Below are 61,777 nucleotides of genomic sequence, written 5' to 3' on the forward strand. Positions count from 1 at the left end.
TACTTCATTGTTTTTCCGCCTTTTAATCTTTGTTTTACACAGAGGACAGCATCTTTTCTTCTGCACCTTCATGCCCTGTTTCCTGCCTCACAGGCTATTACCTGGGATACGTTTCTGAGTGTGGATTTGGAGATCAACATAGTTCTCGATAAACTGCCCTCCACCTGGTTCTCACCACCAGCAGCACAGGGGACTGTGTCCCCAGTGCAGACAGCGGCCAGTTCATTGCCCATTAGGGGGAAGGTGGACAATCCCTAGGGATCTGATTTGCATCAGAGTCTTGGGAAGGTTGAGTTAGTGAAAGAATAGGCATCTTCTGACCACCAGCTTCTGGTCAACCCTCCCTCACCCTGAACTTTCCATGGCTCCCCAGTGTCCTGGGACAAACCCTGGCAGCAATGATACTCAGGGCCTGTGAGGGCTGGCCTCACCACCAGCCCAGAGCCCCAGCCCCATGGAAGGTCAGAGGCATGGCCTCTAACAGGCCTCATCCCCTAGTCTCTGAGTCTTTGTCCGTCTGCTTTTCTTGTTGGTGAGTCTCCTGGGGTAAGGATGGGTCCTTCCCCGGGCTACAGCATCCTCTAGGAAGCCTACCGCTCCCCCTGCTCTGCTCCACACTCCCTTCCCCAGTCCTCCTGTGTTCTCATCCTTACCTTGGAGGGGGAGGACGGGATGCGGGAGCAGGGTGTTGCTCGGGTGAACAGTGGGCGCACAGGCAGGGGAGGGAGTGGCCAGAGGCTGAAGGAGAGGCGGGAAGGCGGGGCACGGTGGGATGCGGGGTATAAACGCGCAGTGGCTGCAGCTGAGGATTCCAGGAAAGCTGCGACCCAGACTTTGTAGCGCATCCCCGGAGGGCGATCCGGAAAGTCACGGCAGCGATCGCAGGGTGAAATCCCGGAGGGTGGTCAGGACGAAGAGGGTGGCAATGCAGCCCTTGTCCGCGTCTGGGCCTAACGCGTCCTGGTGGGCGCCGGCCAACACAACGGTCTGCCCGGGCTGTGGCGCCAACACCTCGGACGGCGCGATCCCTGCGCCTTGGCCCGTGGACGCCTGGTTGGTGCCGCTTTTCTTCGGCGCGCTGATGCTGCTCGGCCTGACAGGGAACTCACTGGTCATCTTCGTCATCTGCCGCCACAAGCAGATGCGGACGGTGACCAACTTCTACATCGGTGAGCGCCCAGCGCTTCACGGTGCTGAGGGCCATTCTGGGGGTCTACGAGAGGGCGTAGTGGCCGGGGGGCGCCCCTAGCGGTGAGTCGGGGTCCTCTCAGTTGAGGATTTCTCCGCTGCAGGGTCCCTGGTCCTTTCCCTACTGTCCCTGTACCTTAGGCTGGAGGTCGCCAAAGGTGGCGTTGAAGAGTTCCACCTTGACTGGAGTAGTTAAAAGGGAGGTTGGAGAGTGTGGCCCATGGAGCGCTGGCCACTGCCACTCAAGGAAGATGTACGATTGAAATGTGGTTCTTGTAACACCATGTGGGATGAATAAAAGGAGTGGGGGGAAGACTGAGTGGCCCGCGGGCCCCCAGTTGGCAACCACTGCCCCAGAGGCTCAGTTTATGCGTTTGCGCGATGAGGGTGCCCTAGCCGGGTGAGTGCTCACTCAGTCCGTGTTCTCCATTCTCTGTTGGCTGGCACCACTCAACTTGCAGATGAGAAAACTGAGGCTCAGAGGGCAAGGGCCTATTTGCAGTCCCTACAGGGGTGAGCAGGGCCCATTACTGTTTGAACGGCTACAAAGCAGGTGCTGGGTGAGGGGTGTTTGAAATATAAAAAAGAGAGGAAGCGCCCAACTTCTCTGCCCACGGATGCTGGGGTTTCTCTGGGTGCCTCCCGAGCCGCCCTGCTGGTCAGTCGGACAAAGGCGAGACCCAGGAGGCTGGGCCAGGGCGCTGAAGGGCTAGGGCGATGCGCCCCACATTCAGAACCCGCGCGTCCCCGGCCTGCAGCCAACCTGGCGGTCACGGACTTAACGTTCCTGCTGTGCTGCGTGCCCTTCACCGCTCTGCTCTACCCGCTGCCCGCCTGGGTTCTGGGCGACTTCATGTGCAAGTTTCTCAACTACATCCAGCAGGTGCGCAGGTTGAGGGCAGGAGGACCGGGGGCGGAGTCTGGGTGTGGGCGGGGTCGGACCCCCTGCAGGCTGGTGCGAGCCAGGGGCGATTGTGGAGGTGGGCGGGGCAGAATCTGGGTTGGGGCGGCAACCGCCTCTCTACGGCGTGGTGAGGGCCAGGGACCCGGTGTGGAAGTGGGCGGGGAGGGCACTGGGTCTGGGTGCGTAGGGCTGGGGCAGATATTGGGATCCTACTAGGATGGCTCTGCCTCTCCTAGTCTCAGTCTTGGGGGTTTCAGGCTACCCCTGAAGGCTCCTCCCTCCTCCACCTCCCTGGGCTCCTCTCTGGCACCCCCTTCTCCTGCCCCTTCAACTATGGGCCCTGGAGACCTTCCCGGGTCAGGTCCTGCCTGTACCCGAGTGGCTGGACAGTGGGGGACCCGCAAGGAGGGCGCGGACAGGGAAAGGCCCTGACGGGGCAGGGGGCCACACGCCGGACTCCCGGTTTTCCCAGGTCTCGGTGCAGGCCACGTGCGCCACCCTGACCGCCATGAGCGTGGACCGCTGGTACGTAACAGTGTTCCCGCTGCGCGCCCTGCACCAACGCACGCCCCGCCTGGCGCTGGCAGTCAGCCTCGGCATCTGGGTGGGTGAGTTCAGCGTGGGGGTCGCACGGGCTGGGGGAGACAAGTCTTCGTCCCTGTGCTCACCTCCTCATACTGCCTCGATCGTGCATCTGGGAAATGGGCGCACTAGCGCTCCTGCAAGGGCCCCTGAGGGCGGGGACCCAAGTGGACCTGCGCCTAGCAGGCGCTCAGTGGCCCGCTGCCCGGGAGGCACCGGGGAGACCCGGGCCCTCTTGCGCCCCTCGTCCCCCCGGGCAGGGTCTTCAGCAGGGCCCTGATGCAGGCTCGGCTGTCGTGTCGGCGCCGGTGTTCGCCCTACATCGCCTGTCGTCCGGACCGCGCACCTACTGCAGCGAGGCCTTCCCCAGCCGCGCCCTTGAGCGAGCCTTTGCGCTCTACAACCTGCTGGCGCTCTACCTGCTGCCGCTGGTCGCCACCTGTGCCTGCTACGGGGCCATGCTGCGCCACTTGGGCCGAGCCGCCGTGCGCCCAGCGCCCGCCGGCGGCGCCCTGGAGGTGCGCGGCTGGGGGAGCGGCATGGTCTGGCTGAGGGTGGGGGGAGTGAGGCGCATCTACGGGGGGCGGGGTGGCCCCGGTGCGGGGGGGGGGCGTAATTCGAGAAAGTCAAGAAGGGGAGCGCCCGAGGAGGGGTGTAGCAGCCGGCCCTTCGCCTTCCTTCTTCCCCCTCTTCTCTCCCCAGGGGCAGCTGATGGCGGAGCGGGCGGGTGCCGTGCGGGCCAAGGTCTCGAGGCTGGTGGCGGCCGTGGTCCTGCTCTTCGCTGCCTGCTGGGGCCCCATCCAGCTGTTCCTGCTGCTGCAGGCGCTGGGCCCGGCCGGCGCCTGGCATCCGCGCAGTTACACCGCCTACGCGCTCAAGATCTGGGCACACTGCATGTCCTACTGCAACTCGGCGCTGAACCCACTGCTCTACGCCTTCCTGGGCTCCCACTTCCGCCAGGCCTTCCGCCGCGTCTGCCCCTGCGCTCCCAGGCCGCTCCCGCGACCCTGGCGGCCTGGACCCTCGGACACTGCGGCCGTCCACCAAACCCAGCTGCGACGCCTGGGCCACGCCAGGCCCCCCGAAGTCAGGCAGCGGTAGTCCCGGGCTGCGCATGCTGTGCGTTCTGAGGAAACACACGGTGTCTCTCTGAGCCCTCTCTGAAGGGATCAAGACGGGCCCCTCTGAAGTAGGAGGGCTTAAATAGCAGCTGCTATTATTCTGTTTTTGCCCAAAATCATAATAGTGAAAAGGCCTTGCCCTCTTGCAACATTTGATACAAATCTGCTGTATGTTTGCCACTGTTGATGCTATAATTATTATTTCTGTGTTTCCTGAATTGAAGATGCTTTGATGCTGACTTTTCTGGAACTTTGGAGGAAGCATCAATAGGACTTTTCACACGCTGCCCTGTGGTTGACTGTACAATTGTAAGACTGTACAAATGCCATTTTCAGAGATACTAAAAAGTGAACATGATGTACATCTTAAAATGGATGAAATAAGGTATTCTTTTTGGTACCTTGTGAATGAGTGTTCAGAGTCCTGGCTGGAAAATCATAGGTGTCATTGAATAAATAGTAGAGACATCACTTTGCAGACAAAGGTCAGTATAGTCAAAACTGGTTTTTGCAGTAGTCATGTATGGATGTGAGAGTTGCAACAATCTTTATAGAAGGCTGAGTACCTTAGAATTGATGCTTTCGAATTGCAGTGCTGGAGAAGATTTGAAATCCCCTTGGACAGCAAGGAGATCAAACCAGTGAATCCTAAAGGAAATTAACCCTGAATATTTATTGGAAGGACTGATGCTGAAACTCCAATACTTTGACCATATGATGTGAAGAGCTGACACACTGGAAAAGACTGTGATGCTGGGAAAGATTGAAGGCACAAGGAAAAGGTGGCAGAGGATGAGATGGTCAGATAGCATCAGTGACTCAATGGACATGAATTTGAGCAAACTCTGGGAGACAGTGAAGGACAGGGAAGCCTGGCATGCTGCAGTCCATGGGGTCACAAGGAGTCAGACATGACTTAATGACTGAACAGCAACCCAAGGAAGCAGGATTATTGCTACACATAACACACCCCCAAATAAAGAGGCATATAGCAACATCAGTGTATTTTTCAAAACTAGTGTCATTAAAAAAAAAATTTATTTGGCTGCAACAGGTCTTAGTTGCAGCACACAGCTTAGTTGCTCTGAAACATGGGGTATCTTAGTTCCCTGACCAGGGATAAAACCCATGTCCCCTGCATCATAAGGGGGAGTCTTAACCACTGGACCACCAGGGAAGTCCCCAGCATCAGTGTATCACTGCTCACAGTTCTGTGGATGAGTGGACCCGGCCAGGCGGTTCTTGTGATCCATGGGTGGTATTGGGTGGAGCCGCCAACCCAGTGGCTGGACTGGGAAGGCCAGAGAAGGCTTTGCTCTCAGGCTCGTAGCCAGTGCGCTTCCATGGCTGCCTGGACTTCCCCCCAGCAGGGCAGTCTGGGGAAAGTCAGACTTCCTCCTGGGCAGAGACTTCCAATTGGAGGAGGAGCTGCACAGCGTCCAAAGGCCGGCAACCTCACTGCTGCAGCAGGGAGTTGTTGGGAGCTGTCAGGGTCACAACCAGATTCAAGGTGTTGGGGGCAGAGCCATCTAATTGTGGGTTCAACTGCATTTGTCTGTGGGACACGGGGGAGGGCTAGGGTCAGTTCCTGCAGGCCTCAGGCTTAGTCTCCCTGAAGGACAACTGCCCATCTCGAGGAGGGCTCTGTCCCCCAAATTATTAGGGGACATCCTAGGTCTCCAAAGAGCCCAAATGTGCAGAGATGTTATGTGAGAAGGGGAGGCCATTCTGACATTGACGTTGTCCTGACCCTTATCTGTAGCCTTTGCACAGGCAGGTCCCTTGTTGCTCCAGGTCACCCTCACCCTTGCTCATCTATCAGGTCTCAGCTCAGTGGCCTCCTCCTCCAGGAAGCCCTGCTGGATTCCAGCAGGCTGGGTCAGGCCCCTCACCTGGGCCCAGGGCTGCCCCATCTCAGCTCTGACATCCTTGTGCTGTACTTGCTGGGTATGTATCTGGATTGGTCCCCAGTGTGTTCTCAGGGTTCAGCACACAGTGGGAGTGATGAAAAGAGATGGTGTGTATACAGAATTTATCTCTGAAAAATGAATAAAAAAAACAAACAAGGAGTTCCCTGGTGGTGCAGTGGACAAGAATCTGCCTGCTGAAGCAGGGGACACAGGTTCGATCCCTGTTCCAGGAAGATTCCACATGCCAAGGAGCAACTAAGCCTGTGCACAGCAACTACTAAGCCCACATGCCCTAGAGCCTGTGCTCTGCAACGAGAGAAGCCACCACAATAAGAAGCCCAGGCACTGCAATAGACAGCAGCCCCCACTCACCACGCCTAGAGGAATCCCGTGAGCAGAAATGAAGACCCAGGGCAGCCAAAACAAGCAAACAGTTCAAGGGGACTCTTAGTATCTATCTCAGAGAAATAGAAACTTCTGTTCACACAAAACCATGGCTTCCCAGGTGGCACTATTGATGAAGAGCCCATCTGCCAATGCAGGAGACATAAGGGTCACAGGTTCAATTCCAGGGTTGGGAAGATCCCCTAGAGGAAGGCATGGCAACCCACTCCAGTATTCTGGCCTGGAGAATCCCATGGACAGAGGAGCCTGGAGGGCTATAGTCCATACCACATACACATGATCATAGCAGCTTTATTTGTGATACTCCCAAACTGTCAATGAACTAGACATCCTTCAACGGGTGAGTAGTTGAACAAACCATGGGCTGGTCCATCCACAACTGCTCAACTGTTCCAAGTTATGAACACACTGTTGATACACACACACCCACAGCAGATCTCTGGGAATGACCCTGAGTGTAGGGAGGAAGCCTGCAAAGTTTACATAAGATATGATTCCATCTGTGTAACCTCCTCAAGGTAACAAAAATATGGAATGGAGAGCAGATGCAGGGTGGCCAGGGTAGGAGGTGATGGGAAGCAGATAGCATGCAGGACCTTTGTGACGGAGCGACTCTGTCGCTGGACGTGGTGGAGACGCAAATCTGCACATGTGACTGAGCTGCAGAGAAGGCAATGGGCGCACACGGGTACAAATGAAACGGGGCTCCAGATCCCCGGGTGGGACATAACAACCCTAATACCCTGATCCCAGTGTTGAACTACATAGTTTTGCAAAATATCACTGTTGGGAGAAGCCTGGTGAAGGGCGTGAGGGAGCCATCTCTGCATTAGAATCCACAATACTGTTGAAAAAAAAGTTTTTAAGAAATGATGTGAAAAGCTTGAAAGGGGACATCTAGGAAGCAGCATCTTCCCAAAACCGCAGACCCTTGCTTTATCCTCAAGTCTCTTCATCCGGGGACTGTTTTCAGAGCCCCTTCTGTGTGCCAGGTGCTGTGTGTGAGGCACCCTCCGACCCCTGCCCATACAGAGCCCTGTCTAGTCGGCAATGGGGCCAGTAAGTGGTAAGCTACCTGCTGCTGCCGCTAAGTTGCTTCAGCCGTGTCCGACTCTGTGCGACCCCATAGATGGCAGCCCACCAGGCTCCCCCGTCCCTGGGATTCTCCAGGCAAGAACACTGGAGTGGGTTGCCATTTCCTTCTCCAATGCATGAAAGTGAAAAGTGAAAGTGAAGCCGCTCAGTCGTGTCCGACCCTTAGCGACCCCATGGACTGCAGCCCACCAGGCTCCTCCGTCCATGGGATTCTCCAGGCAAGAGTACTGGAGTGGGGTGCCATCGCCTTCTCTGGTAAGCTACCTAGAGAGATGCAAATAAAAGCACTGCAAAGGGTTACCCAGGAGATATGGGTGTCCTTTGTGAGCAACTGTAAACCAGATCATGATTCAGGGAAGGCTTCCTAGATGAGGTGAAGCCAGGAAATGTGACCTCAGCTCAGACGTGGGGAAAGAGCATATCTGATGGAGGCCACAGCCAGTGCAAAGGCAGTGAGGCAGGGTATGCCTAGTGGATCTTAGAAATAGGTGGGAGGCAGGTAGGGCTTCCTAGGAGGATAGGAGATGAGAGAAGTGAGAACAGAGAGGTGGCTGAGACCTTATAAGCAAGGAGATGTGCTGGGTCTGTCCTGAGTGGGTGGGAGCCATAGGAGGCTTCTCAACAGGGAAGGGTGTGGTCTAAGGTATGAGGAGATTTTTTTCTTTTTTTTTGATTTTTTTCAATTCATTATTTCATTATTATGATTACTCTAACCTTTGTGGGGTGCCAAAACCAGGCAATGGAGAAGGCAATGGCACCCCACTCCAGTATTCTTGCCTGGAAAATCCCATGGACGAAGGAGCCTGGTAGGCTGCAGTCCATGGGGTCGCTAAGAGTCGGACACGACTGAGCGACTTCACTTTCACTTTTCACTTTCATGCATTGGAGAAGGAAATGGCAACCCACTCCTGTGTTCTTGATGGAGAATCCCAGGGACGGGGGAGCCTGGTGGGCTGCCGTCTATGGGGTCGCACAGAGTTGGACATGACTGAAGTGACTTAGCAGCAACACCAGGCAAAGGCCAGTGCAGCTAATTTGGGTAGGGTATGGATGGAACCCAAAACCACAGCATGAGAATAAACCCCAGAGGTTAGGGTGGGTCAGGAGAGGGGTTAATTTCAATTTCAGATAAATAAACAGTGACAAAATTTTTAGTATCATTATGTCCTGTGCAAAATTGGGATATATACATAAATTATTCATTGTTTTGCTTTTGAATTGTGATGCTAGAGAAGACTCTTGAGAATCCCTTGGACTGCAAGAAGACCAAATTAGTCAGTAGAGGAGAGTGAAAAAGTTGGTTTAAAACTCAACATTCAGAAAATTAAGATCATGGCATCCAGTCCCATCACTTCATGGCAAATAGATGGGGAAACAATGGAAACAGTGAGAAACTTTTTATTTTTGGACTCCAAAATCACTGCAGATGGTGATTGCAGCCATGAAATTAAAAGACACTTGCTCCTTGGAAGAAAAGCTATGACCAACCTAGACAGCATATTAAAAAGCAAAGACATTACCTTGCCAACAAAGGTCCATCTAGTCAAAGCTATGGTTTTTCCAATAGTCATGTGGAACAACAGACTGGTTCCAAATAGGAAAAGGAGTACGTCAAGGCTGTATATTGTCACCCTGTTTATTTAACTTATATACAGAGTACATCATGAGAAACGCTGGACTGGAAGAAACACAAGCTGGAATCAAGATTGCCGGGAGAAATATCAATAACCTCAGATATGCAGATGACACCACCCTTATGGCAGAAATTGAAGAGGAACTCAAAAGCCTCTTGATGAAAGTGAAAGTGGAGAGTGAAAAAGCTGGCTTAAAGCTCAACATTCAGAAAACGAAGATCATGGCATCCGGTCCCATCACTTCATGGGAAATAGTTGGGGAAACAGTGGAAACAGTGTCAGACTTTATTTTTCTGGGCTCCAAAATCACTGCACATGGTGACTGCAGCCATGAAATTAAAAGACACTTACTCCTTGGAAGAAAAGTTATGACCAACCTAGATAGCATATTCAAAAGCAGAGACATTACTTTGCCAACAAAGGTCCGTCTAGTCAAGGCTATGGTTTTTCCTGTGGTCATGTATGGATGTGAGAGTTGGACTGTGAAGAAGGCTGAGCGCCGAAGAATTGATGCTTTTGAACTGTGGTGTTGGAGAAGACTCTTGAGAGTCCCTTGAACTGCAAGGAGATCCAACCAGTCCATTCTGAAGGAGATCGGCCCTGGGATTTCTTTGGAAGGAATGATGCTAAAGCTGAAACTCCAGTACTTTGGCCCCCTCATGTGAAGAGTTGACTCATTGGAAAAGCCTCTGATGCTGGGAGGGATTGGGGGCAAGATGAGAAGGGGATGACAGAGGATGAGATGGCTGGATGGCATCACTGACCTGATGGACGTGAGTCTGAGTGAACTCCGGGAGTTGGTGATGGACAGGGAGGCCTGGCGTGCTGCGATTCATGGGGTCGCAAAGAGTCGGACACGACAGAGCGACTGATCTGATCTAATCTGATCTGATGTATAGATGTGAGAGTTGGACCATAAGCAAAGCTGAGCCCTGAAGAATTGATGCTTTTGAACTGTGGTGTTGTTGAAGACTCTTGAGAGTCCCTTGGACAGCAAGGAGATCAAACCAGTCCATCCTCAAGGAAATCAGTCCTGAATATTCACTGGAAGGACTGATGCTGAAGCTGAAACTCCAATACTTTGGCCACCTGATGCGAAGAACTGACTCATTTGAAAAGACTCTGATGCTGGGAAAGATTGAAGGTGGGAGGAGAGTCAGTTCAGTTCAGTTCAGTGGTGGGAGGAGAAGGGGATGACAAAGAATGAGATGGTTGGATGGCATCACCGACTCGCTGGACATGAATTTGAGTATGCTCTGGGAGTTGGTGATGGACATGATGCAGTCCATGGAGTCGCAAAGAGTCGGACATGACTGAGTGACTGAACTGAACTGAAAGGAAATCAACCCTGAATAATCATTGGAAGGACTGATGTTGAAGCTGAAGCTCCAATACTTTGGCCACCTGATACGAAGAACCGATTGGCTGCAAAAGACCCTGATGCTTGGAAAGATAGAGGGCAAAAGGAAAGGAGGCTTAGGGTTAGAGAATGATGAGATGGTTAGATAGCATAACGGACTCAAATGGACATGAGTTTGAGCAAACTCCGGGAGATGATGAAGAACAGGGAGCCTGGCATGCTGCTGTCCACGGGGTCGCAAAGAGTCAGATACAACTTAGCCACTGAACAACAATAACAGCAAATTCCTTGTTTATTGGAAATTCAAATGTAATTGCAAGCCCTGTGTTTTATCATCAAATCTACCCGGGGGCATTTCAAAGGAGCCACAGGAAAGGTTCGGCTGGCCTGTTTCCTCATCCGACCTGGGAAACTCATTTACAAATGGAACGGCGCCCCCTGGCGGCCTCGGACTCGAGGTCCCGCCTCTGGCTGCATCCCGTAGGTACCCGGCAGGGGGCGCGCGCACTCCGCGGAGGGTCGAGTCCACCCCACAAAGGAACTCCAGCATTTGCAGGGAGTCTCTCCCCAGTACCCCAACGTGGACCCCGGGCTCAATGTGTGCCCGCTGCAAAATAAGTCACGTAGAGCCTCATTATGAATGTCCTGGGTCTCCTGGGCCCCTTCTATGAAAAAATACTACTAATCATATTTTGCTGCTGCCTTGGTATAAAGACAAATTATTTTAGGGTGGATTCGTGACTATACATTCCTTATAATTATACTCGATTTTTTCATCTTATTCTAAGTTAAAATTACATTTTCACAGACCCTGGCTCGCAGAGACAAGGGAACCTGGAGGCCAAGTGTGGGTGACAAGAGAATGTTTGGGTTCTGGGGGTTTGGGGAGCTGAGACATTTTGAGATTGAAATGGTGAATAGTTCAATATGCCCTTCACCTCTGTGCAGACAGACATCAGAAATACCACGGGATTAGGGAAGACAGAGGGAACCTGTGAATTCATTCATTCAGACAACTTCATATGTCAGGCCCAGCCTCAGCACTGGACATGCAGCCAGCCATGCTCAAGGCTGACTAGGTTAAATAAATACAGCTGTTTTGAATAGAACAGCCTGGAAGAAGATAAAAGTATGACCCAAGGTTCCAGTTTGAATGAGAAGGCAAAGCTGGGGAAGGGCGGGCCAGGCAAGGGAATGGCCAGGGTAACAGCCAGGGCAAAGGGCCTGAGGCAGAATATGTTTGAGGAGGAATATATGTGGAAAGGTGGGCAGTTTGGAATCTGGGTAAACTTTTATTTATTTATTTAAATAATTTATTTTTAATTTATTTGGATGCACCAGGTCATAGTTGAAACATGCGGTATCTTTAATTGTGGCATAGGAACTCCGTTGCAGCATGTAGAATCTAGTTTCCTGCACGCGTGCATGCTAAGTCACTTCAGTAGTGTCCGACTCTTTGAGACTCCATGGACTGTAGCCCTCCAGGCTCCTCTGTCCATGGGATTCTCCAGGCAAGAATACTGGAATGGGTTGCCATGCCCTCCTTTGGGGGATCTTCCTGACCCATGGATCTTGAACACTCGTCTCTGGAGTCTTGCATTTTCAGGTGGGTTCTTTACCACTAGCACCACCTGGGAAGACCCCCAGTTCCCTGACCAGGGATCAAACCTGGGCCCCCTGCATTGGGAGTACAGTCTTAACTGCTGGACCATCAGGGAAGTCCCTTGGTGAACTTTTAAAAAGGTGCCCCTCAACCCTGAATGGAGGGCAGGATGAGTGTCTTGAGGGGCTCAGTGAGAATCAGGCTGGTTTTCACAGGTGGCCCACAAGCTGGTTTGGCCAGGAAACCTTACAGGGCTGGGGTCGCTGTACTCATTTTCCAGCTTGGAAAACAGAGACCAGAGAGGGGTCCAGGCTAACCTAAAATCACACAGCCAGGACCCAGGTGCAGCCCATACCTGCTGCCTATCCCTGGAGGAACCAGAAAAACTGGGGTCAATTCCCAGCTAGTTCCCTGGGCTAAAAATAGGACCCCCTTCACTAGAGGCAGCTGGGAATCTTGCAGCCCCTCATCCTGCTGGGCCAGGCTCCTCTGGGAAGTTGCCCCCGGCTATTTAAAGACAACTGCTTTCCTCTGGAAAATGTGGGGGGCTAGGCGGTACCCCTCCTGCCCCCCAGAAGACTCCCCTCCCTGCCTCCTTCCCTTTGACCAGAGGAGAATGAGATCCTCAAAACCACTGAAGGAGGAGTGAATGTAAATTGACCCATTTTAGAGCGGGGGAACAGGCACAGTGAGGCTCATCCTCCTGTGTGGGGTAAGGCAGGGCTTGAATCCTGTTTGGCTCTTTGGTGGAGGGGGTGCTTTCCTGCACTTTGGAACTGACCTGGGGCCTGGTCCTTAAAGGATAGCTTCCCTCCCCCAGCTCACCTGGGTCTCCAAACTTTCCTCTCTCCTGGGGGAGGGCAGTTTTGCCCCTCTGGTGGCAGGGGTGGTGAGGTGGGCAGCTGGGGGGTGGCTGTTTAATAGCTTCAAGGTGGAGGCCTCCCTGTCACCTGTTAGGCTATAATGGCCCGGGGGGCTGGAAGGCTGGGTTCCAGAAAGGAGCAGGCAGAACTCTACCTCTGACCACCCATCACGGATAGGGGTGGCTCCCTTGCACTGTCCTCTGGGTTTGGGAATCCCCCAGAGAGACAGAGCCTCAATGGGGGTGGGTGATGTTGAGTAGGGGTAGGACGCCCAGAAGATGGCAATGCTGTCTGTTGTACTGGAGGGGCTGCACACACAACCCCCTCCCATCCCAACTCAAGATCAGGGACTCCAGTCCCTCCCCATAGGGGCCCTCTGGGTGGCCCCTGCCTGCCCTCCATGCTCTCACTTTGCTCTTATCTGGGCTGGAGCCTGGGCCCCTGAGATTAGCTCCCAGGGGAGGCCTCAGGGGCTCACACCCCCAAGCCCCACCTTACCCCAACCTACTCTGGCCTCAGTTTCCCCTGCTGTCTGAAATGTGGACAGACGTCTGCATTACACAAAAATGTGAACTTCATGCGTTTGGGCACGTGTCCGCGAGACTGAGCGCTGCTCAGAAGATGGAAATTATTATTGAATTATGATTACCCACAAGATAACCTTGTCTCTCCTTCTAGAAGGTGTGGGCAGTCAGGTTTCCAAGAGGAGGGGGCTGTAGGGGGTGGGGTGTGGGGAGGGTAGGGGTCATCAGGACTTAGCGATGAGCCCAACCAGGAATCCTGGACGCCATCCCACGGCTTTGCCAGTGCCGTGCCCACGGCTGGCAGCCTCTCCCTCTCCCAGACCCCCCTCCACCATGCAGCGCCCATATCGCAGAGCCCTGGTCCCCTCCCACCGACCCAGCACTGCTTTCTTTTCCTGTCACCGCAGATCCTTTGTTTATCAAGTCTCTAATCCCCACTTTACAGACTTGGAAACCGAGGCACCATTCCTGGGGGTGAAGTCTTTAGCGCTAGTAGCTTAGGTCCAAGGGACAGAGGCGAAACTCCGAGCCCGGTAGGTATATCCTCGGCGGTCGTTACAATAGATAGAGGTCCCGGACCGGGCTCCTGTGCCCTAACCCCATCCAGGCGGAGCCCCAACTTTCTCCCTCCCTCTTCCCCTGGGTCGCTTCCAGCCCTGCCTGCCCACTCGGTGTCCTATACACTCTGGCCCGCGGAGAGCACATTACCGACCGTCCCTAGATAGGGGCGGGGCATACCGCGTCCCTGTTCCCCTTCCCTTTTATTATTTATTATCATTTAAAGGGGCCGCGACTTGAAAATTTCCGTCCACTCTGTCCCCTTCCCTAACACCCCTGAGCTCTTGGAGCGTCTTCAGACCTAGCGCGGGGGGCGAGGGGGTGTCTGGGAAGGGGGAGGGGGCCTTACGAGAGCCCTCCCCACGTCCCGGGCCGCGGCGCTGAATCACCGGCGAGGTATTTGCATCTGAGAGCGATTTGTCACCCGGTGATTTGTCTGCGGGGCGGTGAGCGCGCCGGTGGGGGGGAGGGGAGGGGCGGGGGAGGCCGCGCGCGGGGAGACTTTTACCAATCGGGTCGGTGGGGGGTGTAGACGCGGACTCGGCTGGCGACTCGGTGAGTCGGCGCGCGGCACAAACCCGGCGGTGGCCGGGAGCCAGCAGAGCGCAGCTCGCGGCCCGGGCCGGAGGCCAGGCGCGGCCGGGGCAGGGCCGGACGCCAGGCGTGGGGCATGCGCCCCCCGAGCGGGCCCTGCGCCCCCCGAGCGGGCCCCGCGCGGTGAGGCTGGGGTAGTAGGTGGGCCGGCCTTTTAAAACGCGGGTTTCGTCCCGGGTGGGCGTCGCGCGCCCTGGAAGCTAATGAGGGGGGTCCCCAAAGTTGGTCAGGAACGTGGGTGCGGAAAGGCTACCCGAGTGGGTCGGAGTTGGGGCGATTTTCTCTTCGACGCCCTCGGAGCCCTCACCCCCTACCATATTGCGCGGGTGCGGGAGTGACCAGGGGTCGCGAGTGTGTGCGTCTCCCCCCACCCCCAGCGGAAGGAAATGGTCTTTAAGCGCGCGCGGGGGGCTATGTTCGGGGTTATTTCATTTATTGTCGCTGGAATCCGTGTTTTATTCTGGAGCTTCGAGGGGAAAGGGAGCGCTGGGTCGGGAGGGCAGTTCTCTGGTGACCCTCCTCAGCCTGGATGGTTTATTTATAAAGTGTCGGCTCTGGGGGCAGAAAGGGGCCCCTAGAGGGGACACCACGGGCCCCGCGGCCGGGGAGCGGGGGAGGCTCGGCCCGAGCCCTAACTCTTTGGCGGGGATCCTCTGGAAAAGCCCCCTCCCTCTTTAAGTACCCCCCACATACAAAAGCGGGCGCAGGAAGCGCGGGGAGAGCGCGTTGGTCAATTCCAACGTTCCGCGGACCCGGGGTGGCCGGTTTGTCAATAATCTTCCGTTTTCAGTCGCCCGGCCCAGAGGGTTTGCCCCCCCCACCACCACCACCATGCAAATCGGTCGCTTTCCAAGAAGCCTTTGAAATCGGACTTGGGTTTCTGTCGTCTAATTTCTTCTCCCTCTTCAGTGTTTCTTTTCTCACTTCCTCCGGCCCACCCCCTCCGGACTCTCCTAGCCCCCTCCCCACCTTTCTGCCCCGCCCTCCCCCTCCTCTTCCCCTCGTGAAGTGAGGGCCCCCTTTCGCCACCCGCGGGGCCCAGCCTTGCACAACTCTTTAAATAACCGTGTTTTGCAAGCCCTGGGCCGAGCTGGTGACCTCTCTCCGGGAGGCCTGGGAGGGGGGAGAGGGTGTGGCCTCAGATCCCTCCTTGCCGCCCCCTCCAGCCAGGTCCCAGCGAACCCCCAGCAGCCCCCTCCCATCCCAGCCCGGTCCCTGCCTGGGACTGCCTTTCCCCTGGGGTTGTCATAAAGTGGGGGTAGGGCCAAGGACAAAGGGCTCTTGGGGGGAGGGGTCTGGAGGGGTGGGCGTCCTCAGCCTAGGGTTAATGGCAGCCACGGTGGCGGGGGAGGGGTGGCCAGGCCCAGGGGACTTTGGGGTTCCCACCTGCCCCCTCCACCAGCCCCTACGTGGAGTCCTGCTCTGCTCCCCTCCCCCACCCGTGGACCCGGAAGGGTCATTAAACCCAGTAGGCCTGGGGGTGGTGGCTTGGGGGGGAGTGGCTTCCTTTGGCCTCTTCCTTCTGCTCCCCCCAAAGGGAGGGGGCGATGCCCAGAGCATTTCCGTGGGGAAGGGGGGCTCATCTTGAAGTTGTCAATGGTGGGGGAGGGGCAGCAGACCAGACTAGACACTGGGTGAGAAATGTCCCTTCAGCACTTCTTGGGGCTGTGGGGGGACGGGTGACTGCCCATCCCCGGGGGTGGGGGCTGGGTGCTCTTCTGCTGCCTCTAAGGGCAGGCTGCGCTGGTCACTCTCTAGCAGTATGGCCTCTGAGAGGGTCTTTGTGCCCTGGGACCCCTGCCCCTGCTGAGTACTGAGGCCCTTTGGGGATGGGTCCCTCCCCACTTTACTGCAGGGGCCCCCACTTGCACCCCCACTGCCCTTTCACCCGTCCTGCTGGGAACCCTATCACTGGGGAGGGGCCCCCTCCCATGACTGGGGAGGTTGGGAGGGTCTCTACTATAAGACTCCCCTGGGGGAGGGGTCAGGCTTCTCTTAGCAGGTCACAGGAGGGGCTGGGAGACCAGCCAGCCTGGTGGCCTGTGTCTGCTGTCAACCAGGAGCCCCTGCCCACTGGCCCCTTCTGCCTGAAGAGATGCTCAGAAGCCTGTGGGGGTCACTGGACGGCTGGAGTGGCTTCTGGACCCTCCTGTCCGCCCCCCCACAGCGTCTCAGTGATGTACCATCTTGGGTATCTCTGCCAGGCCTGTTGAGTTCTGCCTGGTCTATTTTATTGGAGGCCTGGGCGGGTGGGGGTGTGGCCTGGGCTGGGGTGGGGGCTGGGATGCAGATGGGGGCTACATCCTCCTATCTTTGGTGGTGGCTCTGGGACATCTATGCCTGGAGCCCGCCCAAGGCCCTGGCAGAGCAGGTTGGCAGTGATCCAAAGGGACCCCAGGCTTGGGGAGGGGGACAGGGGGCAGAGTGGGCTGCGTTCTGGGTCCTGGGCCCCACTTGGGGACCCAAAGGGCAGGGAAACCGCCAGAGAGCATGTGGGGGCTGCTAGGAGGCCCAGCGTTCCCCTAGACCTGAGTTCTGGATTCGACCCCCAGTCTTGCCTGGAACCTGCTGTGTGCCCTCCAGCAGGACAACTCAAGCCTATTTTCTCCATTTGTGAAACGTGGCCCATCCAGCCTCCTTCCATAAGTCTAGCGAGTGCCTTCTGGGGTTGTGCCTGCATCATCACAAACTTGCATCATTCCTGCTTTGGCATAGGGAGATGGGTACTGTATGGGCCCTGTTTTGCAGATGGGGAGACTGAGGCCTGGAGTAACTGAGGTTTAGAGATGAGGTGGGAGCTTGAGTAGGGAACCCTGAGCCTGTATACAGCAGGTGCTCAATCTGGGTCAGCCATGGTTTCTATGAGAAAGGAGGGTGCCTGGAACCCCCTGGGTCAGGCTGCACCAGCATGTCTGTGAGCAGTGCCTAGAACTCAGAACTGGAACCCGGAGCCCCCTGGACTCTGGCACCTAGTAGCTGGCTTTGACCAATCAGAGACCGGGAATACTTGGTCCCCTTGCTCTGTTTATGAAGCCATAATCCAGCTCTTTCTGGGGGGTGTTGTTTCTCTGTGGCCCAGACGGGTGGGGGCCGCCTCAAGGCCTTCAGGAGTCCAGTACAGAGTGACCCAGCTTCTCAGCCTGCTGGAGGGTGGATGGAGGGGGGAAGATGGGGCGAGCATGCTCCTCCACCTCCAGGGAGGCCCCCAGGTTTGCACCCTGATGATGGTGGATGGAAGGGATTTTCCCAGAGGCCTTTGAGGTCTGACCTCAGTGGGGAGGAGCCCAGGTGCGATCTGACGGTCTCTTGTCACCCCCAGGTTTCTGTACACGTGAATGAGCCACCCGCCAGCCGCCGCCACCCCCTGGTGCCCAGTGTGAGAAAGGAGGTGTTGCCCGCCTGCCACTGGCATGCCCCGCCAGCCCTCAGCCTGAGCCCAGCAGCGCCTGCCCCTGCCCCTTGCCACCCTGCACTGCCCCGGCTCCCCTGCAGCCCCCACACTGCAGTGCGGCCGGGCCCCCTCCCCACAGGGGCCGCCCCCACCGCCCCCTCCTGGTGCCCGGGGCGGCCCGGCCCGCAGGGCCATGAAGCTGCAGGCTGTGATGGAGACGCTCCTGCAGCGGCAGCAGCGGGCACGCCAAGAACTGGAGGCCCGGCAGCCACCGCCGCCCTCTGAACCCCCAGCCCGTACCAGGGCCACTCTGGAGGAGGACAGGGAGCCTGAGAGCGCCCGGATGCAGCGGGCGCAGATGGCTGCCCTGGCTGCCATGCGGGCCGCTGCCGCCGGCCTTGGCCATGCACCCAGTCCCAGCTCAGAGGATGGGCCCCCCGGCTCGGAGGTTGAGGATGTGGCCCTGGAGGGGGCACCGGGCTCGCCCACCCCACCCAGCCGAGGCAGGGAGGCAGCCAGCCTCCCCATGGGCGATGGCCGCTTTGAGGATGCAGGCTCCGACGATGACCTGTGAGTCGGGGTCTGTGGGCTCCTTGTGCCAACCACATGCCCTGCACCGGCCACTCTCAGCCCTGGGGCACTGCCATAGAGGAAGGGCAAAACTCCTGTCCTGCTGACCTCCCGGGGCGTACCATCCTTTAGAATTCACTGGTGGACAGTTCTCCATCTATACCGCCCAAGATGGGGGCCTCCTGTCCCAGAGGGCTAACACACACGTGGCCAGTACAGCCACACTCTGCATCTGTAGCTTTATTTCACCTTAATTAAAATGGAGCTACTCACATGAGATCGGTGGCCCCCATCACCTAGCGAGGCTGTAGGAGGTTTAGTGATGGGGGCAGACTTAGAGTCCACGGCCCAGGAGAAGCCTGCACAGAGCAGGCATCCATTGGCCCTTGTGTGTGTCTCACCAGCGTCTGATGCGGGTCCCAAGCTGGGCACTGGTAGGATCCTCCTGGGAAGAAGTTTGACAAGTCTCACATGAGTATGATTATTGGCTGTGATCATGCCAAGAAAATAAAGCAGGGATGTTGAGGCGAGGGGTGGCTGGGGCTGGAATCAACTTTTGGGGCATTGTGAGTGAAGGTCTACCTGTGTAGGTGACAGCCCTTAGGAGCTGGTGAGGGGAGCAGAGAACAGCATGCCTGGCAGAGGGAACAGCCTCAGCGAAGGCCCCAAGGCAGAAATAGGGTCCATGTATTCAGGGCCTAGTAAAGAAACCTGTGCCGAGGACGGGAGAGGTGGGATTAGCAGGTAGGTAGGGGGGGTTCATTGCCACAGGGACACCTCTAGTTGCTCTGGGCTAACTGGGAACAGGGCAGTAAGGGCCACACCCTGAGCAGTTCTGCTCATGGGTGCTCTTGACAGCTCACCCACGTCCAGACAGGGAAACCAAGGCTGGATACAGTGGGACCCTTGCCCCAGGGCTTGAGTTGAGCTGGTGCCTTCTCCCCTGACCTGTGCCCCTTGTCTGCCCCAGGAAGCCAAAATGGGAGGAGGAGGAGGAGGAGGAGGAGGAGGAGCTGGAGGAAGACCTGGGAGACGATGAAGAGGACGAGGAGGATGAGGACTACGAGGACGAGGAGGGGCTTGGGCCCCCAGGCGCCGCCAGCCTGGGCCCCGCAGCGCTGTTCCCCCGCAAGGCTCAGCCGCTCCAGGCCTTCCGTGGCGACAGTGGATCCCGGGCGCTGGGTGGCCAGGAGCGCCCGGGGACTGGCCCGGCTGTCCCTGGAGGGGCTGCCCATGCTGCACCTCAGCTGCAGCCACCAGACCACGGGGACTGGACATATGAGGAGCAGTTCAAGCAGGTGGGCCTTGCGTCGTAATTGGGGCTGTAGGTGGTTGCTGTCAGAGTCTTTCTGACCTGCCCTCAAGGGCCACGAGCTCGCCTGTTGGGCCTGGGGCATCCCATGGAAGCCCCAGTGTGGGATTGTGGCCCGTGGATGGGATGGGCCGGCCGGTAAATGCAAGGACGTGGGGACACATGGGGACAGGAGTCAGGAAGGGAAGTTTGGCAGACTCTGTCTGTACCAGAAGACCGAGCAGAGAGACCTAAGCAAAGTGGGTTCTGAGTGGAGGCCCTGGCTTGGGGAAAGGCCACCGTCCTATATTGGGTTCGGGGGGTCACGGGTACAGCCAGCAGGCGCGGCCAGAGGCATTGTCAGTGGCATCGTGTCTGATCTGTTGAGGCTGTGGCCGTGGAAGGGGCTGAGCAGGGTTGGCCACGTTGGTGTGGACGGCCAGTCAAGCAGCTCACTGGGCTCAGGAGGGGCGGGGAGGAAGCAGGCGTCCTGGTGCCGTCCCCGCGGGCGGCCAGGGCAGAGGAAGTGGCCAGGCGGGGGAGCCTTTGAAGTCAGGCCTCGCCAGGCCGGGCAGATGGAAACCAGATGGCGGCTGGGGTAGCCGGCTGGGCTTGCATTCCAGCCTGAGGCCAGCTGGGCCCTGCCCTGACCTCCGAGAGTGGACATGGGGACTTGGCCTCCCAGGCCCAGTGCCCAGCCCTCATCTGGGCTCCACGGGGCTGGGGATGCGCCAGGCACATGGGAGCTGGGAGGTGGCTGTGTGTGGCCTTGGGGCACCCCCCAACCCATGCTGGCTTCCGGGCTGGGCAGTGGGACCCTCCTCGAGGGAGCAGGAGGCCCCGCCGCCGCCATGTGGGGAAAGGGTGCTGGGACCCTGGTAACCCTCAGAAAACTCAGACAAAGTATAGAAGCGGACATGCAGCATGAGGGGGATGAGCCAAGGCGGTGGTGGATGATGCAGGGGCAGGTGTAAAGGCAGGAGGGGAAGATGCCCCTGGAGTGGGCGTGGCCAGGGCAGTGGCCTGAGGGAGGAGGCCAGACTGAGGAAGGCAGGAGGGTTAATCCCCTGCCTGGGCATCTTGGGCTGGGTGGGGCTGCCCTGGCTTCCGGCTAGGTCCTGGCACGCAGTGCGGGGGGTGGAATGACACCCAGCAGACGTCACCTTCCCAGGGTGTGGCTGGCCACTCCTCACGCATGACCCTGGTTGCCCCCTTCGGCCTGAAGTCCCCATCCTGGTGTGTAGACCCCAACCTGCAACCTGCCTCAGTCTGCCTCCCCTTCTAGGGGCCCCACTTATGTCTGGGCTGCTGTCCGTCTACCTGTGCAGATGAGAAAACAGGCAAGGCATGAGGGGGACAGAGGGAGTGGTGGGTTTCTCAGAACTGAGCTCCTGACGTCTGTTGGGGTGAGAGTAACGAAACAGGAGTCTCATGTGTGATTTACATCAATGTTTGCCACCTGAGTTCAGCCTTCAGGGAGCCCCAGGCCGGAGGTAGAGCCAGACAGACACCCCGCATCTCACAGGGTCACTGCTGAGCAGGAGGAAGGGACAGCCCCGCCCAACCTGGTTTTGACTGGCTAGGCCCGGCAGAGGCCAGGGGTCAGGTGTTCTGACTGCAAAGCCCTTTCGGCCCATCAGGAGCAAAGTAACTCAAGGGGCTGTTGTCCTGCTGGTCTGGGAAATGGGTGATGTCTTGAGGACCCCCAGGGTCAGGGCACAGATGGGGAAACTGAGGCCCAAGAAGCACAGGGAACGCAGGTCATAAGTCAGCCTCATGCTTGTGGAGTGTCTATGGGATGCCCAGCTCCCCTGCCAGGGGCAAAAAAGGTCTGTAAACAGATGGGTGGGAAGATAAGACCCAGCCTGGCAGCCACTGGGGGATGTAGCTCATGGGCCAAGCCTGGTTGGCAGAGGAGCTGGGCACTTGTACCGTGGGGCACCTGTGCAAAGGCCCTGGGGTAGGATGTAGCATGGCTTGTGTGTGGAGGCCAGATGCTGCCACTGTGCTTGGCCCTGAAGGGCCTGGGATTGAATTCCCAGATGGAGGGGGCTGGGGGTGGTGGGGATATGGCAGGGTCTTATTCCTGCCTAGCTGTGGCAGTTGCAGCCGCCTGCACTGCCCTCCTGCCCAGCTGGCCAGGCACCTGTGCGGCCAGTGTCAACAGTGGCCCGGGCCTAGCCAGCCCGACAGATGTTGGGGCTGTGTTGACTCTGGCGCCTGCCCCACCCCCTTCCTGGCACGTGGCAGCCGGGCCGGCCGGCCGCCTGCTTGGCACCATCTCTGCCTCTTCCTCCCCGGTCTTGGCAGGGCCCAGGCCTGACTTCCGCCCGAAAACCCTCGACAGCCGTGAAATCCCGCTGTCAGCCGCAGGGTTTGGGGGGCAGCCAGGCTGGGGAGGGGCCGGGAGCAGCAGGCTCACGGCCACGGAATCTTTCCTTGGAAGCCGAGAGCCTCGCTACTGGGCGGCCCCAGGGACACACGCTGATGGAGGCCAGGGTTGGCCAGGATTGCAGTGTGTCACAGGGCGCAATCAGCAGCTTGCCTCCTGCCATCAGATATCGCATCCTAGCGACATCCCAGTGGCTTCCTGTCACCAGCAGGGCTGTGCAGGGCTCTCAAGAAAGTGCTATCGTGGGGTTGTCAAGCAAACAGACTCAATCGCGGGTCTTCAGCCACTTAAGGACTTGAATCATTAGTTTCAGTGACTCTGTAGATAAATGCTGGGATTTTTGCTCATGGTTTTATTGATATGAAATTTATGTAGCATGTGATTCAGCCATGGAAAGTGCAATTCAGTGGCTTTTCATGCATTCACGGGGTGTGCAGCCATCACCACCTTCAATTTTAGAACACTTTGTCACTTCAAAAATAAAGCTTTTAACATGTGCCCTTTCACTATTAGCCCACTCCTTCCCCTAGCTCCTGACAGCCAGTCTCTAGATCGGCCTTTTCTGGACGTTTGCCATCAGTGGAATCATGCCCTGTGGGTCCTTCTGTGTTTGCTTCATTCACTGAGCATCCTGTTCTCAGTGTGTGTCGGTGCTTCTCTCCTTTTCTTGGCTGAGTAATGCTCCATTATGCACATGCCATGCTTTTGTGCGTGTGTCTGTACACACACACACACACACACACACACACACACGCACACACACACACGCGCGCGCGCGCGCACACACACACACACACACACACACACACACACACTGCATTTTACTTACCCAGTCATCCCCTGATGGACACTGGGGTTGTCTCTCCCTTTGGCTGCTGTGAATGTGTGTGCACGAGTTTGTGTGTGAATGTGTGCTTTCGGTTCTCACGGGCATGTACCTGGGAGAGGAGGTGCCGCGTCATATGATAACTCTGTGTTTAGTCTTCTGAGGAGCTGCTCTTGTTCACGGTGGCTGCTCCATTTTGCATCCAAGCCAAGGGTTCCAGTTTCTCCACGTCCTCGCCGACACTTGTGGTTATGACTCTGATTCCAGCTGTCCCTCCAGGGGTGGTGTGCTATCTCCCTGTGGTTTCAGTTTGCATTAAATGTTGGGATCTTTTCCCCCCTGCTTCCCAAGGTCATGCCTGCTCACCATCACTAGTAAATAAGCTCAGAGGTGTAGAAATGATGGTTCCAGGCGGTGTTTGTCACCTAACTATGCACAGGCGGCAGGCTGAGCGTCTTGCGAGTGTCTTGTGTATACTCACTTGGTGCTGGTGGGGGGCGCTGCGTTTGCACCATTGTGCAGGTAGGGAAACTGAGGCATAGACCAATGAAGCCATTTGCCCACGGTCACACGGGGGATTTGTCAGACTGGGACTTGACCACAGGGTGTACCAGAGGAGTGGACGGATGGGAAGGGGCAGGGGGCGAGCCCCACTGGTAAGGGTTTGGAGGGAACCTGGGTGGCTCTGAGCCTCCGTCTCCTCGTCTGAAACGAAGGTGGTCAGTCAGGGCCCCCCAGCAGGGTGTCAGAACCCAGGGTCTGGACACAAAGGCCCCCAGACAGGAAAGCCACCATCAGCCTCAGGTCCCCGACCCTGAGAGGCTGCCGCGTCCTTGCTGTGGACCCTGCCTGTCCCTCCTTCCCCTCCCTGCCCCGGGCCTCCTGGGGCCCCTTGAATTCCCATGGGTGTCCTTCTCCACACAAGCTTCTGTGGCCCCGGAAATGGGTTCAGACAACTTAGGGTGCAGCCATGGGCCCCAGATGCTCCTGCAGCAAGGGGCTGTGGTCACATTTTTTTTTTCTGGGTTTTACAGTTCACTTTTTTTTTTTTTAATTATAGAAAATATACACACATATATTTTTAAAGTCCTTTTTTTGATTTCAGAAGTGACACTTGATACCATTCTTGTAGGAAAAAAAGGAAGGATTCCAGTGAGGTCTGAGCCTGCCAGCCTCCTCCCCAACCTTCCTGGTGTCAGCCACACCGTCTTTCCAGGCCTTTCTCTGTCCACTTACACAGAAGTGGGACGGGCAGGGTATTAAAGTGTGATGGGCAGAATATTGATGTGTGGTCTTTTGGGGGTTGCTGGGGTCTGCCATTCACTGAGCTGGACATACTGCTTTTCTCGTTTTTTCGCATCATTTTCACTCTTTATTTTATCAGTGTTTTGAGTAGCCTGGTTCTTTTAGCTGCTTCAGTTTCCCTTGTGGGGCCGATACCAACACATTGGTCTTTTTTCCTATTTCCCAGTTGTAAACAACACTGCAGTAAACATCTCTTGGGGTTTTGTAGGGTGGGGGTGGGGAGCTGAAATTGCTGGGGCTGCAGGAGGATATGGCAGATACTTTCTTCACCTGGAAGGCCAGAGATGGACACAGGGACTCCAGCTGTGCAGTCCGGGCTGGGCTAGAGGGAAGGCTGCCCAGAGGAATGGGCTTTGGAACTGGGGTTTTGTAGGATGTGTAAGAGTCAGCCAGATGGCCAGAGAATGGTTAGGGTCTGTATCTTGGAACCATGTGGCTGGACCATGAAGTGGGAGGGGTAGAGGTGGGCAGAACAATAGGGCAAGCCAAGGTGGGCTCAGAGGGGGCCTTTGCAGGATTTAGCAGTGCTAGGGGAGGGAGAGAGACACTGGGAGAACCCTGCTGGGATCCATGGCCGGGCACCACAGCTAGGCCTGTGGGGCCAGGGAAGAGGGTGAGAAGTTTTGGGTGGAGAAGTGTATTCTGGGCACAGGCTGGAGGTCAGGCACTGGTTTCTGGGCCCAGTGACGTTTGGCCAGCATGCCGGGGGTGGAACAGGCCAGGGGCCAGGCCCGTGGGTCCTGTGGGCCAGCTTCGGCGCCAGGCATCTTCCTGGGGAGCCAGGGCCCTGGGCCCTCTACTGGGGGTGGGACCAGTGCTGTGAAGCCCCCCAGGAGCCCAGCCTTGCCGTCCTGGAGCAGCACCTGCCTCATCAAAGCCACTGTGGCTGCTGGCACAGAGCCAGCTGGGCCATGGCGGATGCAGGGAGGGTGCCCGCCTGACAGTCCTGGCACCGTGCCCCCACCCGTGCCAGCCTTGGGAACCACACTGACTCAGCCGGAAGAGCCTTATCTGGCCCCGGCGCCGCCGCCTGGCTGCCCGGTCACCGCTGTGGGGTCACCGCCACTGTGGCCTGGCCCCACGCCCACCACTGCTCCCCACCCTGGTCGCCGCTGCCAAGTGCCTGGCCCCTCCCCACGCTTTCTAATAACACACGCGGCTGTGGAGGGCGTGGTGGCCAACGGGCATGGGGAGCACATGGAGTCCAGCCGCTGACGTGGGCACGTGTGTGCACGTGAGGAAGGGCTGGCTACGTGGAGTCCCTGCTCAAGGGGCCCCATGTGCGTCAGAGTCTGTTTGTGGAGCTGGGTCTCTGGGGGCCTTGTGAGACCCCGTGGTGTCTGTGACCATGCGTGTGCCAGTGTGGCTCTCCCATGTGTTCATTTGAATGATCTGGGGCCATATGGACCCACCTACGGCATCTTTTATGTGTATCTGTCATCTTAGATGCCTACTGGTGGGTCTCTGCACCTGGAGTGTTTGTGTACATCTCCATGTGCCCGGACGTGACATGGACCCAAGCCATGTGGATGTCCTGCCAGTGTGTCTTGGGGTCTGGACACACTTGAGGGTGGCCAAGCTTGTGTATCCGAGTCATCAACCCTAGTGCCGTGCATGTTGGGGTGACCCTCTCCCATGGTGACCCTCTCCTCTGCACGTGGCTGTGTACCTGGGGGTCTGCAAGAACACACGTTCATGCCCCCTACCGCCCCCCCAGCCCCTTGTCTCAGCAATCTTAAGGGTGTAGTGGGGCCCATTAACCGTTAGCCAGAAAGTCAAGCTGCCCCAGTCACTGGCTCGGATCAGTGGCCTGGACACAGGTCAGCGTCCCGTGCTGCCTTGCTGACGCAGCCCCAGGAGCTGCGAGGTGTGACGAGGGCCTCTGGGCTGCAGGGGCTCTCATCGTGTGTCCCATCCTCCTCCCCTCACATGCTGTGTGATTGTGGGTTGGGGTACACCCTCTCTGATGCAGAGGTGCAGTCGGGGGATGCCAGGCATGGCTCCCCTGCTCTGTGCCTTGGTTTCCCCATCTGACAGAGCCTTTTCAGCCCCCCCATCCTTCTGACTCTGAGCCTTCACCCTCCACCGTGACTTAGGGGTGTCCCAGGCCCTGTGGAAGACCCCGTCTACTGATGGCTGCCCACTGCTGGGTCCTGCTCCAGGCAGGGTCTGGGGCAGCTGGGGGTGCAGGCCATGGGTGGGCACGCGTTGGGGCGGGGCCGGACCGCCCTCCTCTACTCGCCCGGCTGCGCTCGGCCAGAGGACAATTGGGGGTCATGGGGTTAAACACTAGCCAATCTGCCTGTGGAGGCCCCAGCGCGGGACTCAGCCTTGCCCCTCGGTCAGGGCTGGCGGGTGTCTCACGGGGCCAAGGGGTAGGGGCAGGGGCAGGGAGGGCATAGAGTCAGCACCGCCTGCCCCCAGCAGGCTTGTGGCCCTTGGGGACACCTGCCTTCCAGACGACAAACCAGGGACAGATAAAACCCCATGTTCCAGAGAGAAATCTATTGGGGGCTGAATGGTGTCCCCAGAGTGACGGGACCTTGTTTGGAAATCCAGTCTCTGTAGATGCAGTTAAGATGAGGCCACAGTGGAGGAGGGCAGCCGGGGTCCTTATAGAAAGGCAAGGGACACACAGAGGCAGAGAATAGCCATGTCAGGGTGGAGGGGGAGATGAGTGATATGGCCACAAGGCCAGGGCCCCCAGAAACTGGAAGAGACAGGGAGGACCCTCCCCTGGAGCCTCTGGGAGCATGGCCCTGTCCACACCTTGATTCCCAACATCTGGGCTCCAGAATCGTGGAAAAACAAACCCCTGTTCCAAGCCCCCCGGCCTGTTGCCACTGCAGGAAATGAACACAAAGTCCAGTGAGGGGTTTGGGTCCCTGACTCTTGGGGCTCAGCAGTGCCAGGCAGATGCACAGGGGGCCGGTCTGCCATGGAGCCTCCTCCAGACCCTGACTGAGTGGTCCATGGCATCGTGGATTGCTGTGGGCAGAGAGGCCAGGCTGCACACCCACGTGCGTATGTGCACGTGTGTGTGTGTGTGTGTGTGTGTGGCACTGGGGGTGTGCCTGAGAACAAAGCGTACAGAAGTGCCGCCCACGTGGCTGCGTGGCAGTGGGGGCTCCGGGCCCAGTGGGCCTGGTGGGTGTGGCAGCCGAGGGCGGGGCGTCTGGGCCCAGTATCTGCGAGCCCGCCGCCGGGCAAGGGTGTGTCTGTGTGTGTCTGTGTCTGGCTGGACGGGTGTGTCCATGTGTGCCTGGGAACCACAGTGGGGTGGCGGGACCTGTCCTGCGGGGGGTGTCCATTGGGAGGGCCCACATGTGGGGGTGACAGCACACGTCCAAACGGGGGTGGAAAGGTCCATGTGCAGCCGTGGGGCAGACACGGGTGTCCACAGTCACGCAGGTCCAGGTGGGGGGCTGTGTGGTGTGTCTGTGTCTCTTGGGGTGGGGTGAATCCTGCTAGTGTCTGCCATGGAGCCTCCTCCAGAGGGGGTGTCTGGCATCTCTATCCAGGCTGCAGTTGCCATGGCCCTGGTGCTGTGCCACTTTCTCTTTCTCCCCCAGGAGGGGCCTCTGAGGATCCCCGTGGCCACTATAGCCTTTGCCCTGTTAGGCCATGCCCCCAACCTCACCCCCTTGCTTCCAATGTGGATCTTCTGGACTTGTGAGGTCCCCACCCAGGGAGGGGCTCCCCCAGCCCCAGGGCTGCCAACTCTGGATGGGGTGGACCACGTCCTCCTTCTGTTATTGTTGTTTAATTTTTATTTATTTTAGCTGTGCTGGGTCTTTGTTGTTGCGTGCGGGCTCCGCATTGTAGCAGCTTCTCTTGCTGCAGAGCATAGGCTCTGGGCGCACGGGCTTCAGTAGTAGTGGAGTACGGGCTTAGTTGCCCCACCAGCATATGGGATCTTCCCCAACTATGGATTGAACCAGTGTCCTTTGCATTGCAAGGCAGATTCTTAACCATTGGACCACACCGGGAAAGCCTCTTGTTCTTTATCCCCCCTCATTTAGGATGAGCCCCATAAGTTCTTCCCCAGGACTCCAGCCGGCCCTGGGTCCTCACTGAAGCCTGGAACCAATGTGAACTGTCCCCCTCCTGCTAGGCCACCATGCCTGGCACTGGGGGAGCCGGGCCTTGGCCTGGAAACCGACTGCGTCCATCAGTCTCCACGTCTCTAGTTTCTGTCTCCCCCTCATGGCTCTCTCTCTTTCCTTTCTTGTCTCTGATCTCCAACCCCAATGCCCCTCTGCCCATCCTGCCCCCATCACCATGTAATTACTCATCTGCCCTTTTCCTGGGAGCGCCTGGGGACAGTGTGCGTGGCCCCAGCTGCCACCTCTCCTGGCCTGGTGGCTGCTGCCCCACCTGGCACTCTGCCCAGCCAGCAGCCCGCCCAGCCCCTCCCTGTGCCCTCTGGCAGGTCCATGTGCCCGCTGACAGGGTGCTGGATTCTTAGACTGGAAGTGGGGCCCTAGGGCACTTCTGGGGTTATTGTGGGTGGGTTTTTTTTTTTTTTTTTTTTGGCCACTTAGTATGCTTTCCAGGATCTTACTTCCCCAACCAGGGATTGAACCGGCACCCTTGGCAGTGGTAGTGCTGAGTCCTAACCACTGAAGTCCTGGGGGTTATTCCTTTATTCCATGCCATGGCTATCTGGGGGAGCCCAGCCCAGCTGATGTAGGTGGCAGCTGGGGAGGTGGGAGGTTCCAGGAGAGTGGTCCTCCCCTGCCATCAGGGGGCAGGTTTTGGTGGCACCCTGAGTCCGCTGGCCATTGTGAGGCAGATTGTGTTCCACCCTGGGCTCAGGTCTGATGGGAGCTCCTGCAGGTGTGTTTGGCGGGAACCCCAGAACCTGAGCCCCCCCGGGGCCCCTTCCTCTTGACTCCTGAGCAGGAGGCAGGAAGCAGCCCCCTTCCTTCCGGCCCCATCTGTGGGCGCCCCGGACGGTGGGGACCCGGTCAGCAGGGCCAGGGAGGGGTGGGACCTGCCCCCACAACTCTGCTGTGCTTCCGTTGAGTGAACCTGGGTGGGGGGCAATGGGCAACATCACTCCCTGAGCAGGTGGAGCTCTACAGGCCACTGGACCACTAGGAGGGTCCCTCTCTGCCTATTGGGGGCTGCCCACAGCTCTTCTGCAGGTACACGGACGGGGCTACTTTCTTTCAGAAGTTACTCCTGCACAATGTGGGTTTTTTGTTTGTTGTTTTTTTATCTGGCTTGCCCGAGTCTTAATTGTGGCATGTGGAATCTAGTTCCTTGACCAGGGATCGAAGCTTTGGGAGCACAGGGAAGTGTCCCCCAGGGTGGAAGTTTTAATTCCCGGGTGCCAGGCTCTGGCTGCAGGGCTCAGACTCCTCAGCTGCCCTGAGCCAGCAGCTAAGCGGTAACAACACTGTTGTCCTCGGGTTGTGGGGGTCCCAGGACCCCAGAACACAAGGACCATCAGGCTCATAACTGCAGGTGGAGGGGGTGGAGAAGGAGATGCTGGATTTTTCACTTTATGACCCCAAAGCCTTTGCCTGGTGCCCCGTGCATGCCAGGTGTTCTTGGGCAGGGAGTCCCACCCCAACCCCCAGTCCCACCAGATTCTTGACGTGGCCAGAGGCGTCAAGGGGCTCTGTCCCGGGTCCCAGTCCCACTCTGTGCCTTCTCTCAGCACCGCAGTCTCCCTATCTGAGAAACGGGCTGCCACATGGACAGTGGTCTACTCAAGCCAAGCCCGTGGGCGGGGGGCTCCCAGGTGGATGGAGGCCGCCGCCCGGATTTGCATGTTGGGGCTGCTACCTTCCTAGAAGTTTCTCTCCTCTGCTCCCTGTTCTGGGCGCGTCCTCGATGCCAGGCCTGGCTGGCATCCCCAGCTGTTACACGGGGCCTGACTGTTCTCTCTGCACAGCCTGTTCCCACAATCCCCTTGTCCTCCCCCACCTGGATGCCCCAGGTGCACCCCTGCCCACTTCCCAGGTGGGAAGATTGAGGCTCCGGGGGCCCCCACTCACATGAAAGGCTGACTGGAGACCAGGGCACGTCCCCAGAACCTCGCAATCCGGAAATCCAGAAAGAAGTGCCTTTCATCGCTGACTTTGCGGTCAGGCTCTGTGACTTGTTTCTGGAACTTTTATTAATATCTGTGTCGTGGGTGGGGGTGCTGCGTCTCTGCTGAGAGGGGACACACACCAGTTGGGGGGGGCGGTGGCCAAGCAGGCAGATGTTTCTGCCCTGCCCAGAATCACTTCCCCAATTTCCTGCCGGCCGAGTGGGGCCCCTGCAGCCCTGGAGTGCTGACGGGAAATGAAAGGGCCGTGTGGCCCTGTGCCTGGGTTGGGGCGGGGCTGGCCCCAGGGGTCAGGTGCATGGGGAGGCCAACTTGTGGGAAGGGCCTGTCACCTTGTGGACACTATTAAGCCCCTGCTGTATACAGCAACAAGCCAGACTGCCCTTCCCAACCCTCCAGGGACCCTGGAGCCAGGGGCCCTGGCCACCCTTGGGTGGGATTCTGCTGCCCTTTCAGGCCAGGTCTCTCTTGGGTGCACTGTGTCCCCAGCATCCAGTATGGGCCTTCACACAGAGAAGGATGGCACTTGCCTGGCAGTCCAGTGGTTAGGACTCAGCACTTCACTGCATTGGGCCCAGGTTCAGTCCCTGGTGGGGGAACTAAGATCCTATGGACCCTGCACCCCAAATGTGCAGTGTGGGCCCCCCCACAAGAAAACCAACAAAGAAGGTGCTCAGTTATGGCTGTAAAATGGCCTGACCTGGCCCTAACCTGGAGGGCTGATATTGCTCTCCCTGGCTTCCTCCTCCTCTGCCCTCCTCCTCCTGAGCCCCTGCCACCCCCAGAAGGGCTGTGGGCACCACACCAACTTCTGCTTACTGCCCACCCGGCCAGGTACCGCCACCTGCCACGATGGGTAAACTGAGGCAGACAGGGAGGGTTCCAGACTCCAGGTCCTTCCACCCCACCCCACCTCCTCCCACAGCTCGGCCATGGTCCTGGCTTCATCCATCTGACCCTGCCCCTCGGAGTCTCTGGGGAGAAGGGGCAGAAGCGCACCCCCTGGGCAGATGCTACGGACGGTTATAGGGCCCAGTGGCTCAGCAACTGGTGGGGGCAGCACCATAGCCAGACCGATACTGGTCACCAGTGCGCATGGAGCCCCGCCCCCCCGCCTTACTTTCACGGGTGCAGAGTGGACGTGAAGGGCGGGGCTGTGGGGATGCGATGCGGCCCCGCCCCCAGCCCTGCGCCCAGCCTGTGTGTGGGCGGTTCTATGAATGGGTCCGCGGTTGAGTGGTCCCCAGGGACCCGGCCCAGGCCTGGGCCCACCTGGCAACGGCTGCCCGTGCTGAGTCATCCCCGGCCCAGGCCTCCCAGCCGGATAGATAATGTGAGGAGGGGCTTTATCTGCCCGGGGCGGGGTCCCCCGGGGGACAAAGGGTTGAGCTGTGATGGAGAACACCTAGGTGGGTAGGAATGTAAGTTCTTCTTTAGCACCTGCTGTATACCAAGCCCACCCCCTGTTACCTGTTATGCCCTGGGGGCTGTCGTCTGGGTGGGAATGAAGAAGGGAAAGAAACCATCCCCCAAATAAGTGCAGAGTCACGTGACCCGTGACAGATGCTGGGGGTGGAAGGGCAGGGAGTCTTACTCAGGGTGTTGCCCTGGCTTGGGAGTCAGAGCAGGAGCCAAAGAGGGTTTTAAGGGTGGAGGAGGGGGACCCAGGTGGGGGCACCAGCAATGCAGAGGCCCCAGACAGGACCAGGATGGGGACAGTGAGGGGCCAGTACTGGGGAGGCGCCAGGTGCCGGCATCCAGGGGGTCAGCCCCACCCACCCCGCCTGGCAGGTAGGAGATCTGGCTTCTCCTGACAGAGGCAGGGAGCCAAGGGCAGCCTTGGAGCAGGGCAGACACAGCCTGATCTTGGTGTAGAGATTGAAAGCTCCCTGGACCCTCCACTCTGAGAAGCTGCAGGGAAGTGTCATCTTGGTTGCTCTGAGGGGGGACGTTGAAGGATTAAAAGCCAGCTCTGGGGCCTTCTCTGCTCTTTCACTGCAGTTTCACTTTGTTTACTGGTGGTATGATGAATCTGTTTTTGTCCAAAACCCAAAGGATATAGAAATAGGTGAGATTTGTAATAATAGCCAAAAAAGGGAAGAGTCAAATGTCCATCAGTGGTGAATGGATGGACGCATGTGTCCCTCCACACACCTGGAATATTACTCAGCCACGAAAAGGAGAGAAGCCCTGACACTCACTATCACATGGACAGATCCTGAGAACACAATACTCAGTGAGAAGCAGACACAGAAGGACACACAGGGTATGATTCCGCTGATGAGAAACATCCGGAACTGGCAGATCCACAGACACAAGGAGTGGGCTCCTGGTTGTCAGGGGATGGGGGGGAGGGGCTCTGGGAGGACAGGGTATGTTTGGGGGGAATGGAAGGTTCTGGAACGAACAGAGGTGGTGGTTGTCAAACACTGTGCGCAGAAGGCCCTTGAATCATTCACTGTAAAACAGCTAATTCTATGGTACGTGACTTTCACCTCCATAAATATTTTCTTTAACAATCCAGGATAAAGTAGGCGAGATTAAGGTGGCGCCCAGCCCTGCCTGTTGCCTGGCTCCTCCTCCATCCCTCATCCCTTCCCTAACCCTCTCCCGAGTCCTGTGCTCCCCATGGGGGTGGGGGGGTCAGGGGGGTGGGGTGGGGGTTCTGTTCCTCCCCCCACCCCCACCCCATTGCAGCCTGGAGGAAGCATCCTTCTCTGGTTCCCAGGAGCTGTGGTTGGACACAAGTGTGAAAACAGGCCTTTTTACACCTGCCCCCAGCTGTGGGCTCTCCGAGCTGCATCAGTGTCTGCTGGGGACAGGGTTGTCCTGCTCAGGGCCTGGGGGAGTCTCCGCGATCCCGAATCCTTCCAGTTTCTCCTGATTTGAGTCCCTGTGTCTGCTGTCCAAGGACACAGCCTCACTCCCAGAGTCCCCCTGCCGCCCAGTGGCCTCTTCCATCCAAGACAGGGCCCCTCGGACTTTGGAGCCGCCTGGGTGGCAGGAGGGGGCCGAGCAGACACTGTTGAGGGGGCAAAGGTCCTCTCAGGGGCCCCAGGCGGGCGGTCTCTTTATAGCTAGGGCCCCCTCAGCCTTGGGCCTGACGCAGTCCTCTCCCTCAGCCCCGTGAGGACTGGGGACGTGATGTCTGGGAGGGGTCTCCCGAGTGTGGGCGGTCCTGGGGGCCCCTCCCCCCTGCATCGGGCCCCCCTGTAGATTGATAGAGGCCTGTCCTCCTTTTCCAGGCTGGCAGGTGGTGTCTCAGTGTGCGTGGTGCCCTGGCTCCTGAGGTGTCTGCTATCCCCACAGGGCAGCTTCCAGTGAGGGACCCTCTCACCCCAACCCCCACTCCCACCCCAATCCCCACTCCCACCCCCAGCTGCAGCCAGGGCTTCTGGAGGCCTGGTCAGCAGCCGGGTGGTGGTGGTGGAAATGCTCACCATTCGCCACAAACAAGAATTTCCTGTTTGCCCCTTGAGCAGTTGGGGGAGGGGGAGGTTATCTCACTTTTTCCTCCGCAGCCCCTCCCCCACCCACTACCTGAGCCTGGAGCCCCGAGCCTGCCTGGCTTTATCTGCTTCCTCCTGGACACTGGCTCCTCCACCCTCCATGGGGCGGGGGTGGGGGATGGGGTGGGGGGGTGGAGTGGGATGGGAGGGATCCCTCCAAAGATCCCTGCTCCGTACCCCCTCCACCCTTCTCCCACACCTGTGCTGGACCCCGAGCAAGGCAGGTGTCAGGCCCTCACGCTCATCCATCCCACCTCCCCAGGGTGGTCAGGTGTCCACTGAGAAAGCCATATGAGGCACCAGGCTGGCTTGTGTCTTTGCCTGAAAGGAAACTGAGGCTGAGGCTGGGGTCAGAGGATGAGGAGGGGCCAGGAAACTGCTCTCCAGGGGAGGGAGCACAGGTGGAAAGGCCCTGAGGTGGGCTCTATGCCTTTTGCTCCGAAACCATGATGTGGTCTAAAGGGGCTAAGCAGAGGGAGGTAAGGGTCAGCAGTGACCACAGGGGAAGTATAGTTCTCACTGGGGTGATGGGGAGATGGGAGACTGCAGGGCAGGGGAGGTGGGGACTGGGCTCTTTCTGGTCTGTGCCTCAGTTTCCCTTCTGTGAAGTGGGTGGTGCTGGGTAGGAGGAAGATGGACCACGGGCAGCCAAGCCTTGGTAACTAGATGACAGACAAGTTCCACCAATGGGTGGGGGCCCCGCCACAGCCCAGACAGGTGGAGGGACCACCTGGCCATGTCCCAGTGACCCCGCCTGGCAGGTAGAAAATGGGAAGGGAGGTGTGCACTTGGGAGCATTTTTGGGGACCCCCAGCCCAGGCCCACACATCCACACCCACATCCTCAGGCTCCTGTGCCCCCTTCACAGGTGGGGCTTGGGGAGGGCAGAATCTGAATCCAGCGGGGCAGACCCTAGGAACCCCCAAGATGCTTGTCTGCCCAATCCTGGGCCGCAGGTGCCCCAGAACATGGGTCGTGTCCAGACGTGTCTGGGATTTGGGAAAGAATGGGGGGATCCTGTCCCCAGGTTGTGGTGAGAAATCAAAGTCCACTTTAATGAGCACTTTTGAAGCAGCTGCTGTGTGCCCAATTCTAGACACTGGGAAAACCCCCGACACTCTCCCAGGGAGGACAGTGTGAGTCCATGTGGCTCAGTTGTGCAGGGGACAGGGCGGGGTGGGGTGGGGTACACAAGAGAGTTGCCCACAGTTGGCGGACCTGGTCCCAGTGAGAGCGCAGCTGAGGGGTGACCTCAGCACAGAGACCTGGGTGACAGGGAAGCCTGGGGGGCAGAGAGCTCAGCCAGGGCCAGGCCAACATTCCAGGCCAGAGGAGCTGCCAGGTCAAAGGCCGGAGGTGGGACCACAGCCTCTGGCGGGCTTGAGAAGCTGCAGGAAGGCCGGTGAGAGGTCAGTGGGGAGGGCCCTGGCAGGTCCTCCAGGACCACGTGGCCGCAGGGAGGTGGGGTGCCCTCAGCCGGAGGAGGCCCCGTGATCACAGCACCTGTGGCCCCAGCGCTCAGCTTTGGGGAGGGAAGAGCCAGGCAGTTTATCTTCCACCTCAGCCCCAGGGGGGTTTCCTGAGATTCTGCCCAACCTCCAGCCTGGGTTTGCAGCTCTAGGCATGACAGCACCTCCTGGGCCGGAAAGGAGCAGGGTTTCAGCCAGAGGACCCAGGTGGGCCGGAGGCCTGGGCGTGGCCAGGGAGGTGTCCTGGCCTAGCTATATGGCTTGAAAGCCTTGTGAGACCAGGTAGCTGGGCCCAGCAGCTCATGGTAGCGGGGGAGGGGGCGGACACCGTCCACAGCTCCCCCTTGGCTGGGGTTTGGTGGGCTGCCCTGGCCAGCTGACCAGGGCAGGACACACCCCACAGGGGTGTGGAACTTGGGGCAAGAGCCCCATAAAGCTGGGAGGCCTTTACTGTCCGTCTTCGTTGTCGGCTGCCCACAGCAACGGCCATTAAAGCTGCCTCCTCTGCCTGCTGCCTGGGGACGTGTCCACCCCCTTTATGACCTCACATAATGCCCCAGCCCGTGGGGGTCTGGCCATGCCACCACCTCTGCTCACTGTCTGGCCTGGGGGTTAGTGAGTGGACCCCCTCTAAGCTGGGCCGCCTGTGCAGGCAGCTGGTCTCTGCCCTGAAACTCTGTTTGCCCACTTGGAATACGGGCATCCTGATGGTGCCGGGAGCGCTGGGTGAAGCTGTTGTACTTATCAACCACTGTCCCTGAAAGATGGGGAAACTGAGGCAGGAGGGGTGCTCTGATCTCTTGTGGGGGCTAGGCCCGGAAAGGAAGGGGTTCATGCAGGGTGGGTCCCCCTCCACTGGGGTTGGGATCTTACAGGAGGAAGTGTTGCCCCTTGTCAATACGGGCTTGAGGTTGGGTGAACCCCACGTGAGCTTCCTGGAGCAGGTATGACAACTGACTGGACGGGACAACTGACCACACACCGGATGGCTTAGATCTACAGAGATCTTCTCGGTTCTGGAGGACTAGTGGACAGGGTCAGGCCATGGCAGGGCCCTGCTCCCTCCAGAGGCTCCAGAGGCGAGTCCTCCCACCTCTTCCACCTCCTGGGTCTCTGGGCGTCCCTTGGCCTGTGTCTGCATCAGCCCAGTCTCTGCCTCATCTCCCCATGTATCTGCCTGTCTTCCTCTCATGAGGACCCCAGTCGTCCTACTGTGAAAACCTATCATGATTAATGACATCGGCAGAGACCCCGTTTCTGCACAAGGTCCAGTCCTGAGGTTCTGGGTGGATGGAAATTTGAAGATGAACCCCCACAAGTCTCTTTGGTCTTCTCTGCCCAGCCTGGCCCATGTTGCGGCTGAGCAATCGGTTTACTTAACGAGCATCTGTCAAGCAACTGCTATGTGCTAGGCCCCATTTTAGACACTAGAAACAAAACAGACAAACTCCCTGGGCAGACAGACCAGGGTGTGAATCATGGGCTCTGAGGAAGGGGTGAGGGGCCCACACAGTGCTGGGGGCTGTGTGGGCTGGAGTCAGGGGTGGGGCGGGGACAGCGGAGGGGCCCGGATGGGTGCACGCCTCTGGCCACCATAAATCAGTGCAGGAATGCAGCTGGCTGGCCTGGCCGGGCAGGGTGGAGACAAAGGCCGGGCCTCGACCACCCAGGGCTGGACTCCTAGCTCTCCCAGCCTGTTCCCTGCAGTCCCCACATTGTCTCCACTGCACAGACCGGGAAACTGAGGCCCAGAGAAGGGTCAGATGGCTAAGGGTAGCCTCCCCGAGGACCCTGCCTTCCCAGGCCCAGGGATGTCTCCTCCCACAGGAGCTGGGCCTTAGCCTGTTCTTAGGCCTTGATGACAGATTATCCCAGCTGGAGCTAATTGGTGGTTTCAAGGCCCCCCGCCACAGTCCTGCTGGCCCTGTGTCCTGGAAGACATGGGGGCACATTCCCTGGAGCTTAATTTGAAGCCTGCTATTTGCACTGGCCCTCCTGGGCAACCCCCCATCCCCCCTCCAAGCTTTGCTCTCTAATTACCTCTACTGGCTTCCCCTGCCCACCAGCACCTGGGAGCTGACAGTTGAGGCTAGGACACCCTGCTCTGCAAATACTGCAGACCTCCATAACTGGTGGACCCAGGCAAGGGATATGTAAGACAGAGCTCCTGAGAGTCCTGACTCTGTCCCAGGCCTGCCTCTCTGCCCTGCAGGAGCATACACACATGGCTTGGTGGACAGTGCCAGACATCCACCGCCCTCATGGTAGCGATGGTCTGGGTGAGACAAATTGTGTCCCCCAAAATTGTATGTTCAAGACTCAGCTTGAGCACATACCTGTGATCAGAACATGACGTGGGAGTCAGGTATCTGCAGGTGTGAGCAGTTAAGGATGGAGATGTGGTGGCCCTTGGCCAGTGAGTGGGTGCCCCATGGGAAGAGGGGACTTTGGACAAATCCCCAGGGAGAAGCCACGGCAAGACAGAGGCAGAGACCAGGGTGGTGCAGCTATAGGCCTGGGGCACTTGGGCCCCTGCAAGCTGGGAGAGATGGGAAGAATCCCCCTTAGAGCCATACCTGGACTCCAGATGGCTGGTCTCAGAACCAGACAGGAATAAATCAATCTCTGTGGTTTAAGCTGAGCGTGTGGTCAGCTGCTACGCCACCCCAGGACAGTGTCTCATTGTCCTTGTCTGATGGCAGGGGCAGGCTCTCGCTGCCTGCTGAGCAGGACCTTGGCAGATGTTCGGACGCTGGGGGACAGGGCCAGGGCTGAGACCCCCTGCTGCCTCTCCTACTGGCAGTTCCCTTGACTAACTTTCCAAGTGATATGGACATGCTGCCAGCTCCGGCACCCGCTCACCCATCCCCTCCCTGCCTTCACAGCTCTACGAACTGGATGCAGACCCCAAGAGGAAGGAGTTCCTGGACGACTTGTTCAGTTTCATGCAGAAACGAGGTGAGGTCTGCCTGCCAGGAGGATGGGCCCTGCTGGCCATAGCCTGGGGCAGGTGTGTCAGAAAGTGAGCTCCCCATGGCTGGAGGCATCCAAGAGATGCCTGAGGAGGAGACACAGCCCTGCCATGGTGGCAAGCGTCTGAGAGAAGAGGCGCCGTCTTGCCATGGGTGTCTGACAGAGGAGGCTCAGCGCTGCAGGTCTGGTTGGGGAGGCACAGCTGTGAGAGTCTAAAGGCTATGTCCTTGGGTGGGGGGGTCTCAGGACCCCAACCCAGAAGTAACAGTGCAGGCTTCCTCCCTTGCTGCTCCCAGGATCCCCCATAGCAGGCCTGCCTCTGTGTGGGGAACAGGGTTGGATTCCCAGGATGGCAGGCGCTGGGTGGTGGGCAGAAGCTCCTGGCGGACTGGAGACCAGCCTTCCTGCTGCTGCAATTGGTGGGAGGCTTGGATCCCGACCTCTCCCTGCTCTCACCTGGGGCCTCAGTTCCTCAGTCTGTGAGATGGGCCACCTGCACCCCCTGCCGTGTGGCAGTCAGTGCCCACATGTGCTGAGTGCCAGGGCCACGGTTATTATGCAAATACAGGGTACCAGGCCCAAGCCACCTCTGCCCCCTACCCCCACCCCCGGGGTCTGGCAGATGCCAGACACAGCCTTGCAAACAGGAGATGACCAGGGACAGAGGCCAGGCCTAGGGGGGCATTCAGGGAGAGCCAGGCCCAGAGGGCCCCCAGTATCCCCCTACCCCCAGCTCAGAGCTCCAGCCAGACACACATCCTAGGAGTACCCACTGCACCGTGGGCTCATTTCCCTGATACCCCCATGCCCCCACCGTTCAGGGAAGGAAACTGAGGCCTGAGAGGCAGGAAGGGGTGGGGCCGGTGTGGGCTGCAGGGGCCAGCCAGGCAGCTTCTTTGTCCAGGGCCCCTGCCTGCCTCTCCCTGCTAGCAGCTTCTGTAAACACAGGCCCAGGCCGGAAGGGAAGGAGATGAAAGGGGAGGGGGCTGCGGCCTCCGCTTTAACCCCTCCTGTGCCAAGGGTGGAGGAGTCCAGCCCAGCCCAGTTATCTTCCAGCCCAGCTGCCCCCTATGTGGTCAGAGAGCTCCTACCCCACCCTTTATCAGCCCCATCCACACCTATCCAAGCCCCTCACTGTCCCCTCAACCATGGGGCTCCAAGCCCTTAGGCCCAAAGCCCACCCATTCTGCCCAAGACTGGGTTCCTGGTGTCCTGGAGGCACAGAGGGAATATGGTGAGCTGCTCTGGAGTGGGGTGCTGGTGAGGCCAGGTTCTCTGAGGCCCCAGCTCCTGGCCACCCGGGCTTTCAGGGTCTGTGTCCAGCCCTGCCTCCCTTACCAAGCCAGGTGCTCCTGAGGATAGGAAGCAACAAACTCCTATGCATCCCTCAGAGCCCAGCTCTAAGGCCCTGCTTTCCCACCTTCCTGTTGAACCCTCTATCTATAATTGGGCTGCAGGGCTTTGGGGCTGAGAATCTGGATATCGTGTCCTGCATCCCACAAGCCCCTTCCCTTCACTCCAGGGGGACAGTAATTCCTCCTTCCCCTGCCCCCATCACAAAGTCAAAGCCTCCAACTGGATGGTTCTCCAGAGTCTCCGGGGCTAGAAGTGGGGGAGGGGTCCTGCCTGCACCCCACCCTCCTGCTGTTTCCTTGACGACCTCTCCACCCTTCCTTATCACCCCCCTGCCCACTTCCATCAATGCCTCTCTGTGCTCACCCAGCCCTGCGTCTTCTATAAACATCCGCCTGCTGCTGAGCCAGGGCCCAGGGTCCTGGGAGAAGCCTAACTCAGAGCCTAACTCAGCATCCCGGGTGGGCCAGGTGGGTGCTGGGGGTGCCTCTGGGGCGGGGTGTGCCACTGACACCTGGTGTTGCTTGTCTCTCTCCTTCTTGAGCTGGAAAATGAAGTTGGGGGGGATCTGAGGCCCATCTTACCACCTCCCCTCCAGGCTGTTTGTTCCTTGGGGATTTGGCGACTTAGGAAGCAGCAAGGGTTGGCAGGAGGTGGTTCTGAGATGTCCTGCTGGGGCTGGGGAGAGGAAACTAGGTTCCCAGGTCCAGGGCACTGTGGTGGGGGCGGAGGGAGCAGTGGGGACAGAGGGGGCGGGAGCCAGATTCCATCTCTGCAGGGGAGGCAGGCCTGCCCTCAGGGCCACGATAGGGGCCCAGCAGCCTTCACTGTTGTTTATTGACACCTGCTGTATGTCAGCTGGGCACGAGGTGGGGTACTCCATGTGAGCAGGACAGTGTGGGGACCACAGACAGTAAACCTGTTATTTCACTGCCCAGGGGAGAAGTATAATTGGGGGCTTCTCCACTGTCAGGAAGGTGCCAGGCAGACTGACCTGAGACCTGGGGGCTCCCTTGGCTGGGAGGCACGTTTTCAGGGGCTCAGACCATCAAGGTGGGCAGAAGTGGAGAGAAGGCCTGCAGGGAGGGGCCCCTCTCTCCTGGATGGCCCACCTCTCTGCTATCTAAACTGCAAAGTAGATTAACCAGCCCTGCTTCCCCACTGCAGAGCCCTGGGGGACCTGGAGGGAGCCAGCCTCTGGGAACACAGCGGAGTTGTTTTAGTAGCTGTTGGTTGTAGAAGGAATAACAGATGCTGTGTTTCTCATGCTGGGCCCCCAGGTTGGCCCTGAAGCACCCCCTCATCCACAGATGAACAGCATGAACCCAGATCACTGATGGAAACACTGAGAGACACAGCTGCCTCGGGGCTCTTGCAAGCTGGGGTCTGACCCAGTGACCCTGCCCCCAGGGGATGCTGAGTGTCACACTGGGTGGAGCAGGGATGCTTCTTTACCCCGTATAATGCCAGGGGCAGCCCTCCAGAGGCCCAGCTGCCTTGGGTCAGCTGTGCCGGGGTACCCATTCTCACTGATGTACCAGGTGCCAAGTGACAGCACCCCCCTCTCCACAGGGACACCTGTGAACCGCATCCCCATCATGGCGAAGCAGGTGCTCGACCTGTTCATGTTGTACGTGCTGGTGACAGAGAAGGGTGGCCTGGTGGAGGTCATCAACAAGAAGCTGTGGCGGGAGATCACCAAGGGACTGAACCTGCCCACATCCATCACCAGCGCTGCCTTCACGCTGCGCACCCAGTAAGTGCCTGCTCACACCATGCAGAAAGGACCCTAGGTAGAAAGGACCACAGAGCAGGGGGTCATGGAAAGTCTCGGCCTTTCGGCCCTGCTGGTTGAATGCTCAAGAATTAGCAGGTGGTGGTCGTGGGGATGGGACGTGCTGCAGGACAGGCATCACGACAGAGGGAACAGCATAGGTGAGGACAGGGGCTCAGAGGACCCGTGGGCATCCAGGCAGGGAGGTGGGGCTTGGCTTCAAGCAGACCCCCAAGGTGTCCTGGGTGCCATCCTGCCTCTTGTCCCTGCCCACAGGTATATGAAGTACCTGTACCCCTACGAGTGTGAGAAGCGTGGCCTCAGCAACCCCAACGAGCTCCAGGCAGCCATCGACAGCAATCGGAGGGAGGGCCGGCGCCAGAGCTTTGGGGGCTCCCTCTTCGCCTACTCGCCGGGCGGGGCCCACAGCATGCTGTCCTCGCCCAAGCTGCCTGTGTCCTCCCTGGGCCTGGCCGCCAGCACCAACGGCAGCTCCATCACCCCAGCCCCCAAGATCAAGAAAGGTGAGGGCTGCGCAGGGCCTGGGGCCTGATCATGATTCTCCTTTAGCCTGGCAGTGTGACCTAGGGATGGGGATGTCTCTTTCCCTTTCTGGGTGACCAGGAAGATAGGCCCCAAAGTAGGTGTGGAAGGGGGCTACCTACCCACCAGTGGTATGCCTATGGCAGATATTACTAGTCAATTGCTGTTCCTTCCAGCCTTGGCCCATGGCAGGCAGACATCTCTAATCAATTTGTTTCCCCTAAACCTGTGCCCTTGGTGTACATCACGAATCAATAGTTGTTACCTCCAATTCTGTGCCAAGGTGGACAAGGCAAACCATGCCCAATTTTCCTATCCTTTGCTCATGGCAAACATTGCTGATTAATCACTCTTTTATTGTAGCATTGGTCCAGGCTGCTGCCCCTGGTTATCTCTAGTCCCTTGCATGTGGGAGACATTGCTAGTTGATCACTGTATTCTTTTCCCTTTGAGCTTTAGAATTCTTCTAAACACATGGTCCCAGTGTGGGTCATCAAACTGTGTAATCATCCTTGAAGCTATTGCTCAGTGCTCACTGCCCCTTTCTGAGCCTAGCTCTCGTTATGGGTAAATATGCAGGAGATTATACCTTTGTGGAGTTGTTGGGGACCTTCAGTGTGTAAAATGCCCAGCGTGCAACACCCTAGACCCCATCTGTGGCAGACATTACCAGTCGATCACGGAGCCTCTGAATCCTTCCTAACACAGAATCACCAACAGCTCATGTGGCGGCCTGGCCTCAAGCAGGCTGGTGCACCTGTCCGAGGTCCCGTTTCTCATCTGCCACACGAACTGCGACTCCCTATGTCACAGACTTGGCCCAGGTATCCAGGGTGATCTCCCAGCACCCTGAGAATTCAGGGCTGGTTAGATCTAAGGTGAAGGAGATCTCACCAGTGTCAGCTCCTCCAACCTCCATGGGCCTCTGTTTACCCCACCCCAGCCTCAGGGAGTCACAGCCATACCTGTGAATATCATTAAGCATCTGTTCTCTGCGAGCCCTGTGCTGGAGCTCAGGAGGACAGTGGGGAACAAAAGAGAGATCTGAACCCGATGGAGCTCATGAGGGAGCTGGGGAAAGATGGTTGTAATGGGTCCGAGGGGCTCTTTGGAGCCAAGAGTAGCAGAGGTGGCTGCAGAGACTCCAGGGCAGAGGGGCTGGCAAGTGCAAAAGTTGCAATGGGGTCCACCTGGAGAGGCAGCCCCCGGCCACTAGGGAGAGACTCAGGAGGAAGAATTGGGAGAAGAGAGAGTGGGTCACAGTGGGACCAGTGAGTGGGAATGATGGGGTTGTTTGTTTCAACCGCTGGAGAGGAGAATGGTCCAGAGCTGGTTCTGGGCTTGGGCTGCATGCGTTTGATTTCAGCTCAACTTCTCTTCAGCTCAATGGCCTCAGGAAAGTTATCCATCCTCTCTGAGCCTTGGCTTTCTCAGCAGTGAAGTGGAGAAGAGGGTGTCTAGGTAGAAATGGGGCTGTTGAGATGGTTCACATTAAGTGCTTTAGACAAGATGTGGCGAGCTCTTCTTGCAGTTAGTATTGTATGTGTATGTAATGTGTGCTGCTATGGTCTTTGTATAATACTACTTAATAATGCCAAGCAGTACTGTATACTATCACTAGTATTGTTACCATTATGGCAGTATCTGATGTCAGCCTGAGAGTAGAAAGGCTCTTAGCACTTGTTGTTTGTTCCAAAATCTGTCCACTTCATCCCTGGAGAGGAAATGAGCACCCCATCAGGGAAGGTATTCAAGGAGGCACCTTCCTGCCTTGTGTGGGAAGCAGGGACTAAGCTACCTCCATTCCCTTCTGGCCACCAACTCCTCTTCTCTCCTGTCCAGAGGAGGATGCAGCCATCCCTATCACAGTCCCCGGCCGCCTGCCAGTCTCCCTGGCAGGTCACCCAGTGGTGGCGGCCCAGGCAGTAGCAGCCCAGGCGGCCGTGGCAGCCCAGGCAGCTGCCCTGGAGCAACTTAGGGAGAAACTGGAGTCTGGGGAGCCTCCTGAGAAGAAGATGGCCCTGGTGGCAGAGGAACAGCAGCGGCTGATGCAGCGGGCACTTCAGCAGAACTTCCTGGCCATGACAGCACAGTTGCCTATGAGCATCCGGATCAACAGCCAAGGTACCACCCCAGCACTCAGACCCTCTGTGCTTCTTGCACAAGCACAAGAGAAGGGCCTCATAGCCAACATATGTAAAGAGTGCCTACAGGTCAACAAGAAAAAAAAGATTAACAGACCAGTACAAGGAATGGGCAGCTGGGACTCATCATGCATACTCAGTCGTATGCAACTGTACAACTCCATGGACTATAGCCTACCAGGCTTCTCTGTCCATGGGATTCTCCATGCAAGAATACTAGAGTAGTTTGCCATTTCCTCCTGCAGGGGATCTTTCCAACCCAGGGATTGAACCCACGTCTCCTGTGGCTCCTGCATTGGCAGATGGATTCTTTGCCACTGAGTCACCTGGGGAGTACAACTTATAAACTAATAGGAAAAATTGTTCAACTCCATGTCTTTGGGGCTCTGCAAGTTAACTAGGGGATACCATTTTTCATCCATCAGAGTTTGATAATATCAAATATTGTTCAGGATGTGGTAGAAATGGGCTCCCTTGGTCCTGCTGGTGGGCGTGTAAACAGGTGACAACTTGGCAGTCTTTTTTTTTTTTTTGACTGTGCCTCGGAACATGTGGGATCTTAGTTCCCTGACCAGGGATCAAACCTGTGCCTGCTGCATTGGAAGCATGGAGCATTAACCACTGGACTGCCAGGAAAGTCCCGGGAATGTCTTTTAAAGATAGAAGATGTACTTGCCCCAGGACTGGGTGATTCTGCTTGGTATCTAGAGCAGAGCTGATGCAAGGGCTCAGGGAAACTCAGGTGTCCAAGGATGTTCACTGCAGATGTTTGCATGATGTCCCTAGTGTGTCCATCAGTAGGGGAATGAATGAACCAAGGCTGGAATACTTTGGCCATTAAAAAGAATGACATGATTTGGGCTTCCCTGGTGACTCAGACAATAAAGAATCTGCAATGCAGGAGATCCAGGTTCAATCCCTGGATCGGTAAGATCTCCTGGAGAAGGGAATGGCAACCCACTCCAGTATTCTTGCCCCATGAGAATCCCCATGGACACAGGAACCTGGCGGGTTACAGTCCATAGGGTTGCAAAGAGTCGGACACAACTGAGTGACTAAGCACAAGCACATTGCTTAAGACTTGTAATCATGCTGTACACCTGAAAAACTTAACATTGTAAATCAACTATACTCCAATAAAAATTATTAGAAAAGGACTTCCCCGGCAGTCCAGTGGCTAAGACTTTCCACTTCCACTGCAGGGGGCACGAGACTTCCATCCCTGGTTGAGGAGCTAAGATCCCACCTGCTTTGCAGTGAGGCCAAAAAATTAAGAAAAAAAATTTTTTTAATTATTAGGGGAAAACAAGAGTTGTAATCATGCAAAAAAGCAAATTCAAGACAAATACATTCTTATTCAATAAGTATTTGTTGAATACCTACTGTGTGCGCTGCTGAGAGATCAGGTCTGAAGCTTTGTGAAGCTTCACATCTGGTGGGGAGGACCCACATGATACAGCTCATTGCATGGGGGCTGGTTTTCGGTGACAAAGGGTGTTTTTTCTTCTTCCCGCAGCCTCCGAGAGCCGCCAGGACTCGGCTGCGAACCTGACCAGCACCAACGGCAGCAACAGTATTAGCATGTCAGTAGAGATTAATGGAATCATGTACACAGGTAGGCTGGCCTGGCATGCACGCTCACTTTGACCATGTCTTTCCGGAGTCCTGGTTGCCCCTCCGGTGTGGCTGGCTTGAGCCCAGAGCTCTTCCCTTATGAGACTAGAGTATGAGAGATAGTCTGTGTCTTATACTTGGCCAGGTGCTCAGCAAGTACTAAGTGCTCAGCATGGTCATATCACGTGTTGTGTACTTCAAAAATAATGTGGTCAGACCCATGACTCCTATAGGCCACCAGGTGGCAATGTTGACACAGAACAGCTCTGTTGCTGTAAAGACCCCATGAGGGGAGGCTTGAGGAAGTGGTGGTGTCCTGGGGGAGAGGGACTTTGCTGGGAATCGCTCAGGAATGGCTTGCCCCTGTCATGTGACCTTTTACATTCTCCACGACTTATCTCTCCTCCTGTCCTTGCACCAGGAGTGCTGTTTGCCCAGCCGCCGGCCCCCACGCCACCCTCCGCTCCCAGCAAAGGTGGAGGCAGCAGCAGCCGGGGAGGAAACAGCGGGACCAACAGCAGCAGCAGCAGCAGTGCAGGCAGCCAGGCAGGGCCGGCAGGGATGTCTGCACCCCCCACATCTACCTCAAACAACTCATTGCCTTAACCGCTACACTCCCCACCCTGGGAACCTGCCAGAATGGGCAGGGGGTCCAGGTGGGCCAAGCAGGGGCTGGGATGGCGGAAGATACGGGTGGGGAGGGGAGGTATCCACAGAGGAGCGACAGCTTAACGCCAAAAAGAAAAGAAAAATATATATACATATATATATATATATATATATAAAGAAAATTTAATAAAACAGGGGAAAACCAAGGAACACTTGAATTACTCAGGTTTTGGACATTCAGAGATGAATTGTGAGAATATCAAAGGAAATTAGAAATGAGAGAGGCAAATGTCTACTAGGGCTCTCCTGAAGCCCTGGTGGACCCATGTGGACTGGTGTCTGGTTTCAACAGGCCAATCCTGTTTACCTCATACATCCCTGCACTGTGTTTTTTCATTTTTATCTGTTTTTTTTCTTTGCTTTTTTTTTTGTCCATTTGTCACACACTCACCACACCCAGCTCCTTGTGTTGAATGAAACCCCTGAGCCAAGATCAGTTGAATTTTTTTGTTGTTGCTTTTGGGAACTGTTGTTGTTTTTTTAAAAGAAATAGTGAAATTCAAACTCTATAGGGTTTTTAAGAGGTTTTAGGGGTTTTGTTTTGTAAATATTCTATTTTATTCTTGGGGGAGGAATCAAACCTAGGAAAAGGATATATATATATCTATATATTTGTGTTCATTCAGGGAAACTGGACTTGAAAAAGAAAAAAAAAAAAAAGGCAAAAAAACCCAAGTAATACCCTTTATTTTTCCCATGACTGATTTGGGTTCGGTTGTGCATTTCCTGTGGTGCAGTGGGCCCAGGACACTGGATGCCTGGGCTGGAGTCAGCAGAGCCGATGAACTCAGGTGCTGTGGGCTGGGCTGGGCTGGCTGGGGTGGGGGGTGCATGGCGGGGTCCTGGGGGAAGAGGGGCAGGGATGCTGAATGCTAGATGTCACCGGACTTGTGTTTCAGGCTGGGCTCCTCAGTCGGGAGCCCTGAAGTCTTAACTCAAAAGGAGAAATTGCTGGGGTGGGGGGTGCTCCCCTGCCAACCCCAGGCTCCTGTCTCAGGGATGAACACGGCCTGGGGACTGGCCTTGCCTGAGAGCACTGCTTCTGGGGATGCCATGTCTGGGGATGGGGGTGAGCCGGCCTTAGCTCAGGGTGAGGTTTCTGGGGCCATGGCACCCTGAACCCCCTCACCCCACCCCACCCCCATTCTCATCTCTTTAACTTTGTCCCTCTAAATGCTGGGAGCCCTGCAGTGACTCGAGGAACTGCAGGCCGAGGGGGCCCTGCACTCCTCCCCCTCCTCAACCCTGTTCCCTGGGTCAGAAGGCAGGCGTTGGTGGCATGCAGCTGGGGGTCAGGGGCACCTGCACATCCGTCCTCCTTAAGCCCAGGTGTGCTTTTGGGGGCCCAGTTTCCTTCCGTCCATGGGACCAGGTAGTGTTGGCTAGGGCTGTGCCTCCCTCATGCGAGGTAGCGAGGTAGCGCTTTTTCACATCCGTCTGAGGGTGGGGGTGGGCTGGGAAGAACGCAGCTGTTCCCAGGTGAGCCTGGAAACTCTAATTGGACCCTGGAGCCCAGCCTAACCAGACCGGAGGGGTGGGGCGCCACCAGCAGCCTGCTGTCTCCCAACCCAGGCGTCATCTTGTTGCCTTGGAGACCTTGGGGGTGGTCCTGAGCCCCCAGTCTCATCGGGTTTGCCTTCCTGTGGGGTGAGGTGTGTCTCTGGGAGGGAACCCATTTCTTTGGTGTATCTCAGGGTTGCTGACGCCCCCCACCTTCCCAGGAGAGGGTGGCACAGGGCTTGGGCCTTTCTTCCTGCTTCCGGAACAGTCTCCCCTCCTGTCGTCTCCCACTGCAGCGGCACAATCATTGTGGGAGGGTGATCCTTTTGTTCCCAGACACAATCTGCCCCCTCTTGTTTGCCGTTCTCTCTTCTCTCTCTGCTCTTCCCTCACCTGACCCCGAGAGAGTGTGGGGCTGCCCTCTGCCCCCTACCCGCTTCCTGCCGGCCTCATAGAGGGGGGGTGTCTGCTGCGAGTTTCGGTTTCTACCTCAGGTCTGACTCTTGATGCCAAAACCCCCGCCCAGGTGCCCACCTCCCTAGCCTCCAGTTCAGGGTCCCACGCATGTGTGCTGTTGCATCGACCTGTGTCGCGGGGACCCGGCATCAGGGGACAGAGCTTCGTGCAGGCAATGCCCCACCCCACCCTGCATCTGACTCAGGGTGTGCCTGTGGTGCTGGGCAACGCTGATGATTGTAGGGGAGGGGGCATGGGCCCAGGAGGGGGGACCCACCAGCCATGGGAATAGCAGGGGGTCCTGGGGCCAGGAGGGACTTCGTCCTCCAAGGGGCCCTGCCTCTGCCTAGGTCGCTTCAATCAGCACCCCCACACTCCCAGCCCCACCGCTACCTATTGGTGTGGGTTTCTGGGGTGCACTTAGCACCCTTTATGCAAACCCGGGGGACCGGGGTTGAGTGCTATTCATTCCTGAACAGGTGGGGCTTAGCAGCATGCCTTGGATGGGGACCCCCAAACTCAGGGTGGAGAGGGGCTCGAGGGGTACCCCTGATCTGCTGATGCTTGTGGATGGGCTGCTTCTAGAACCTTCCTTGTGACCTCCAAACTGGCCGCAGGTCTGTAGCTGTCCAGCTGGGGGGTGGGCGGGGGTGGGGGGTGGGCACGGGGTGGCGGGTTGGTTTGTAATAGTTGTGTGTTTGTACAGTCACTTTTCTCACTGTTAGCATTTTTGCCCACCACCATTTTTTTTCCCTTAATTTTGCTTCTGCATTTTTTTCTTGGCAAACACGACTTCAGCCTTTCATGCCTGACTTGTGAAATTTCAGTTTCTCTGGGGTTTGTCAGAAGGCGTGGGGAGCACGCCTGAACTCAGGTTAAAGGGAAAAAAAACTTCCAATAAAAAGACGTAAAACTACTCTCTACCTCTGGCTGGGCTCAACCTGTCGCACCTTGGCTGTGGCAGGGCAGCCTGTGACGATTTATTTCAGTTTTTGCAGGATATTCAGGTATTAAAAGGAAGGGGGAAAAAGACAAAAAAAAAAAGTGTGATTTTGAAATTTAAACGAACACTGAAAGTTTACATTTTATAACATTATTATGCAGATTGTATTTAAACTTCAGAAATATTTAAGACAATTGTAACCCTGTAAAGCTGATGAAATATTAAAACAAGACAAAACACTTCTGACTTTTAACAGAAAACGGCTCCTCTGGTGGTTTTTTTTGGGCGTCGCCCCACCCCTACTCTGCTCCTGGTGGCAGGAGGCTGAGGGCCTGATGGTGAGGTCCCCCAGTGGGGACTGTGCCCCCCAGGACCACTAAGCCACATCCCCGATGTCCTCCAGTGGGTGCCATGGTGGGGGGAGGAGGGGACAGTGGACAACCCACCCCCAAGTCGGCAGTGCCTGGCCCTTGTGGGTGAAATGTAGGGACCCCCACACGCCCACCAGGAGGAGCCCAGGCAGTCTTGGCAGCCATATGGGTCCACCCAGCACCCATTCCCCAGCCTTCCGGCTGTGGTTCAGTCCACACTTCTACACTTGACCTGAGGACCCAAAGTAAGCGGACCAAGAGGCAGACTTAGCCCTGGGACCCTCGGGCTCAACACACCTGGGAGGGAAACACCTGAGCATTTTCTAAGTATCCTTTCTTCATCTACCTCTCACCCCCACCCCATGAACAGAGGACTAATGGCCTCAAGGTCAGCGTGGCCAAATGGTGGGTAGGACTGGCCTCTTGCCACCTGGCTCCCCAGCATCCGCTGGCCTGGGCCGGTCTCTCCTGCCTGGGTCAGCCCCTAAGTCTGCATTGAGGGAGGAAAAACAATTTCACCCCTCCTGGTGCATGTGCCTCCCTGTAGCCCATTCACGTGGTCCCAGCCTCTGTGAACCAGGGGGACCTGAGGAACTCAGAGGACAGGGGTTAACCCACCTGCCTCTCAGAGCCCCCCTGCCCTCCCGGTCTCGGAGGTAAAGTATAAGTGATTTTTTTTTTTTTTTTAAGGCCTTCTGGGCAAACTGGATCGGCCAGTCCAGCATCTTCATTCCTCTGAAGAGGCCCAGAGAGGGGCCCAGAGGCCCTGAGGTTACACAGCCCCGAGGCTGGGGAGGGATGCAGGGAGGGGGTCGGGCCCCACCCCCTCCTCCCTAGCCTCTCAGATCCCCGCTGAGCCTCCCACTCCGTGCCTGTGAGTAGGCCGGGGGAGCCTCCCTGGAGGTGAAACTCAAAACCACGTCTGATCAGCAGAGCCGCGGGAGCCAGCCCAGAGCCCGAAGAAGAGGGTTTTCGCTTGAGTCATCAGCCTTCCGCAACGCCATTAGTGCACTTAGCAGGCTAGGCGCTGGATTTGAGCCTGGGTTCCCGGTCCTCGCCAACCCACAGTGCCCCCTCTCTGGGCTCCGGCTCCAGGTGGGCAGGGCGGGAGACCGGGCAGTGTGTACCCTCAGCCTGCAAACAGAAGGCGCTTAATACCCGAGTAGGGAATAAAGAACGGGGTTGGGGGGCTTAGACCCAGAGCGGTTTTGCAGACCTCTGTGCCTCGGTTTCCCCATTCTGCCCCCCCCCACCCTTACGTCCTCAGGCCTAGGAGCGTTAGTGGATCTGGGATGGGACGCCAGGCTGGCACCAAGGAGGTCTGGCGACTGGGTGGTCCGAGAGGCCCCCAAAGTGTGGCTTTTGTCCTGGCCCTCTGACACAACTGGTCTGTCCTCATTCCGGAACCAGGCTGGGGGTGGGGTGACCTCTGACCTCACACATCAGCCCAGCTGAGCTGGGTCCCCCCGTGACGGGAGGAGGGGAAAAGGAAGGAGGGGAAGGAGGGGGCCCGGGACTGCACCGCAGCTGCCTGCCCTCCAGCGGAGCCCTGGCCTGCCCATGCCCTGGCTTCCACGTCTTCGACTTCTGTTTGTAACAGGTCCCCCTTCGACCTGCACCTGCAGGGCCCACCTTTCCTCCTGGAACCCCAGGAGGCTAAGTTGCTTGGCAACTTAGCCAGGGAAGACCTCCCCAGAGGAGCACCCAGACCCAGGGTTCAAATCAGCATTCCCGACTGGCCCCTGGGGAAACTGAGGCCCAGAGCTGGGCAGTGACTTGCCCCTCTGCTCAGAAGGAGGACCGGGTTCAAGCCCTGAGTTGGGGGTTGGAAAAAGGCCACCTTGGCCCACCCCTGGGAGGTGCAGGGTGTCACCATTCTCAACTGGGGTTCCAGAGAATGCCCAAGATTCAGAGAAAGATGTGGTTTGGGGAAAATGGTATCTGGAAAATGTAAATAACCATTCAAAGTGTTTCATTTTTCTTATTCACATTAAGAACAAAAAAAGTTTGAGGAAGCGGGGTTCTAGCTCCAATTCATCTTCAGACTAGGTAGTACTTGCCTCAGTTTCCCCTTTTGGAAGCTTCTGGAGATTTGGACACCCACCTCTCTCCAATTTACAAAAGTCCTTCAGTTTCACATTCCACACCCCTCCCCCCAACTTCCCTGGGATAAAATAAAACCCAGGTCCCCATGTCCAGCTCCCCCCACCACGGTCAGCCTCAGGGCCTTTGTTCGCGCGTCTGTCCCTCTTTCTCTTCTGGACACCTGTTCAGGGAAGCCTTTCCGACCGATCAGGCCGGTACCCCCTGACACCCTCTGACGCGTCCCGCCCCCTCTCCCCGGTTGCTGCTTGTTGCTGTTGGCCCCCCGGGCTTGGAGCGACTCCCTCTAGCATCTCGGTGAATGGCTCGAGCCTGCCACCTGGCGGCCGGGCCTGGGCCTGCGGAGTCCCCGGCTCCAGCGCCGCGCCTTCTCCAGGTAGGCCCCCTCCTCCCCTCTCCTGCCCATCCTCTCCTCCTAGATCGCGCGGCGGGGTTGGGGAACGTACACAGCACCCAGTCCCCATATTGCTTCTGGGTACACCGCCCAGGACAGGCATGAGACCGCGACTTTTGAGCGAATTCTCCCTTTCCAAAGGTTGGCAACTAATTCCCTATTTAAAATGTACTGTTTAAAAAATAAAATAAAATGTACTGTTTGCGGACACAGCCTGCAGCCAGCACGAGGTTGAGTGCTCCCTAGACCTCACGATTTGTTCGACCTGCACCAAGTTGCTGAAATTAAAATGTGGGTTTTGTGGCCCCCGAAGAAGCGAGGTCCAGGGGGAGGCGGACCCTGGGTCCACGAACACACATCTAACTGGCTGTTTTGAACGCCAGGTACGTTTTGTTGGGGTTTCCCTGGTGGCTCAGCCGGCAAAGAATCTGTCCGCAATGCAGGAGACATAGGTTCGACCCTTGGGTCTGGAAGATCCCCTGGAGGAGGGAATAGCAACCCACTCCAGTATTCTTGCCGGGGAAATCCCATGGACAGAAGAACCTGGTGGTCTACAGCCCATGGGGTCGCAAAGAGTCGGACACGACTATCACTACCTGTTATGTTAGGAGCGTAGCCTGTTTTACGTGCAATGTCTCGATCCTGTGAGGTCGGTACTCAGTATTTGCACAATTAGAAGAAGAAGAAGAATCTGCGAAGTTGCGTGCTTGGCCAAAGCGCCCAGTGCAAAGGGCCAAGCCAGACCTCCAGGCTCTGAAGCTACTAACTGCTCTCAGGAGACTCTACGCCTTGGTTTCGCCATCTATTTTTGGAAGAAGTATCCTTCTAAGAGCTCTAACCAGGCGGTGCACCCCTTATTTTTCGCAGAGCAGGAAGATAACTCAGCCTGGTTCATAGGGCAGTCCCCCGCTCCCCGCCCTGAGGTGTGTGCGCGCGCGCAGGACAGCCGGCAGCCTTGAGCCAGGCAACCTGTGCGCCGCTCTATCCGGCACGGCGCAGTCGCCCGCGTCTCGCTGATGATTACGCACGTCCGGGGCGGTGGAGAAGGCAAGATGGCGGCGCCCATGGAGGTAGCCGTGTGTACGGACTCGGCGGCCCAGTTATGGAGCTGCGTTGTGTGGGAGCTGCACTCTGGCGCCAACTTGCTCACGTACCGCGGAGGCCAGGCAGGGCCCCGCGGCCTGGCGCTACTCAATGGCGAGTACCTGCTGGCCGCACAGCTGGGCAAGAACTACATCTGTGCCTGGGAGCTGCAGAGGAAGGTGCGACGGCGTGTTCCCGGGCGCCGTTGGCGAGCTGCGCGGCGCTCAGGGGTCGGGGGAAAGGGCGGTGGAGGCTACATGGACCCTGAGCCGGGCTAGGAGTGGGTAGTCCCGTTAAGGTGTTCTGCGCACGCGCGGGTCTGGGGTCTTTTGGGGGAAGGTAAGGAGTCGCGCGCCCGTTGTGATTGCGAGCGGCTAAGGCGCTGCGCGCACACGCCGAGCTGAAGGTGGGCAGCTGCTTCGGGGTGGGGGTTGCTAGCTGTGCGCATGCGCACAAGGAGGGCCGGGGGTGGGTCCCTTGGGGGCCCTGCGTGGGAGCCGGCGCGTTAGGCGAGAAATTTAGTTAAAAAGTGTTTGCATTAGGGGTTCCGTCGGTATCCTGAGCTTGGAGGGTGAAGGTCCGAGGCTTGAGGGAGCCCGCTGAAGGGTGACTCAGGAGTCTAGTGCATTTATCGTCCCCAGAGACGCTGCTGCTGCTACTGCTAAGTCGCTTCAGTCGTGTCCGACTCTGTGCAACCCCATAGATGGCAGCCCACCAGGCTCCCCCGTCCCTGGGATTCTCCAGGCAAGAACACTGGAGTGGGTTGCCATTTCCTTCTCCAGTGCATGAAAGTGAAAAGTGAAAGTGAAGTCGCTCAGTCGTGTCCGACCCTCAGCGATCCCATGGACTGCAGCCTTCCAGGCTCCTCTGTCCATGGGATTTTCCAGGCAAGAGTACTGGAGTGGGGTGCCATACCTTTTGCCATTAGGGCCCACGATTAGAGAAACTTAAAAATGCAGCCCTTGACGCTGCTTGCTGCCTGCTTTTGCCAGCTGACATCTCTTTGGGTGGGTTCTGTGTTGTCTCTTCCTGGTGTGGTCCACACACAAACTTGAGAAGTTGTTCCATTTTAGAGATCTGGAAACTGAGGCTCAAGGTCCTAGGCGACACTTCAGTGGGGATGCAGGACTAGGGCAAAAGCCAAGTGGCCATTGGGTCCTCCTGGACCCTCTGTGCCTTCCCCACCCGAACACCTGGGGGTCCCTCTGACCCCCAGTCCAGAGAGGTGCTGTCTTGCTTTGAAAGAGATTCCACAGGCCTCCACCCCCACAATGCGTAGCATCAATTGGAGTGGGTCCGTCTTTGCTGAACCATGGATTTGCTCAGAGTATCCCATCCTTCGCTTCCCTACCCACCCCCACCTTCTTTCTACTCCTGGACTTACCAGCTGTCGCCTGCCCCTTCCCCAGCTTCCTCCCCCATGAAACTCAGAGGCTTTTTCTGTCTCTAGGACCAGCTTCAACAGAAGATCATGTGCCCGGGACCAGTCACCTGCCTCACCACATCGCCCAATGGCCTCTACGTCCTGGCAGGGATCTCAGAGAACATATACCTGTGGGAGGTGAGCCCAAGGACTCAGAAACACGAGGGTGGGCTCAGCCTGTTGGTGGGCTGCTGGTCAGACCACTGAGCGGGTTGTCATGGACAGGCTGTTATGTTTGGGGAAACACTCACCTCCCTTCCTGTGCATAGTGCAGTGTCCGAGGTCCCAGGACAAAGCCTTTCCTGACGCCTGCCCGCAACCAGTTTGCAGAGGAGAGGGAGCTGGCAGTCTCACTTCCAGCTCTTCAACCTCACTGCGCGATTCTGAAACTAGGGAAGCCTTGCCCAAGTGCAGGGAGAGAAACTGAGGCACTCACCCTGTGGTAGAGATCCTCCTCTGCTGTGGTCAGGCCAGTGCAGGGGGTGTGGGCAGATTTCAGCAGCTGGTCCACCATCATTAGAGGGCTCCGCTGGCTTGCCAGTGGTTGGCCCTTCTTGATGGGGGAACAGTCTGGGTGGAGGCTGTCTGGCCTGGAGGGACCCACCCTCTAGGAGAATTCCTGGCCAACGTGCATCATGACCACAAGGGGGCGCCCCACAGGGCCGCTCTGGCTTGGGCTCTGACTCCTGTACTCTGTGGACCTTCTCCCCTCCCCTCTGCGGGGTGAGCGCCTGGGTGTCTGTGTCCAGGTGTCCTCACATAGACAGTGGTCACCTCACTCCCATGTCACTTATCTGAATGGATTATATTTCCAGAGACTATATTCAAGTGAGGTCACAGGTTTTGGAGGTTGGGGTGTGGACATGTTTATCTGGGTGACAAAGTTCATCCTTCCGCAGCTTCTCTGCCCTCTCACCCCTGCCCAGCCCTTCCCTGGTGTCCCTGCCGCCAGGGGCCTCCTCTCCTGGAACCCAAGCTCCCCATCCCCCATGGTTCCCAGCATGAGTCCCACCCCCAACTCAGAAGGTGGTCACTTGCGGTTGTGACCACTGCCATCCCTTAGCTCAGAAGGCAGTTGCTTGCAACTGTGACCGGCTTGTCACAGGAGCTGCGAAGCCCTGGTGCAGGGGCCATGGGGGTAGGCTCTCCCTGCAGGCCCCCACCAAGCCAGTGCCCCTCCCCCCAGGTGTCCACAGGGAACCTTCTGGTCATCCTGAGCCGCCACTATCAGGACGTGTCATGCCTGCAGTTCACGGGGGACAGCAGCCACTTCATCTCAGGGGGCAAGGACTGCCTAGTGCTGGCCTGGAGCCTCTGCAGGTAGCACCATGGCCCCGGTGGCTCCTTGTCCAGCTGTGGCCTCTGGGTAGGCAAGGCCTTGGCCACGAGGGCGGGAAGCAAGGGGCACTGGGTCAGGCGGGCTGGTACCAGGAGGACCGGGGGCCGGGCTGCCACCTGGAGATGAGGTGAGGGCGTGGAGATGCCCGCTGAGGTCTGCCCACCCCCTCCCCAAGCGTGCTGCAGGCAGACCCCTCCCGGACCCCTGCCCCCCGGCACGTCTGGTCTCGCCACACCCTCCCCATCACAGACCTGCACTGCGGCTTTGGGGGGCCCCTAGCCCGGGTGGCCACCGCCTCGCTGGACCAGACAGTGAAGGTAGGACCCTCACCCTGCCACGTCCCCCGCAGTGGATGTGAGCTGAGCCCAGCTGGCAGGTTCCTGGCCCAAGGGAGCCAGCACATAATGTTCTCCTCCAAGCCAGTGGCTCCAGACAGCTCTTGATCCCCCGACGCTTCCAGCCTCAAGGACGGCCAGAGGGTGGACAGTCTAGGCCTCTGTCAGCTTGGAAATTCCCACTTGGCCACTGCTCCTGGCGGCTCCTAACCAAGCCTTACGGGATTCAAGGGCATCCTCGGATCTTTGTCCATGGTTGGGGGATTCAGGGCTGACCTGCTGGGGGCCTGGGGGCTGACAGTCACTGAAGTAGGTGGTGGACAGGGGTCCCTGAGCCCCCGAGACCTCTGTGGTGACAGTGCTTGTCGGAGGTTCTGTGGGACCCAGCCTCCCACCTGGTCCTTGGCTCTCACACCGCCACCCGCCCCCAGCTGTGGGAGGTCTCCTCAGGTGAGCTGCTGCTGTCCGTACTCTTTGATGTGGGCATCCTGGCCGTGACCATGGACCTGGCTGAGCATTACATGTTCTGCGGCGGCAGCGACGGCTCCATCTTCCAGGTCGATCTCTGTACCTGGGTGAGTGTCTATGGGCAGCAGGGTCAGGGGACGGGCTTGGGGCTGAGGCACTGCCAGGCCCCTGCTCACCTGCCCTCCTGCATTTGCAGCCCGGGCAGAGAGAGAAGAGCTTCCAGCCAGAGCAGGAGCACGGGAAGGTGTTCAGAGGGCACAGGTGCGGGGACCAGGCAGGGACAGGGGTTGGAGGGAGGTTGCTGCCCTGGGGCACAAATGCAGGCCTGGTCCTGCTGCTGCCCCACCCCCAGCCCTAGCATCCTGGGAGCCAGCTGATGCATTTATCATCAGGAACCAGGTGACCTGCCTGTCGGTGTCCACGGATGGCAGCGTGCTGCTATCGGGTTCCCACGATGAGACCGTTCGCCTCTGGGATGTACAGAGCCAGCAGTGCCTCAGGACAGTGACCCTCAAAGGTGGGCGTGGTCACCACCACTGCTCCCCAAACCCAGGCAGGGCAGAGGAAGGACTCAGGGCCCGCCTCGTGGAGGGCACAGCCTGGCTGAGGGTGGTCCTGACCACCTCCTCCACCCCACCCTTAGGCCCCGTGACCAATGCCTGCATCATGCTTGCACCCGTCAGCATGCTGAGCTCCGACTTCAGACCAGGTCTGCCCCTGCCCCACTTCAACAAGCACCTGCTAGGCGCAGAGCACGGGGACGAGCCACACCGCGGGGGCCTCATGCTGCGCCTAGGCCTCCACCAGCAGGTATGCCTCACCTGGCAAGGGCAGGGCACGTTTTCCCACTGAGGCTGGGCTCTGTCTGCTGTCTCTGTGCCCCAGAACCACACAAGACTGCAGGGGCTTCCACACCCTTCCAGGGGACTCGATGGATGCCTGTACCCAGCATTGGCTACTGGCCCAGAGCAGCGCGCCCAGATGGTGTCCAGCAGGAGACAAATGGCCTGGAACAACAGCAGGGTCCAACCATTTTGTCAGGCCGGCAGGCTGTCCCCACCGGCTGGAGGCACTAGCTGACCGCCTGGCCATCCCTGGGAGTGGCCGACTGATTCGGCTCTTGTGTTTCAGGGGTCAGAGCCCAGCTATCTGGAGCGGGTGGAGCAGCTGCAGGCGGTGATGTCCAGCACACTGGAGAAGGTGGGAGGAGGAGCAACCCCAAGATGGGGAAGGGGCAGGGCCCAAAGGTGGGAGAGCGAGCCTGGAGGGGAGAGGCCCAGGGTGGGCAAGGGGCTGGGTTCAAGATGGCCAGGCTCACCTCAGGTGGGCTCCTAGGGGCAGTCTTGGCTCAGACTATTGGAGAGGATCTACCTATGCCCCCACTCACCATCCCGGACTGTAGCGACAGTGGCCTTCAGAGCAGGGCAGAGGTCTGAGCACCCCCTCCACAACCCCCCGGCCCAGTCTGAGCGCCCCGCCCCTCCCCCAGAATGTCCTGGGAGGCCAGGACCAGCTGCGGATCCGGGTGACTGAGCTGGAAGATGAGGTGCGGAACCTGCGCAAGATCAACCGCGACCTCTTTGACTTCTCCACACGCATCATCACACACCCAACCAAGTGACACGTCTGGACTCGCCCTCAGCCAGCAGAGCCCATGGCCCAAGCCTGTCCTCTGCAAGGTCCTATCGCTTGGATTGGCACCCCCACCAGGGTCTCAGTCCAGGGTTGACTGGCTGCCCTGCCGTGACCTGCCGTGTCACATGAGTGCTCTGCTATTTCTAACAAAAGACCTAAAATCCTACCTTTCGGCCTCCTTGTGCCCCCGCTGGGCTGAGGACCCTCGCCGTGGGACCTGCCAGGGGGATTTGCCACAGCTATCACAGAGTCCGAGTCCCAGACATAATGTCTAGAAGCCTAGGTTCTCACCTGCTCCCTCACCTGCCAGCCCTGTGCAGCTCCCAGGGGGCCAGGCTGTGGGCCAGGTCCCCAGGGCAAGAGTAACTCAGGGACAGCAGGGTGGTTACACCAGGCCTGTCTCCCCAGCCTGGCTCTGGGCAGCCGACTCGGGTGGCAGCCAGTTCTGGGCCAGAGTCATCTCGACCAGAAAGTTCTTGGTGTCAAGGGCCCAAGAGAAGCCAACCACTCCTCCAGCACCACACATACATATACACTGCACGGTAGATGGGGACGCCGCTAGCTGCCAGCCAGAACCTGGAGCCCAGCCCAGACTTGGGCCCTAAGCCTCCCATGGAAGCTTCCAGAAAGTTGCCCCTAAGTGACAGTCTGTTTAATGGTCCAGAAAATCCATGTGACTTAGCCAGTGCTATAGTAACTGCATCTCCTTCTTTTAGCTGATGGGTGTTCTCTCCTGGGGCCCTGCAACCCCCTCACAGCCCACCTTGCCCTCACACCTAGACAGGTTTACTTGGGGCTGTCAGGTGAGGAGTCCTGCACGTTGCAGTCACCCCACACAGAATAAGGTTCCAACAGGCTCTGGGCTCCTGGTTGGTCCCTGGCAGCAGGGTGGGGGAAGGGGACCTGGGGGCTCAGTGTTCCCCTCCTCGCCCCTTGGTCTCCAGGAGGTCTGGAAGGTGGGGAGGGCATCAGGGTTGGCTGAGGCTCCCCCAGGGCCTAGGGCCACCTCTCCTGCCTGGCCCCATGTCCAGGCGCTGCCATCCTGTGCCTGGTGCTTCTCTGCACCCCGGCCATCTGCACTCAGCTCATAGTTCAGTGACTTGGGAGGAGATGCTGGTTCTGGAGACCTGGGTACTGTTCTCTGTATCTGGTCAAGTCCCAGGCAGGAGCTGACAGGGGTCCAGCCTCTGGGGGTCACCTCCACTGGCTCAGGGTTCTTCCCTCAGCAGCAGGGATACTGTTGTCACTGCCCAGAAGTTCCGGGGTGCCCTCAGCACAGCTCTGGACCTTCAGCTGCTGACTTGGGTCCTGGGGTCCCTCCTGGCTTGCCCACCCCATCTGTGGCTGCAGCTGAGGGGACCTTGGCCACTCATGGCTCCTGTGGGGCTGAGGGTGTGCACCCCTGGGCAGGGATGGTGGGGTCCCACCCTGGGGTGGTCACTGTGATGACTCAAGCCTGAGGTAGTCCCAGCAGGGCCTAGGGAGAGCTTTCAATCAATGTGCAACCAGCCTCGCCCGAGCTCTCCTTGCTACCAGTCCATGGGGGCCTGGAAGGTCCCCTTCCCCCTCCACAGGCCACACAGTCCAGAGAAGGTCCCTGGTAGGCTGGAAGGGCTGGAGCCCACTGGCCCCTTTCCCTGAAATCCCCACATGGCCTCAGACAAGCCACACCTCACCCTGAGACTGTGTTGTCACTCAAAGGAAACGTGTACCTCCTTGGTTCGTGAGGAGTTCAGGAGCCAGTGTGCAGCTGTACGGGTGCCCAGCACAGTCAGTACTCCTGTTGCTTGTCTGAGAATCTGTAGAAATCCAACCTGACCCTGAATCCTGGGCCATCACTGCCAGAAGGGGAGGTGTAGACTGCATCTGACATTCTCAGGTGACTGAGTTGATGGAAACCTCTCCTGGCCAGGACAGCCATTATTTAAAAAACAAGTGTCAGGATGTGGTGGAGGTGTCTTCCGAGCACTTGTGCATCATTGGTGGGAAGGTGAAAGGGTACAGCTATTCTAGCAAATAGGAGGGTCATCAGAAAGTTAAGCGTGGAATCACCATGTGTCCCAGCAATCCCTCTACAGGTACCTTGCCCACAGAAATGAAAGCAGGAGGCCTGAAGAGATGTTTACACACCCGTGTTCACATCAGTGTGATTCACAGCAGCCAAAGAGTGGAGACAACCAAATTGTCAAAGATGATGGATGAGTGAGTGGTCCTTTTGCATGGTGGAATATTACTCGGCCTTTAAAAAGAGATTCTGACACCTGCTACAACCTGGTTGGACCTTGAGGATGGACATAATGCTTAGTGAAATAAACCAGACCCAGAAGGAGACACACTGTCTGATTCCATTCACTGGAGGTCCCTAAAGGAGTCAGATCCACAGAGAAAGTAGATGGTGGGGCCAGGGGCTGGTGGAGGAGTTGGGGAGTGTTTCATGGGGACAGAGTTTGTTTGGAAAGATGAAAAAGTTCTGGAGATGACGGTGGGGCTGGTTGCACAACAATGTGAATGCGCTAAATGGCATGAGCTGTAGACTCTAGAAATGGTTGAAATGGTGAATTTTGCATTATATATATTTTACTACATTTAAGGAAAAAACCTCGCCTGTCTTTGTGTATGATGTGAACTACTACCAATGCCCTGTAAAGCTGGGAGCTGAGGCGCAGAGGCCAGGCGCCCACCTCGGGTCACCCAGATGGGGGCAGTCCCAGTTTCCATCAGGTCCCTTCTTCACTGGCCCAGGAGATGGGGAGATAGTGGCCAAGTGGGCCTGGGGGGAGGGGAGATGTGGGGGCTCCCGGGGCTGCCCCCACATGAGTCCCAGGAGGGCCTGAAGAGCCTTCTGGTGTGTGCCTGCTTCCTAGAACCAGCCCTAGCGATGTCTATTGAATGACTGTGCTGAGGGCTATGTTAGGGTGAGGAAGTGTTCCTCCCCAGGCTGGGTCCCTATTTTGGAGGACTCATGCTGGCAAAGGCATCTCTCCCCATGGTGGAATAATGTCCTGGTGGTCCCTGAGGACCCTTTGCAATTTAGCACCTTACCCAGAAGAATGGGGTAGGGGAGGGCTCTCTGGTATGACCGTCATTGTCCTGGGATGCCTGGCCAGGTGGCTGGATGAGGTGGCCTTGTCACCTGGAAGCCAGTCAGCCACCCAGCCCTCATTAGTCATCTCAAAATTCAATCTATGCTGCTGGCATTTTTATTCATCTAATGGAGTTTGTTCCCTGCCTCTCGAACACTGGCTCCAAAATGAGATGATTTTTTTTTTTTTTTTTTTTTTGGCGTGTGAAAAAAATAACTGAGTGTAGACTCATCCATTAGAGCTGGAATGATCTGGACAGATCTGCTGCCCTGTGCCCTGTGGGGTCTTGCCCTCCTGTGGAGGCTTTCTCTGCTCGCCCACCTGGGATGGGAGTGGGAGGAGTCCATGCACTGCACCGCTGGGGCCCTTGCTTGACCAGTGTTCATTGAGCATCTGCTGCATGCCAGGGGCCGTTT

The 61,777-nt window shown here is 57.7% G+C and overlaps 3 protein-coding genes across 12 annotated transcripts; all 3 read left to right on the forward strand.

Moving 5' to 3' along the window:
• Positions 1-674: 674 nt before the first annotated feature.
• On the forward strand, positions 675-4,792 carry KISS1R (KISS1 receptor). The gene is made up of 5 exons (XM_003586292.6): positions 675-1,169; positions 1,947-2,071; positions 2,565-2,700; positions 2,960-3,192; positions 3,377-4,792. The coding sequence occupies exons 1-5, from the start codon at positions 773-775 to the stop codon at positions 3,773-3,775; spliced, it is 1,290 nt and encodes a 429-aa protein (XP_003586340.2). The 5' UTR covers positions 675-772; the 3' UTR covers positions 3,776-4,792.
• Positions 4,793-13,943: 9,151 nt separating this feature from the next.
• ARID3A (AT-rich interaction domain 3A) lies at positions 13,944-49,387 on the forward strand. 10 transcript variants are annotated; one of them, XM_059888078.1, is made up of 10 exons: positions 15,660-15,975; positions 16,402-16,532; positions 17,661-18,302; positions 19,273-19,600; positions 38,044-38,116; positions 41,057-41,240; positions 41,535-41,782; positions 43,644-43,925; positions 45,462-45,560; positions 45,981-49,387. In XM_059888078.1, exons 3-10 carry the CDS (start codon positions 17,926-17,928, stop codon positions 46,163-46,165), a joined length of 1,776 nt encoding a protein of 591 aa, XP_059744061.1. In that variant the 5' UTR covers positions 15,660-15,975; positions 16,402-16,532; positions 17,661-17,925; the 3' UTR covers positions 46,166-49,387. The 10 variants fall into 10 exon arrangements, with proteins under 10 accessions (XP_005209334.2, XP_005209328.2, XP_005209333.2 ...); XM_005209277.5 differs by lacking the exons at positions 15,660-15,975; positions 16,402-16,532 and adding an exon at positions 13,944-14,193; XM_005209271.5 differs by lacking the exons at positions 15,660-15,975; positions 16,402-16,532 and adding an exon at positions 13,944-14,143.
• Positions 49,388-53,038: 3,651 nt separating this feature from the next.
• Positions 53,039-58,444, forward strand: WDR18 (WD repeat domain 18). The gene is given in 10 exon segments (NM_001034588.1): positions 53,039-53,257; positions 54,529-54,639; positions 55,688-55,821; positions 56,016-56,157; positions 56,607-56,750; positions 56,840-56,904; positions 57,036-57,160; positions 57,287-57,453; positions 57,775-57,843; positions 58,133-58,444. Coding segments are annotated over 10 exon segments (1,299 nt in total). The 5' UTR covers positions 53,039-53,047; the 3' UTR covers positions 58,265-58,444.
• The last annotated feature ends 3,333 nt before the right edge of the window (positions 58,445-61,777 follow it).

The sequence above is a fragment of the Bos taurus genome, chromosome 7 (assembly GCF_002263795.3).
Source record: "Bos taurus isolate L1 Dominette 01449 registration number 42190680 breed Hereford chromosome 7, ARS-UCD2.0, whole genome shotgun sequence".
Classification (NCBI taxonomy): domain Eukaryota; kingdom Metazoa; phylum Chordata; class Mammalia; order Artiodactyla; family Bovidae; genus Bos; species Bos taurus.

Bases quoted from the DNA above. Each gene is read 5' to 3' on its own strand.
- ARID3A (XM_005209277.5), top strand. From the start codon at position 17,926: ATGAAGCTGCAGGCTGTGATGGAGACGCTCCTGCAGCGGCAGCAGCGG. The intron at 19,601-38,043 runs GTGGGCCTTGCG...CTGCCTTCACAG, and splicing joins ATGAGGAGCAGTTCAAGCAG to CTCTACGAACTGGATGCAGA. The intron at 38,117-41,056 runs GTGAGGTCTGCC...CCCTCTCCACAG, and splicing joins CAGTTTCATGCAGAAACGAG to GGACACCTGTGAACCGCATC.
- KISS1R (XM_003586292.6), top strand. From the start codon at position 773: ATGCGGGGTATAAACGCGCAGTGGCTGCAGCTGAGGATTCCAGGAAAG. The intron at 1,170-1,946 runs GTGAGCGCCCAG...CCCGGCCTGCAG, and splicing joins GGTGACCAACTTCTACATCG to CCAACCTGGCGGTCACGGAC. The intron at 2,701-2,959 runs GTGAGTTCAGCG...GCCCTGATGCAG, and splicing joins CAGCCTCGGCATCTGGGTGG to GCTCGGCTGTCGTGTCGGCG.